At 35.1% G+C, this 62,803-nt stretch overlaps 5 protein-coding genes across 5 annotated transcripts; 3 read left to right on the top strand and 2 right to left on the bottom strand.

The window, feature by feature from the left end:
- Positions 1-12,404: 12,404 nt before the first annotated feature.
- On the bottom strand, positions 12,405-12,572 carry K441DRAFT_553007 (uncharacterized protein; the record flags this gene model as incomplete). Its single annotated transcript, XM_067643172.1, has 1 exon — positions 12,405-12,572. A coding segment is annotated over one exon (168 nt), but the record flags the coding sequence as incomplete, so codon positions are not given.
- Positions 12,573-16,367: 3,795 nt separating this feature from the next.
- On the top strand, positions 16,368-16,541 carry K441DRAFT_552952 (uncharacterized protein; the record flags this gene model as incomplete). The annotated part of the gene is made up of 1 exon (XM_067643169.1): positions 16,368-16,541. A coding segment is annotated over one exon (174 nt), but the record flags the coding sequence as incomplete, so codon positions are not given.
- An 11,677-nt stretch (positions 16,542-28,218) lies between these two features.
- On the top strand, positions 28,219-28,371 carry K441DRAFT_714914 (uncharacterized protein; the record flags this gene model as incomplete). Its single annotated transcript, XM_067653962.1, has 1 exon — positions 28,219-28,371. A coding segment is annotated over one exon (153 nt), but the record flags the coding sequence as incomplete, so codon positions are not given.
- A 4,561-nt stretch (positions 28,372-32,932) lies between these two features.
- Positions 32,933-35,546, top strand: K441DRAFT_53558 (HET-domain-containing protein). Its single transcript, XM_067642376.1, has 2 exons — positions 32,933-35,267; positions 35,396-35,546. Exon 1 carries the CDS (start codon positions 33,166-33,168, stop codon positions 35,134-35,136), a length of 1,971 nt encoding a protein of 656 aa, XP_067505607.1. The 5' UTR covers positions 32,933-33,165; the 3' UTR covers positions 35,137-35,267; positions 35,396-35,546.
- A 46-nt stretch (positions 35,547-35,592) lies between these two features.
- Positions 35,593-36,645, bottom strand: K441DRAFT_657423 (uncharacterized protein). Its single transcript, XM_067648175.1, has one exon. The coding sequence runs from the start codon at positions 36,224-36,226 to the stop codon at positions 35,828-35,830; it is 399 nt and encodes a 132-aa protein (XP_067505606.1). The 5' UTR covers positions 36,227-36,645; the 3' UTR covers positions 35,593-35,827.
- Positions 36,646-62,803: the final 26,158 nt, after the last annotated feature.

Raw genomic sequence — 62,803 nt, 5'->3', positions numbered from 1 at the left:
ATTTACTATAGCCTTAATCTTCTTTAGGTCTATATTAAGTTGGCCTAGTTTAATAATAAATCTAATAAAATCGGTCTTCCTAGTAAAGAACTCGCATTTCTTAATTGCTACTAATATCTATTCTTCTTATAGTCTCTTTAAGACCTATTTAATGTATTCCCTATATTTTTCCTTAGTTATTAAATAGATAATAATATCGTTAAGGTATACTATAATAAATTTATCTAAGTATTCTTCTANTATATTATTAATACGCTTCTAGAATGTTACTAGTNNNTTTATAAGCCNNAATTATATAACTAATAGTTTATATAGTCCTTNCTTTAACCTAAAGGCTGCNTTNTATTTNTTGNCTTCCTTAATCCTAATCTAATAGTACGCCTATCTTAGATCTATCTTTATAAAGATTTACGTATTACCTATCCTATTTTAAATTTTGCTAATTAAGGGTAAAGGATACCTATCCTTCCTAGTGATGCTGTTTAACTGTCTATAGTTAATATATAGCCGTAGTTTACTATTCTTCTTTAATATAAATAGTACTAGATAACCTACTAATAACTATAATAGTCTAATATATCCCTTTTNTAAGTTCTCTTANATAAACTCTTTTAGTACTCTACCTTCTTCTTTAGTAAGCTTATAGATTAGAAAGAACTTTAGACTTATTTCTAGTTCTAACTCTATTTTATAGTCCTATACTATATACTCTAACAGCTTCTTACTCTCTAGTAACCATAGTTTTTTGCTATACTTATAGTATCTCTTTAGTATATAACTTAGTCCTTTCTCTATTTCTTTATAGGTTGCCCCTACTTAGTACTATACTAACTTGGCTTATTATCGCATTTTATATTATTAAGTATCTTTAATATCGACTTAACCTATAACCTAATTAATCTTTAGGTTATATTTCTATAACTAAGGCATTCCTAGTGCTGCCTTATTATTTCCTAATAGTAATATATCAAAAGACATCTTAATTTATCTCCCTTTAATAGTTAACTAAATAGGTCCGGTTTTAAGATTAATAATACCTCCTCTATAGGCTATTAGATCTCCTAAAATTATCACTAATAGGTAAAGATGCTCCTTTTTCCTATATAGTAATCCTATTCTTTTAACTGCTACTGGTAAGATATAGTTCCTTATTGCTCTACTATCTATTAATACTTTAAACTACTAATCTTGCTATTTAACTTATAAATTTAGGTATTATCCTTAAATTCCTTTAAGGGTCTAAGGCTCTACTACTAGCTCCCTCTAGTCCTATAGGCCTCTACTTTTCCTAACTATTAGCTACTTAATCCTGTTTATACTTAGTTTATCTTTAGCTAATACTTAGTTTACTTTTTATCTTTAATATACTATAGACATATATTCTTTAGGTATTCCCACCACTATTATTTATCTAGGCATTCTTTTGTAAGAAATCTTTCTAGCTAAAGTATTAAGTTACCTAGCTCCTAAACTTCTATTAGATGCCAGCTATATATATACTTAGTATTCCGGTATTTTTATTTCTCGGTTATCTAATATATTCTTATAAAATATTTTTAATGCTTATCTTTTAGTGCTCTATATATATTGCACGTATTATCTATATATATAATCCATAATAACGTATAGTGTGCTTAGTGCTTTAGGTTAACTCTTAGTTTGTCTTTATCCTTAAGTTTAAACCTCTATTATATTAATCTAAACGTTACGACTTTATTTATAGGTACTAAGATACGTCTTTTACTTCTCTAGTCCTCTAAACGCTTCTTTAAATCTCTTAATATTATAATTAAGGCTCCCTTAATATAACTTATCGCTTTTTCCGTAATTGGGTGGTTTTAAATAACTTTCTTATCTAACCACATATAGAAATCTTCCTACTTATTATTATGCCTTTGTCTATACCACTTTTAGTATAGCTGCTAGAGTGTATACGGCTTGTCCGTAAGGAAGTATTTTCTTATTACTATATTGTAACAGCCTTTTATATATCGTTTTTTAAACCTAGTTGGAATCTCTAGATCCTCTTCTTGTTCCAGTTTAGTAAGCTACTTAGCTCTTAGTATGCCTACCCTAGGCCTATTGATAATTCTTTATATAGGTGCTCTGTGTCTTATACGTCCTAATATACTAGATCTTTTATTTAGTTTCTATTCTTACTATAAGGTAATTTTTGCTCTAAATTCCTCTATAGTTTCTTTCTTTTTACGTCTTATAAGTAGATCCTTAAAGTCTTCTTACTTCTTAATCTTAGTATTAACTTTTTAATCTTTAGGCCGAATACTATATTCCCCTAGTAAGTCCTCTAGGTCTATATATCTGTCTCCTAATCTAGTTACTATTTATGCCGCAGATTCTTTAATCTAGTTAATAGTCCTTATTCGTGTCTTAAAGTCTTAGTTCTATAGGATTCTTAATTCTAAGCTTACTTCTAACTTAAGCTTTACTCCTGCCTTAGTTTAACTAGGCTTATTTAGTGTTCTTATCTTGTCTTAAAAGTCTTAAATCTTACTTATTTTGTCTTAAGAGTTTTATACCTATAGGAAACTTTATTCTAAGCTCATTTATATATCCTTAAACTGAGCTACTACCCTACTCCATCGGTTTCTGTCCGTTATAGGTCCTTAGGTCTACCTTATCTTATCTTAAGAATCTTAGTCGTCTCTTATCTCACTATAAGAATCTTAAGCCTTTGGCTTCTTACCTTTATTAAGTGCCGAAGTAGTTCGCTGTCCTACTTCTTTTGCGTCTTATAAAGTAATAGACATTATATCTAGTAGGGTCTTAATCCCTACTAATATTCCCTATTCTATAGTAGAATTATCCTCTACCTCTAGTATAATATCTTTGAGGTCTATACGCTCCTAGTAAGCTGCCTTTATTACCTTATTATTATAGAATGTTTTACCTTTATTAAATTTATCATCCTTAATGTCTAATCTATAAACTGGTTTATTAGTTCCTCTATACTCTGTAAATTTTAGCTCCTATAATTAATAGCTTGCGCCGTACTTAGCGTCTTTATAAATTTAGTATGCGTTATTATAATAAAACGCAAAACTTCTAATTAAACACTCTTTTGTTCCTTATAGTATACTATCGTCCCTCTATATATATATATCTTCCGCTACTAGTCTAGTTCCCTTTATTATATAGTAACTCTAACTATTTTTATAATCCCTCGCGAAATAACCTTATTTCCCGCAATTTATATAAGCTCCGTCTTTAAACTATTAACTTTACTATAGAGTCCGCCTAAACGTCTTCTGCTGCTAAGATCCCTAGTTTAGCCTCTACTCCTTAGTCCTATAATTACTAGATCCTTAACCTCTAGGTTTCTATAATTTCTTACTCTATCTTTTATAGGCTTCTTTAGTACTACTTAGGTCTATTAGCTCTGCGCCATACTATAGTTTCTAACTTAGCTTTGGTTAATGCGTACTCTACGCCTTATATAACTATAGAACTCTATCCTAACCTTTCTTAGCCTATTCCCTTTGGTAGATCCAATTATTAATCTTAATCGCTTAATCTATTAACTCCCTTAGGGTATCCACATCTTTTATTAGGATAATTACGTCCTAAACTTTAGCCTTAAGTCCCTACTTATACTGTGCCATAAGCGCCTTATTATTCTACTCTACTTATATTGCTAGCGTCTGGAACTATATTATATACTTAATCGCTAAGGTTCGTTATATAATATCTTAAAGTTTTCTTTTTGCCGTGGTCACTGCCTCTGGGTCTCTGAACATTTATATAAGTCGCTTTATAAACCCTTCCTAGCTTAAGAATATAAACCGTACCTCTTAGTTAATAGTCATTATTCCATTTACCTGGATTTCTATAAGGTAAGGCTTAAACCACTTAAGTGCTCTTCTTAATAGGAATAGTCCTGCATAGGCTATTTAATCTATAGGTGTTAATAGCTTTGCCCCTTCTTACGTAACTTTAAAGTGCATTTACGTAAGGAATCCCTTAAGCTTCGATCTTTCTCCTAAGAATCTCTCGATTGATGGTAGCTTAACCCTTATTACTCCTATTCTATTAACCCTTTCTTCTAGCGCCGCATTATTTGTTATTAACTGGTTAATTACCTCTTATAATTGTCTGACCGTTATAGGTTATTATAAATTAGTATCTGCTATACTGGTGTCACCTAACCTTAAAGTAGTTACTGCCGTCAATGGCGTTATGGTGGCTGCTTTTGGTAGCATATTATTTGACTTTCTGCACTTATTACCGTAATTAGGTAGTAATTATATAACAGAACCTTATAGTAGGTACTATAATAGGCTTATTATTAGGTTAGGTATATAGGTAAAGCAAGTTGAAGTTAATAACGTAATAATAACTAGTAGAGTGGTTGCCCAACAGATTAACTCTAATTATATTCTAAGAATTACTACTAGGAAGGAACTATCTAGGTAGGGACTATAGTCCTTTAAATACACAACCGTACTCCTAAGAAATCCTCCTTATATGTAATATACGTATACTCTATCTGCTCTATTACAGATTATATAGATCTTATAGATTATACAGATCACCCTATATAACATTAGTTACTATTCCTCGTTATATAGCTCTATCGGCTCCATTCTAAACCATGCCTAAATTAACCAACTAGCTTCTTCCGACTCCTCCCTAAGTAGTCGTAATATTGTACTTAAAGCGTCCGTAATAACTAGCAGAACTTAATAAACTTAAGATTAACGTGGCTACTATGGCCGTCTATAATAAGAAGTTAATAGCTATAGTATTAAGAGTCTTCCTAATTATTTTAACTCGCCTACTATACCTTTAGTTGCCAAGTATATTACTTAAAGTGTCGCAGCTAGGCTATATCGAGTTGCTAATTTAACTAGCCATTTTTACTTATTTTAATCGTATAGTTACCTACAGCTTCTACAGCTTCCTGCCATAGGCTTTCTATATACTAGTATCCCTTAAAAATAAAGAACGGTGGTATAATTTGGCCATATATACCAATTAAGTTAATCTATAACACCTACTCTCTAAAGCCGTCAACTGTCTTAAAATTGGTAATATTGCTTTATAGTATAACTACTTTAGCACTATAAGCAAAGCCTATAGTATAGCCAGTCTCATCTATATTCTAAATATCCAATTCAGCAATATTATACTAAGTCTTAGCATCGGTATAGTTATTAAAGAACTACTGTATACAGCTAGAATTATTAGCGGCAAGGGATCGTTCTATATTAAGCGAGCGTATATAGCAAATACGTAGTCCTTCCTGCCGTTTTAGAAACTTATATACCTAGTTTTCGCCCAGAGGATCAAGTAAAAGGTAGCGTAGAAGGTGGGTATATTCGCGCTGCAGTATAAGGTTAGAAAAGGCTCGAATAACGCGATATTAATATAGAAACCTGGATTTAGCAAGATATATATAATATTAAACTATTGCATCCTCACCAGCGGGATATATACGATATTAGTTAGTGTGGGCGACTTTATAAGACCTTTGCTTTCCATTAAGGCAATGGCGAAATATATTTAGATCAATTTCGTATACGGCTATATAGGCTTCTTTGCTTTTATAGTAGCCCAAATTCCAGGCCTTAGTAGCCAGCTATATCTTCTCTTCTGTATTAGGAGCTTAAGGCCAACGAGGCATAGTTAATAACGTTAATAATAAGGTTAATAGATAAGGAGGTTTGAAAAGTTTATAAGGCTACCGATATTTTCCGGCAGAATACCGAAATAGGAAACCGCTTTCCTAATTAGACAGGCGGTTAGATTTCCGTCATAACTAGGTGGACCGTCATAACCCGGTGACCTACGTTACGAGTGGTCTATACTTTTAGGTGTAGGTGTTCGAATTTTCAAACTCCCGCCAAGCCAGCTTTTAATTGGTTAGAAAACCCCGCCAAGCTAGCTTCTGGTTGGTTAGAAAAAAAGTTACGCGCGGTAAGTTATAGCAGAATCCACGTGACGAATATCAAAATATTATAAACATTAAAATGTCCTACCTAGGTGGATGAAAGCATGGTTTTTCTGCGAGACCCCAGATGCTGCCAAAAATAGGGCGGTGCCGCTTTAACGGGGTGAGCCGGGTGAGTTAGGTGATGCGACACCTAAGTATGGGTGACGATGCTCACTCTCGCTTACCCTCGCTCACTTATATGCAACTCATCACATAGTTACTTACCCGCTGCCCACTTACCGTCACCTAGCCTCACCCTGTAGCCCGAACCGACCTCCTTTTAAAGCGCTAATTTGGACTATAGAGGAAAGGATCCTAAGGAAGGGGGTCTGTGACTTTTCTATCTTTCCCCTCGAAATGTTACAAATAGCCTCTAGCTCTATTTGCTCCTCTCCATTACTTCCTACGCAATCTTTATTAATAATCCTTTTGCATTCTAGTTTATATTACGTTGCATAACTATAGCCTTAGCCGTCTATAGCTAAAAGGAAACCTACCGCCTATAAGCGCTAGGCACGCGCTATAGCTAACAGCTACTAAAGGGGAGCTTACTAAGAGAAAGATTCTATAAAGGATAAAAATAAATATATTAAAGTAACCGAAGAACTTTAAGACTGGGCTTTAATCCTATATAAGGAGTAGGTAGACTATAAATTACCTTTAAGAACTATGCTAACTTTAGGAAAATAGATAGATAGCAGCGGATAGTAATAATAAGGAGAAGTGCCTTACTAGAGGAGCGCAAGCTCCCAACCTAGCGACTATTAAGGATTTTATTCGCTTCTATATTAAAACCTTAAAAGGATAAATCTCTCTTAACCCTATCCGATTATCGGTATTAAATTTTATAGAAAGATTTTTTAGTAGCTTTAAGCGGCTTACTAATACTAAAATCAATATATAGGATAGGAGTAATGTTTTCCATATAAGTGTCTCTTATAGTGTTTACGAGATAATATCGCTAACCTGCAATACTACTAGTAGATCTATAATACTCTTATTAAAAATGGCACTATTAAGTATATAGAAAGGCCGAAATATAATTTTATAAAGCAGAATCTTATTAACCTCCTTAACTCTATATAGGCTATAGATAATCCTAAATTTATCCACAAACGCTACAGAATTTAGCTTATATTCGCTATTTTAAGTTTCTGTTTTTCTAGAGTAAGAATTGGCGCTTTTATTCCTAAGCTATTATAGAAAGATAGAGGTATACGCTATAAAGTAGGTAATATCTAGTATTAATTTTAAGCTATATCTAACTTTCTAGGATATTAAAATTTTTCTTTAGCGCGTTCCGGACGGCTAGGTTATAAATTATTAACTTAACTAGCGTTTTATAAAAAACAATTAAGATCTAAAATTTATAAAGTACTATACTCCCTAGCTACTCTACTTATTTTAGTAAGTAAGCTAATAATAGGGCTACTTAGGTTTAGAATTCTATTTATAGAGAATAAAGTCCTTAGATTTAACGCCGCGCTATTCCTTCTAGCACTCGCTTTTATAGACAATATACTCTTTAGGTATAATCCTCTAGCAGATTTATAGGAGTAAGAGATTATCTCTAGTAAGGATAAGGTAGTTCTTTAATAGAAAGAAGAGGCCTTAGAGAAACTAGTAATACGAATAATTTCTATAAATAGATGCATTTCTAAGGACGCGCCGTTTAATAATATGGTCTTTCATAAGCTATTACAACTGGCCTTAGAGAACTTGGGGTTCTTTAGGTGTATTACTATTTACTTAATATATTAAGGTTTAGCAAATAAAGTTAATAGTAAGTTAATATCCAGTTAGATACTTTCTTTTATTATATTCACGCTAATTACCTATATTTAATTTACTAACTATTTCTTTAAAAACGGTAACTAAGGCTAAATAGTCATAGCTTTTAAACTAGAGAGACCCTAAAATTTATAGCTAGGCTTATATCGCTAATATTATAGCAGTAAATATAATAGTAGTATATTTAGACAAGCTAGCTAAGACTTAGTATATCGAATATCTTTAGGGCGCTAGGAGGTACTAAGAATAGGGTCTTTTAATTATTCTACTAGCTAAAATAGAAGAATCTATTTCGTATAATCCGGAACTTATAAAGCTAGAGAAAAAAGCCTAATAGCTAAAACTAAGCGGTACTAATAAGAGTAAAATCTCTAATATAAAATTGGAGCTTAGACTCCATTATAAATAGATTAGGGAAAAAGCTTATTATTAGTACTAATAGGACTAGGTACGTAAGAGAAGGGATTAGAAGATTCTATCTCGAGGGAAAGAGCTTCTAAAAGATCCTGCTAAGACTAATATTATTAGGGATATCTTTAGAGTTATGCTAGAGCGCGCCCGTATCGCCAAAATATAGAAATCTATAAAAGTATTATTAAAGAAAGAGAAGCTAATAGTAGTTAAAGATCTCCTCTCCTTATATAAGCGAGACCTATAAGTTATCTACCAACTAGGAGAAGAGCCAATCAATAGAGAGTGTCTGATTAAAGGCTGCGGTAAGTATATACAAAGGTTGCCACCATCTACTACCTAAAGCTATACTATAATACTAATTAGTATAGTTTTAAAAAACCGCAACGAAGCAGCTATATCTACGGTTGCCGCCGTAGGGAACTTACTATAAGGCTTAGCCGAAAGGAACATAAGCTAATTTATTGCTTCCTATACTTTAAATAGTTTAGTAATAAGTAAAAATAGGAGACGTACTACCAAAATCATCTTACATCTATAGAGTCGTTTAGGTGTAAGATTACGATATATTAACACACCCTTATTCGTACCGGGTACTATACCTTCTACCTTTATAACGCCGGACTTTTAGTATTATTAAGAATATAGTAGTAGATAAGGAGCACTAAGTTATAGGATTATATAGAGATCCACATCAATAACCGTACCTGGCCCTCTCCCTACCTAGATAATCAGTGTAAGATATTAGATAGTATAGCGTTATATTACTATTATCTAAGCAATTTTTATAGTTTCTGGCGGTATGTCTTAAACCGTTACGGGAACAGAGATTATCTTAAAGAAGACGAGGTAGAAGGTAACCTTAAAGACAAGATTAAGATAGCTAAGAAATATAAGAGGAGTAATATAAGTCAAGGCCAAAGCAAATAGAGGTTGGAATCTCCGGACTAAAAAAAATAGGTAGGTATAGATTCCTTACGTTTTATTAAGTGGTACTATTCCTAGTTCGATAACCTATAGAGTAAAAGCGTAGGTCTACACCCCACTCTAGCGTTTAAGACCGTCTCTATACCACCTCGTAGTATAAGCGTTATAAGCGATAAGAGTTCTTAGAGTCTTCCTAGCTTAGACCTCTATATATCAAATACGGCCTCTAAAACCGAGATTTTAGGAAATAAAGATACGATTAATGAGGATAAGATTAATCTACGTTTGAGATAGTAGTCTATAGGCTTGGTGCCTAGCTATCCTATCGGTTTATATAGTTATACTACGCCAAAAGAGTATTCAACCTTAGAAATTGTAGATTTGATATTGTTAGACTAATAAAAGACCGATTTTTATATTTTCCATTTTTATGGTTTGGTTTATATAATATTCTATCTACGTGTTTATAATATAAGAGCTACCTTATATCGTGAACTTTGGATAAAAGATCAGATATATAAAATATGTATATTGACTTGTTATATGCCTGTTTTAGAAATAGCACTCTCCTTAATGCCCTCTTAACTTTTACTACATTTGAACTATTATGGTGTGTTATGATATCTACTGCTATATAAAGCTTAGGATATATATTTATAAAGAGCTTAAGTATTGACTTAACCTTACTATAATACAGCCCCTTTACAGCTAATTTACTTCCTACTTGATCCGCTTCCTCTCTCCTAAGCTTAATTGAAACCTAAAATACCTCTTATACTTAACCGAAACATCCTCTTTAGTATTAAGCGTCGTACCTCTCTATAGCGGTAATAGTTGTAGTATACCTAGCGATAGAGCATTATTATAATAATTTTAGTATACCCGGCAGCCGTAGTTATCTTAAGTATAAATTAAGTAGGTAAACTCTACCTATTAATGTTATTTAGGATTATATAACAGTTGCAGTATATCTAGCTGCTGCAGCTATATCTAACGCTCTTCCTAACTACTAGGTCTAGGAGCCCATGCTCTAGCCCGTCCTATCTTTAAGCATCCCGCTAAATTGTAGATTGCCCCGCTATTACGGCTATTATTAAAACTTCTCCTAGCTCCTAAATCCGGCCTAAGAAAGTATAGCCCTTAGTATTATCGAGAGAACTAGTAAGAGCCTAGAGACTTTTATAAGTTCTATAGATATTAACTATAGACCTAGTATCCCTTAAACTACCTCTACTAATGCTTTGTTTAGGCAGTAGGGCTACTAGGCGCTCTAGGGTAATTGATGCAGTTTTAATATATAGATAGTCGAGTAGGTCTAGAGCAGTTTATAGGTTTGTAGACTTTTATTAGAAGCTGCTTATAATATCAAGCCCAGAGGAGTAGCAACGGTAGAAAGAGCCTGTTACTCTCTCGGCTATTCTAATCGAGGTTTATATAAAAAGCGGTTAATAAAAACCGCTATATAAAAAAAAGCCTAACGTAATATAGTAATACACCCAAGATATAAATAAATTTAAGACTTTTTCTATATACCTGCTAAGTTATTACTACGCTACACTTAATTTAGTATAAGAAATTGATCTAAACCTAGGCCTTGCTAGTTAGGTAGGGGGGTAAACTCTAACTTAGACTTTACTTCCTGCATAGCCTAGTAAGAGCTAATTACAGATTTTCTAAAATGATCTGCTATCTACGCCCAATTGTTTATTGTCTACTACATTTGTTAAATATTAGCTTAGGCTGCTTAGAGTGCAGGTCTTAGTTCGTTTACTTCCTCCTCTACGTATCCTTTTAATTTAGACTCTTTAATTGCCTAATCCCGCTAATAGTTAAGCTTAACGGTTAATCTGCTATTCTCTGCTTCTAATTTTTTAATTTTCCTTATAAAGCTTACGTCTTCTTACTAAGAAGTATCCTCCTTTAAATAATCTGTGCAATATATAGATGTACTAGCGGGAATAGCTTTAAACGATACACCTACGTTACGGTATAGTTCTATATACGCTCTAATTAAATGCTTACTTATATATTTTCTAAATAAATGCCGCTTCTTAGGCAGAAATGTCTAATTATAAGGATTATTAGGACCCGCAATTAGACGGACTCGTGACGGTTTAATTGAGATCCCTAATTTACTAGCTTTAAAACTTAATTAGTAACTCTAGTCCGCTAGTTAAAAGTTCTATACCCTTATAAATATATTTAGATAACCGTTGTTAACACTAAGTCCTCCACTTAGCACGCTTAATATTTGCTCTTTAAGGCAAAGCTATTCTAGGATTGAATTTTTATCTTATCTATATATAGGCCCCTTAAAATTTAAATATTTCTAGAGTATTCTTATCCTAAAAAACCAAAAATTTAGGAAAGGGATTATTTCGCCCTAGGTATCCCGGAATAGCTAGTGGTAAAATTGGCTCTAGTTAGAATTTAGAGCGAAAGGGAGCCGGAATAAAGCCCTTCCAAAAATAGTAATTAGTTAACTTAAAATCACTTACTGTGCTACTTTAGCCGACCCTTACCGTAGACGACTAATGCTCTATTTCTAGTACGTAGAATTTATAATAGTTAACCAAGCACTAATAATAGGATATCAGGAGTACTGGTTCTATAATTAATGTATTATATCTATCTCCTGCTTAACTCCTAGTTATAATACTAGTATAGCAGCAAACTTTATATGCCAAAATACTTGTCCATTAAGTTTCTTTATTAATTTAATTTAGGTTACGTAGATAATATGGAAGTCTATATCGTGGCCCAATCTATATAATAAGTTTCTAACTCTAGTCTAACGTATCCAGCTCGTATACGCCTATGTACTTACCTATGCTATAAAGGCATTCTTTCTACCAAGTTGTGTTTTTATACATTGTGTTTTTATACTTATTATTAAGCTAAAGCTTTAGGCTGAGACTAAACGGGGCCTTTATTAACTTATACGTGAATAAAGTTAATAGGCTACTTTTACGTCGGATTGGCTTACTATTGTAAATAACTGTATCCTATATAACAATGCCAAATTCTAGAGGGTCTACCTTAATAACTTCGAATTTAACTTGCTCTATGCCGTTATAAGCTATAAAGTTATTACCCTGGTGTACTAGCTGGTAGGCCCCCTAAAAGTAGGGAACGAGAAAGTTATTAAATAGTGATTTAGTAATACTGCTCTGAATAGGACGAATAGTAATACGCTTGGCCTAAATATAGTTAGTATTATTATTAAATTAATAGAAATACCTACCGGTTTAATATCTAGATATGGATATATCTAAATGCTATTACTAGTTGCGGCCTAAAGATTATCACAAACAATATAATCTACTTAAGCGATACCGTCCTCTAGCCCATCATTCCTTAATATAATTAGGACTGTACTTTTTCCTGCTTGACCTTTAACTAATATGATATTCCTATAAGAAAACTTAGAGGTATTTATAGTATTATTTAAAAGGGCGATAGTAGAGCTATTAGTGCTGATAGTTTTGGCAACGCTATTATTAATTAACTTAGTAATATTTAAAGCTTTATAATAATGCTTGGACACTTATATTAAAGAATTTACTCTGCTCTTATAATTAGCAGCTATTATCTTATCCTGCGAGAATGTTAGACCAAAAGGATATATAAGTAGTTAAGCGTATATCGGGAGAATGCATTCTTTAATAACCTCTACGCTAAAGATCTTATTTATTCCACGTTTTAGTTATAGCTAAAGTTCTATATGCTGAAATTGTATAGGAATCGATTTAGGCAAGGTTTTAATACCCTTATAAGAACCGTTTCCGGAGTTATATAGGTATACTTTATATACTAAAAATAGCGCGACCTATCTTGGGGTCTAGATTAACAGTTTTCTTCTCTTTTTATATTTATTGATAAAAGTAGTTATATATATCACGTTAGACGGCTTTAGGGAATCAAAAAGTCACTTTCCTAAATATTTTAATATCCTAGGATGTTGAAAGGCCTGTGGGTTATATATATGTGCTAGTATTTAAAGCAAACCCTAGCTTATTTAGTATTAACTAAACCTAAATAGTGTTTCTATTAGAACTCGTATTAGGATTATATTGATAAGGATCTAGGCTATTTATATAGGGGGGAGGGACCCCCTATAGAACCCTAAACCGGGCCCTATTTAGCTTTTAACGGTTCCGCATTCTAGTAGCTAGGCTTAAATATATATTTCCTAGAATCTAATGATCTAAATATTATGCTCCTATTATCTAAGAGATTTAAGGATTAGCTAATTGAGACCCTAGTCTTATAGTTAATATTATTATAATATAGTAGCGGAGGTTCTTTAATCGAAATATAGGAGCTACTTAGTTCTAATTTATAGCCTAAATTGAAAAACTAACGAGAGACGCGAGCGAGATAGAGTTTTAGACGACTGCGGTAAGACGGTTTTATAGGGCGTATAGGCCTTAATAGGCGTGTAATAGAGATAGAATCGTTTATGCTATATATCCTTTTAATAGTAGACGAGAGGGCTGCTATAGGTAGATTTATATTACAAACTTTTTTAAATAATATTATTTTCTAAATATAGTAGAGTATAAGATCCTTTTCTAGGGCCTCTTTATTTTTAGCAATTGGGAGCTAGTAATAATATATATAAGTACAGGGTCTCCCTTAAACCTTTAAAGGGATTTAAATTAAAAACTATGTTTTAAGTAATAAGGTAAGTTAAACCCTATAGTAGAGATGCGTATATTAACAAATAAGTAGTAACAAGATTCTTAATAGTTAACGAAAAGTCTCTAACTATAAGTCCTTAGGTAGTGGCGGAGTTGTAGGTATTATAGTAGCTATTTTCGTATTTATTATTATAGTAATTGCCCTCTATATATATTTGCGTAGGCGGAAGCGCCTAATATAGGTTGGAAATTTTAAAATCCGTCCTAGCCCGGCTATATTACAACCTTAGCTAGATAGAGTGGTAATGTTAGAGTAACAAAGTAGCAAATTTAAGTTAATATTAGAGCCTATACTTAAGATTAGTAACTAGCTTATCTAAAAGGCCTACGTTACTTCTATAATATTCGGAAAACCTAATATATCTACTATTTATTGTAATACTCCAAAGGCGGATATACTTAGTATTAAGATGAAGAATTATATATCTTATAAACTCGCTAAGGTTATAAAGTTTTACGTTTATTAAAGTTAAAGCCTTAAGTAAACCTTTAAATGGTTATAGGATAGTTCTAAGACTTTAATAACCTATCGTGCACCCAGATATAGTTAACTCTCGTAGCTACTTAGAACTAATATTTTCTAATATGCCTATAATAGCACTCCGATCACCCGGTTTAAATGCTTTAATAAATAATAATAGAGTTTTAAGGTTTAATAAGTAAGGTATAAACTAAGAAGGACTGCCTATCCGCGGCTACGAAAATCTACTAAGCATAACTGTAAGATCTAGGAGTTTTACGTGCTTAAGAACTAATAAGTATTTATCTAGATTACGAAGGTCTTTAGACCTTATATTTTCTAGTCGGAGTTTAAGGGGTCTATTTTGTAAAGCTTTTACTATTACTAATAGTATAATCGCAAGTTTATATTCGTCTCTATATCTATAGCGGTAAGGAGTATTATAATATACAATTGTGGTAAAATTCTTTATAACCCTTAAGCTTTTAACAAGGAGAGAGGCAAGAGGGCTTAATAATAGCCGACGTCCACGCTAGTCTAGTAAGGTTATATTGAGGGTGATTTCTTTAATATAATAACAAGGCTTACGCCTTAGGAATTCTTTAAACTCTACTAAGCCTTTTAGCGATGTATTGACTTTTACTTTATAATAATACTTCCGCTAAAAAGTATTTAGACCTATAAAATAGAGTTATTAAGAGCCATGTATTACGTTGCGGATGTCTTAAATAGGTAAGTACTTAAGGACGTGCTTAAGGAGTTCTATTGGTAAGGAGAGTAGAGGTAAATATATTGTTTGTAATATAGTTAGAGGTTATATAGTTTAAGAGAGTCTAGATAGAGATAAGGATATGACGTTTCTAAGTATAGTTAGTGCTTACGGGGCCTTTTAAAGAAGAAGATTGACTTAAAGTAGTAGAGGCTCTATTTCTGGACTCTCTAAATACTATTTCTGGCTCTTAGGCTTATATAACTAAAGGCACCCTTCTAAATTTAGAGGTTCCAAAACTAGTTCTAGATTACTCTTTGCCGGTCTTTTTATTACTGCTAATAAAGCGAAGTTTACTTAATAAGTAACGTCCGTCCCTATATAGCGTCGCCACACTACTTAGTACCTCTAATCGACTAAGCGAAGATCCCTGTTAGAATGAGATTACCCTATATATATATATAAGCTATTATATAAGCTATCTCCATAGCTATATAGTCTAGCTTTTACAAGCCGGCTAGTTACGGGTAGTAAGGAAGGCTATTAAAGGTATATACTTTATCCGCACTAGCTATCTAAGATAGGACATTTATAACAAGAAATCTACGACGGCTTTATCTTCATATGGATTAAGATACTCTTAGCTTTTGACCTTCTCTTTAATCGACCGTCGTCTCTTTATATAATAATGGAGGGTAGTATAAGGAACCTTCCTATAATCTGCTAGTGCATAGTATAATTTAGGAACGCTAGGAGGCACTCCTTATACTAGTACTTAACTGGCTTGGTCTATATTAGCTTAATAGTAATAGTAATAGGAGGGAATAAACGATGGTGAAGCGAGTGAAGGACGGCGTGGAGTTGGGGACTGAGCCAGACCCTAAAGAATAGCCTATTTTTAGGTATATCTATTTTTAGCTACCCTAGTTTCTAAATCCTTAGATTTTTAAGGCCGTACTAGGCGGTAATTAAGGAGTAGAAAGCTGTAAGAGTTTTAATATTCTTAGCGAACCCTTAGGACTAATATATAGGAGATAGAGCCCACTCTCTATAATGGGGTCTCGTAAATATTAATAGAGGCGTTAGTGGATTAAACTTAGAAAGAACTGATAAATCTATAATACTGTTTTAGGTGCGAGTTAATATAAATTAGCTATAAACGTAGGAGACTTAACTATAAAGTCAATTCATTATTACGTGATTTGACAGCGCTAATATGGCGAAGCACTTTACTAGAATATAGCTAAGAACCCAAAATAACTCCTAATAAGCCGCCCCTTGGTAATAAATGACCGCACAACTCTACTTGATCCATGTTCTACCCAACGTCTTCTACATAATACCGCGGTTTAAGAACCCCTAGAAATGTAAATTAGATGGCCGGAAGGCTATATAAGAGATGATTTGGTAAATTAGGGAAACTTTAGCTTTGTCTATCTAGACGCCTTATTAGAGAGTATTATTAAGATCCCTTACTTTAAAAATAATGATTTAATTCTTATTAAAAGAGCTATATACAAGCGCTTTAACAAATATAGCGGTAATATAGGGCTTTTACAATATCGAGGGCGTTACGGTGCTAGTATTTAGCTTAAGTTTATAAGTAATTATAATCTCTAACCTTATCTTTAGGATTATAAGGACAACGTTACTTTAGAATAGCAGCTTTAATAGGGATAAGAAATTGCGGATACGGTCGCTTTTATCTATTTAAACCGCGTAATCTATAGGGACCTATAATGCTATAATATTCTCTTAGACCAAGATTTATATGCAAAAGTTGCCGACTTTAGTAGCTTATCTTTAGATGGCTCTAATCTCCTTATTACCGTAGCTTATAGTTATTAATACCCTAGAGAGCTACGGTTAGTATAGGCAGATATCTTCGCCCTTAGATCCACCCTATATAAGGTGGCGAGTGGCTATACTCCTTTTAATAATTATACTAATAAAGAGATTAAAGAGTTATTTAAAAGCCATTAATTCCCTAAGATAGAACACTTAGGTCTTATAGGCTATATTATTACAAATTGCTAGGAAGGAAATTACTATAGTGTAGATGAAGTCGCAGAAAATTTTAAAGGTATGTTATTTTTGCTAAAAACTTCATTCCTAACGACTAGTCTAGAGAGCCGTTAAATTACTCCTAAATCCTTTAACCCCTCTAAAACAGTAGTATTAGCCTTTATAATATTAGCATTTAGGTTACTTACGGCGGTCTTATAGGTTTGGAAATTAGTATATTAATAAGTATACTTAACGTCAAATATACTATTAGGTGCAGTTAGGGTAATTCCCTTTCGCTAAGGAACTACCTAATTAAATAATTACTCCGTTTTTACCCTTTATTGGCTTTTAGTCTAAGTAAGGAGTTTCGCTATCTAGTACATCTAGGCAATAGTCCTAGATCTTGTAGTCGACTATATAGTTATATATATACTTTTTAGGGAAAGACATATAGTAGCACATCTTATTTGCCGTACTCTCGCAGTATAATTTAATAAATATTTATAGACGTCTTAGAAGGTTTTAAGGTGGTGGTTAATATTTAAAACGTTTAATAATAGGAAGCGGGGAAGAGATTACGTGCGCTATAATAATACTAAAATAAAACCGCAAATTTGTCTCTTAATAGGGTGGGTCTCTTAACCTAGGGACGGACGTTAAGCGATATAGCCTAGGCGTATAGCTTAGCCTTACTAATTAAAAATTATAGCGCCCAACCTTTCCTTATAGGAGTTACTATTTATATATATACCTTTTTTTACCTTATTAAATCGTACTTAAGTAATATAGACTAGGAGATCTAGGCGCCACCAGATTTACTAATAAGTTAATTTAAAAAAAAAATTATACATTCTTCTATATAACTAGCTTTAGTAGGAATCTAAAATCTACTTTTATACTACTTAACTTAGTATAGTAAGGCTAGTAGAAAGGCTATGCAGATATAAATAGGTAGCGAGATAAATACTTATGCGTAACGAGTTTAAAATTTTAAGGGGGTGGAGTTGGCTATAAATAAAGCTGGTAAAGCAACTAAAATCTAATTTACTAAAACATTAAAAAATTACGCCATCTATATCCTATACTAAGCTCCTCTCTCTAAAATAACAACTTTATAAAACCCTTTACGATGTCCCCCTAGGATAATAGCATAATAACCGGTCCTGCTATTGTTGTAAGAGTTAGGTCATTAATATTATTAGGCTGTTAAACTATTACTACTGCAAAAGCCGCTCCGTTTATTTCTTGTGGTATATATATAGTCCCCTTTCCTTTTACGGTTATATTTAGTAGTATATAGATAGGCTTATTTAGCTAGTTAACCTATCTAATTAATAGTTGCTTACCAGCTTTAGTGACGAAAGGCATTTGCGTTAGGTCCTATGTAAACTCTCGCTCTGCCGGCCTTCTAGTGCTATTTAAATATTTAGCACCAGCTAGTTATATAACCATTAGTGTTAGTAGAATAGATACTAGGACTTCGACCGGGTATAATCTAGGGACTGTAAATAAAAGAGTAAGATTATAAGCCTATATACCGCTAATTCCAGTATTAAACGGAGCCGGGTTAGGTACTTTACCCTAGATATAACAAAAGAAGGTATCCTATTGTAATTTAACTATAAGTATTAATAATACCGCACCTATAAGCAGAGGATTAGTAGCTGCTATACGTTAGGAGAGTCTAATAGTAGCGCTAATGCCTATAGACGTTATAAGATTAGCAAGTGCAAAGAATTTAGGAGTTAAGTTTATAGGGAATAAATAATTGCAAGGAGGAATTAGCACTGCGTTATAGTTTATAAGGAGGTTTGTAAGGCTCTTAAGGTGGACCTCTTCTTACTATAAGTGTATTAGTTAGTATATAGCGCGCGGCATAGAGAGAGACACCCACAGCAGCGATTTTGCTGATAATTTTAATAGTGTCGTTGGCGTATTTATTAGTACCCCATCTTCTAATATTTATTAGGCTGTTATTAAAAAATAAAACCTCTAAATTTTCGAGAAATTGCGCTAATTAGAGCTCCGTAATTGCACTTACAGATATTATAGTTAGTATCCCGCCGTTTAGCGGACCACCTCCTACTATATCTACTATCTCCAGATAAAGTGATACGGTAGTAGCAAGGCTTCCTATAATAAGGGAGGATATATAAATAAGGGTATAAATATCCTAAAGGAGTTATATAGCTGCGGTTAAAAACTGAGTAATAAAAGTAAAGTGTAATTTGCAGCTATAAATATATAAATTTGAGAATATATAGCAGAATATCTATTAGTATTTCTAATTATATTAATAAACCCCTACTAGTTTAAGAGGAAAGTTTCTATTTTAGGCCTTGAATTAAGTAGGGGCTTAGAAAAAATTTCTTTTAGGTTCCTCTATATATAGATAGTGTTACCCTCTTATTACCTAACGAGATTATATTATACTAACGCCTTACTAGAATCTTATTGTGGCTTATAAGTCGCTAAAAAGCCTCTAAGTAGGATTAGGATATAAATTGTCTTTCTAGGATACGTTGGTAAATAGAACTATAAATACTTCAGAGTAAGAAACCTGCCTTTATAGCTATTTTAGTCATAGAATAAAACCCTTATCGGGCTAAAATTAAGCTTAAAGAGGATAAAAAGAGTCTTAAATTAGCTCCTTTTAGAGCTAACTATACTAGGATTAGCTTCTAGTTAGTAATTAGTATTTAAGTATAGAACTCTTTTCCAATTATATACTCTTAAGAATTTTAATCTCTTAACCTCTTACTAGAAACTTCTGTAGCCTTTCTAAGTAATCTTATCGTCTAAAGATATTTAATCTCTACTTATTATACTAAAGGGAAGGTACTTAGAAGAAACTATAGAACAACTCTATTGGTTAAACACTTAAGGAAGTACTTACGAACCGCCTAAGAACTATACCGTACTTAAGAAAGATCTACTATTAAGCCTAACTAGCTAATATAGTGGAGTTGTTATAACTAGTAAATATAGTAGCTAAAAACACGATAACTAATGGGTAAAGTTTGGCATATTAATTATTTTCTTTACTGCTACTATCTACTATATAGTATTTGGGCTTCTAGTATTATTTAAACCAGAATTTAAGGATGTAGGTATTATAACATTAAACATAAGTAAATGGATTTATTTAATACCGTCTTTAGTACTCTTAAACTTATACCTAGTTATAGGTAAATTTAATAAACTTCACTCTATTAATAGGGTTGTCCTATAAGCCGCGGGCTATAAGTAATATTCTCTAGCCTATTCCTAGCTAGGTTTAGAGTATTATAGGCGGTAGTGCTACCTTAGTGGAGAGCGCGGTTGGGGGTCCTACTATAGCTACTCTAAGCGCTAGGAATATAGCTGCTTTAATAATTAAGAGCGGTATAAATATAGCTACGTTAGCTATTAAGAGCGGTGCGAATATAGCTGCGTTAGTAATCGAAAGTGGTGTAAATGCTGTTGCTATAGCAGCTTAGAATATAGCGAATAACTTTATTAACGAAAACATCCCTAGGAATCTATTGGTAGGGATAGAAAAGCTCTATCTTAAGTATGCTAATAGCATACGGGACTGCTATATATTACCTTTAAATATTTCCGATATTGTACTAAAAGTTATTCTAGACTTACTAGGCGATGAAATCCAGACCCTTTAAAATCTAGAAGACTATTTAGTAAACACTACCCTAGGAAACACCTAATACTTATTAATTATAGGACTCGTGTTTATATTTATTACCGCGATAACTTTCTATTATTTAACTAGTTATCTTTAAAATCTTAGTATCTTAGCAAGACTAATAATTAGTTTACTGTCTGGTTTAGTATGCTTTATTTCCTTTTTAGTGTCTACTATTATTTTATTTATTCTTTAGTTAAAGTTCCGGGCAACAATTAAGAAAGATTTGCCTTTAATTTTTAAAGTAGAGGTAGGCAAAGTAAGCAGGTATTATTTAGGAGCTCTCTGCTATGCTTTTATAATGTTATTAACTAGTATATTAACGGTATTTGTTTAAGGTTTGTGTAGATAAGAGAGTGCTATCACTCTTACGGCTGTAAGTTCCTTTACTAATATTTCTTATAAAAGAATATTTTGTATCGAACTAAACTTAGCTAATAATACGTATCGTCGCTCTAAAATGGACTGGCTGCTAGTGTGTTTCGCTTGCGGGTTTCGCACTATTCTTCTCTTAAGCAATCCCTTATAACGCTAGCGTCCAATAAGTATTAGTCCGTACGCGAACACCATTTTTAAATGTTCGCAGACGTGTCCATACACCACCTTTTTACATCTCATTGTAAGTGCTTATTGATCTTGGCGACTAAACTACCTATTTTAGGCATAACTCTATATAGAAAAGGCATAAATCCGCGTAGTTTGATCGGCACGATCGGTATATACTTATAACGAGATATGCCGAGGTGGTGTATAATTTAAAAGCCTTAAATATCTCGTCACGGCTTATTGATCCTAACGATTTAATTAGCTAATCCTTATTGATAACTATTAGACGCGAAACTATATTATAAGAGATAGTACTAAAGCAAGTTGTATATATAATGCTATTTAGCATAAATCAATTTGCCTTAAAAGCCTACCGCCCTATAGATAATACTAAAGTGTAAGTTGTTAGCGACTTAGTCAATCGAGGTATAAGTATAGCAGGAAGGATATATACGAGCCTATACGATTGGATTTTCTATTAATAAGGATCTAAAGCTAGAGAAAGGAAAGGAGAAGAATAGTAGCGCCGCTTAAAGTTTTATACGATCCTTTTAGTCATATAACTATAACTATCTACTATTTTCTGCTACCGTAATCTACTATTTTCTGCTAGTACCGTAATATAAGTGTCTATTTATCGTTTACTAGTTTTCTATCCTTAAGCTTTTTAGACTTATCTAGAAGCTAGGCATACTATAAAGACTATATAGTTATATTCCCTATATAAATACAAATTATAATAATTATAACTTTTGCAGTTATAGACTAATGCCTACCTTAAGCGGTGTATATATTAATTAGCGTAGTAGTAAACCTAAACTACGAATTAACTAAGCCAGGGCTGTCCTCTTAATTAGTGCTCTACTCCGCTTATATAATTCTAACCACTTATAGGAATAGGTTTCTAAGCAGCTATATATAATTATATCGCTAAGCTAACTATAGCTAGAATGTTTTTAATGTTCCTATAATAAATAGAAGCCCTACTACCGGTAGAATTGGCACATTTTAAATTATACGTTAAACTATCTTTCTACCTTTACTATTACTAAGAATCTAAGAATTCTTAAGAGAAGTAAAGGTAGCTGGGAGAATAATATATCTAGCTAGTGTAAGCTATAAAAAAACCAATGCGAGAATATTATACTTTATTGCCGCTTTATTTGCTTAGATAGATATAATTATATAGTTGGTATGTATAGAGGTATTCTTGTTAGTAGAGCCCTCTTTTTCTTAATTAAGGCGGTCCTAGGCGCTAGGTATATTTCTAGATCTAGATTAAGGACGATTAGCGGCTAATAGAGGGATACTTATACTAGCGGATTGAAGAGTAATCTAATTAATTTTAGGGTACCTATCTTTAATAGCTAAGGGCATTGCTATTTTAGTCTAGACCCTATTTAGGCTTTAGTCTAGAACCTATTTAGGCCTTAGTTAAAATATAGAGAGTTAGGATCTCTAGTTCGGGATCTATAGGCTTTTAGATATAAAAATACTCCTTCTCTTAATCTATAGGCATCTAAAAGCTTATATTATTACTAAATATAATGTGCTGTACTCTATTCTAACTGATTCCGCTTATACTAAAGCTCTTCTAATAAAGAAAGGGGAATAATATTACGTCTTAAATAAATATCTCTAAACCGAAGCTTAAACAAATACTAAGCTAAGGAGAAGGAAAAAGGGTTACTAGGACTGATATAAATATATATAAATATATATAGAGCTAGCCGTCAAGGCGCTAGTAGTGGGAGAGCTAATAGTAGGGTGTAGTAGAATATGGCAGAATTTGATAGATAATATACTATAGCGCCGTTATAAATAATATGCGTTTCGTATAGTAGATGCTTAATCTTAAGTTTTCCTATAATATATAAGAGTTTAATATTTATACTAAGTAATATTTGAATTCTAATAATATAGATTTAATAATATGCTTTGTTAATGCTTATAACTTAATTCTATTTTTAGAGTATACCTAATCCTATTTAATTTCTATAAAGTATAACTAAAAATAGGCAGCGAACTAATTTAGGCTCTAAACTTAGACCTATATAAGGCAAACGGGTGAGCTAATTTAATGAACGAGTTAAGAAAGATATGAATTTATCCCTTCCTTTAAGATAAAAAAATACGCTACCTATATTTAAGTTACTAACGGAGCTTCTTAGTAATATTATTGGCTTTTTGCTAATTGAGGATACTTATAGTATATTATTAAGTTATAGGGCTCTTTGTAATAAAGGCTATAATGCTTTTTAAAACAACTGCTTTCGCTTTATATTAGTAGATCTCCGTAAATTAGACGAATTAGAAGACTTTCTTGCTAAGAAAAGGTCTCGACACCTCTAGACCATTCTGTTTAACCTTAATACTACCTCTTTAATAATAGACGCAATTGAGGAATTTTCTTCTTTAATTATAAAAGTTTTATAAGATATAAAGTGCAACACAATTATACTCCGTGAATCCCCTTATTACTATCTAGGAAGAATAATATTTATAAAGCTTTAGTGCTACTTAGATAAAATATAGGCTATAAAAGGGCAGCGTTGGCCTCTTAAAATTTACCTAAAGAATGTAATATATTACGATTTTACCAAGGAATATATGCGAGAAGCCCTAAAGAATGTCTTAGCTTTTACTCTGAATTTCGATTCTAATTTATTATATTACAGTAATTTTAGGCCAACTATTCGGATTTAGGACTTACTACTATGCTTACCAGATCTTAAGGAATTATCCTTAGATTTTAATTTTACTCTAAAGTATATACCTTGGTAGATTATAGATAAATTAAAGGTAATTAATCTTTACGGTCTTTAAAGCTTTAAGATATCTAGGTCTAGAAGGGACCGTATTAAGTTTCCTATAAATGCCTTATAATAACTTAAGCTTTCTCTAAGGGAACTTACTCTATAATATATATTCTTTATAAAGGACTTGTTTATAGATTTTATTTGGGACCTTAGGGAGAGTTTCTTATTAAATTATATTTGCTTTAAGGATATATATAGTTACTATTTTATTAAAGGTCCTATAGAATTTAGCGGATATAATACTTTTAGGGACTTGTCTATATTCTTTTCTAGTATTATCCTTAAATCGCTAGAATAGTCTTTCTCTTTAGCTGCGTAATGTTATAGTACTAGTAGAAAACGGCAGAACTTTATAGTTATGTGATAAAAGGACCGTATAAAAGAACCCTACTTCGACCGGCGCCGCTCTTCTTCTCCTTTCCTTTCTCTAGCTTTAGATTCTTGTTTATAGACAATCCAATCGTACAGGCTTGCGTAACCCTTTTACCGTGCTTATATCTCGATTAACTAAGTCGCTAATATGTAATATAAATAATTAAGCAACTAAAATATAAATAGAGAGTAAGTAAGAAGTAAAACTGTAATATAAAATATTTTTAATAGAGCTAAAATTAGGCTAGGAACTAATTTTAGCCTTAAGCTTATAAATAAATATACGGATTCTTTACTAGAGGTTCCTTTCTATACAAACCTATAGGTAAAAGAAGCGCTCTAATTCTTTATAATGTCCCCCCCTATACCGTAAAATATGAGGGGTACTTTGACTTTAAGCGACTATAACTCTACGCATACGCTAATATTTACTATAATTCTATATAAGTTGTGTGTTGTAGCTACTTTTATATATTTAGAACCTCTCCTAATAAAAATTATATTTATATTATCGCCTTCGCGCCTAATATATAGAGAGCCTTAAATTAGAGTATAATAATGTTCCTTCTCTAAAGCACTGCTGTTAAGCTCTTAGTACTTTATAATACTTATAAATAGTCTTATCTAAGTCTTAGAGACTTACTATAATACTAGAAATTTATTATTAGCTTTATGTCTACTATAGCACGTAAATTTATATATAATCGCTACCCTAGTTGGTACTTCTAATTAAAGTAGTTTCCAATCCTAGCTAGTGCGAAACGACCCCGTACGTCTAATATAATCATCGCCTATATAATTTACTTATCATCTAGTGAGCTAGGCTTGTGGCTGTTAAGCATATAGCTATATAAAGACTTGGTAAGAGGGCCGATCTTAGCCCTGTAGCCTTACGATCTAACTTAACCTTAGCTACTATAAGCCTCCTATTAACTAACTTACTCTTATAGATTTGCCACCTTATAAGGGTCTAGTTAGTGCGGCTTGGCTACCCTCCCTACTAGCAGGGGCGAGCTTGAAGTATTTTACGCTTTAATCACCTACTGTAAATACCGCTAATTATACTGCCGTTAAACCCGTCCCATGCTAAGTTAAAATGCGAGTATTAGTAAAAGGTAGCTAGTCTTGTCTTTCCCGTGTAGAAAAAGTTTCGTTTTAGCTAAAGTGCCTAGATATTAGCTTATTATATATAACTTACTAAATATATATTCTAAAATAGTAAATAGAATCCTCTTTTAGTTAAGAGAGTTACTGCCTAGAAGAGTAATAGTTTCGAACTCTCTTAAATTATTGTAGAGATTTAAAACCTTCTTAAGCTCCAGAAGGCATTTTAAGCCTTACAACCTTATAAACCTATACCGCTATATCTTCTACCCCTTAGTAAGGTTTCTTCTTGATTTTACTAGCTTAAGATATATAGTAGTCCCAGTCACTAACTGGATTAAGAATTACAAGAATGTGCTTTAATTTTTTATTAAAAGCTTAGGATATCTTTACTATCGCCGTTAAGCGGAAATATTGCCCTAGTTTCAACCTATATAACTAATAAAATTTCCCACAAAATAAAAGAATAGTGTAAATATCCAGGCTATAACTCCTTTAAGCTCCCTCTACTATTCTTAGTAGCTGTTATATCGGCTTTAGGAACCGGATAGATTTTGGGAATCTTTGCAGCATTTTTGTTAACTTGGCCGAATATCTTTATCTTCTTTTGGTTAAGACTGGCGTCTACTAAACCTATAAGCGCCTTGTCGAGGAAATCCTCTAATATTACTCTTTGTAGAATATTAAGAGGGACAACAATGGAATCGATGAAATCCTTGCTTCTAGAGTTCGCGTCATCTACTTTTTGCGACCATGTGCTCGAATCCCCGACTTCGATGCATATCACGCTAAAGAGATCCTATTGCCGCCCGTGGGGTTCTTTACCAGCTTTATATTCTCTAATATATCCGCCAATACGGCTGACTTCCGATTTCAGCTTCCTTTCTCCAATACCCGTTATAGTTAAAGGAGCGATTATAATGTAAATTGTACCTGTCGGACAGTCTGTTATAGTAAATGTCATTTTAGCTTCGGCGGAAAGATTATTAAATGTGCGTATAACGAGATTGGTTAGCGGAGCATTTGTATTCTACTTTATCATATTTAAAAGCTGCTAATGTTTCTCTAGATACTGCCTCCTATAGTGTGGTTTTAGATAAACCTTATTGTAATAAGACGTAATAGATATCCTTATCGCGATAAGGATATCCATTACGTCTTATTGCGATAAGTCTTAGCATACCCTAAATAAATTTTCAGTCGCCTTCTTCTTCTTTATTATCGTATAAATATAGCTTTAGAAGTAGAATTAGAAGCTCTCGACTCTATTAAGACCTCTAAATTAAAAAATATAAGAGGTTGCTTAGCTCTTTTAACATAGGAGTATACCCGTCTACTAGGTAGTAATAAGCCTATATAAAATAAAAAAGCCTATCTTTTATTCTATTGTAAATACTATATAGAGTTATACGCTATATAGTTAACTTCTAACTTCCGAAACCACTTAGCGTTAAAGTATAGTATTACGGTTAAGCCTAAAACTAGTTATACGAAAGAAGTAATACGGGATTAATTAAAAGACCTTTACCTTAAAGCGTCGTCTTAAAACAAGATAGAAGAGCTAGATTTAGAAGTACTCTAAGCGGTCCTAAATAAGGAAGTTATTAATAAGGCCCTTATTATATTAATTATTATATAAAACTTACTATTTCGGATAGTTAAGTAGCTAGAGTTCTATGTTCTTCTATAGTTAATTAATTCTAAAGTAGACGGCTATATAACTATAGCCTATTTAGTAGTTAGTAAAATAATCTATAACCTATAGCTATTATAAAAGGATATTGTATAAAAGAGGCTATAGTCTACACTAATAAGTATTTATCTCTCCGTTAATATCTAGACCTCTCTAAATAATTACCTTCTGCTTATAATTTGCGGCTATTTTATTAATAGCTAGGAAAAGCTTATAAACGCTCTTCTTAGCCTTTATACGGTAGCCTTTTATAATAGGGACGAGTAATAAAATACTCTCCTTTTAGTGCTTAAGGACTATAGGATTATATAAAAGCTAGGTACCGTTATATCTAATAACCATACTATAAATAATAAGCTTTGTTATATAATAAGTGACTAGCTTCTCTAGGAAGAAGAAATTAAATAGAATCCTATCTACTAACGGATCCGCTACTAGGGCTATATTCTTAACCTTGCTATATAGGCTTTCCTCTTTAAAAACTTAATTAGTCTTAGTAATATTAAGTTATATAAAGAAGGAAAAGAGTTAGATCTAAAAGAGGAGCAAGAGAAAAGCGATATATTTTAGAAACTTAGTATACTTAGAAAGCTTTATAACATTACCGTATATACCTATAGCTTAGCTAGTTATATAAGGGAGTTTAAAAGTCTTACGGGGAGAAGAATTCTACTTAATAATTGTATAAGATAGAATAGCTAGTATCTTATGCTTAGCATAGCAATTTAGAAAGAGTTTACCCTTAATATATATACTAAGCGTAACCTTAATATACTTAAAAAGGACTATCTTAGTCTAAAGGACTAGGAGGCTCTTCGTACAATAAAAATTTTCTTTAAATATTCTACTAGGTAACCCTAAAATTCTAAGGATATAAAGCAATGCTTAAGAATATACTCTTTATAATAGATGTTATAATTAAATACCTTAATAAATCCTAGGTTAGTCTATCTCCCTTCTCTATTTCTTAATTTAGCTAATATTATATAATAGAGGGAGTATATATCTAATAAGGAGTTCTCTAAATGTATTAGAAATGCCTAGAATACCTTTAATAGGTATTACTATAAAATAGATAACTCGCCCCTTTATACCGCTGTACTTATTCTTTACCTAGCCTATTATATAAGATATATTAAGCAGGTTTGGAAGAAGGAGTGGCGTAAGCCTATACTTAATAGCGTTAAAGAGCTTTAGGAGAGATATTGGAATAGGAGTTCTACGCCTAGAGTATGTCATTATACAAAAAGCTAGCTCTAGCTTAAGACCTTAACGAATTTAATAAGATCGCCGAGGATCTTAATAGTATGGTATTTTAACTAAAAAGTTAGGACGAGTATAAGGACTTTATCTCTAAGACACCGTATAAAATTTTAATAACTGCGCTTTAGTGGTGGTTTTAAGAATAGTAACGGAAGCGCTAGCCACGGCTCTCGCTTATAGCAATTGAAATTCTCTTAATTCTAGCAATGAGCGATAACCTAAAGAGAGTCTTTTTAGGAGGATGTTATATAGTATTATAGGATAGAATATAGATAGATCCTAAAACTCTTAAGAAAATAGAGTATTTAAAGAATTAGTATTAGAGAAGAATTACAAGAGAGATAGGGGATTTTTTTTAAGTATTTAGCTATTATATAGTTAGGGGAGAGGTAGATAAGGACCCTATAACACCTTATATATTCCTACTATAATATCTATAATATCCGCAATATCTATAATATCTATAATATCCACAAAATATCTGCAATATCCGTAATACCTATAATATCTGCTAAATTCTACTAGAACCGTAGAGTCCTATTCTACTTAGTTGGGGTAGAAAAGCTCTATATGGGTACTTTTATCCTTATTAATTGCGATATTTTATGCATTTTCTATTGGATAAGGATATTTTATACTCGCTTATTCGCATTATCTAAAACCATACTGCTATAACGTTCTATAAGGAACTTCCGGAACTTTAGTGTATATATAAATACTAGTTCTATAATCATATTATTATTATATAAGAAGGATAGGTAACTACTAGGGTTAGAATTGTTTTTAGAAAAAGGGAAGAAGATAGATAAAAAGTGGTCTCTATTATTAGTTAGATCATTTTTATAGCCTAAAGTTACTATACTAGTATAGCTATGCTTAGTTTGCTACTATAGGTCTTATATTAGGTTCCTATTAGATTACGTATTAGTTTAAGCCCTAGATATATTCCTAGGGCGCTAAATAGGAATCTATTATTAATTTAGTATAGCTTACTATAAACATTATCCTTCTAGGGTTTTTCTATCATAGTTATTAACGTAACGCCCCTCCCTATGTGGCGAAAAACCCTATATAGCGAAAATCTGCTAGTGTATTTTACTATAATAAAGTTAAAAATAACTAAGAGGTGTAGATAATCTTAGAATAAAGGCTTTATATCCTAGGCTTTATCTATACTTTATATCTTTCTACTTAGCCTATAATATTAAATTTAACTATATTTATTAACCCCGCTTACTCTAGTATTAGGTTACTATTAAAGCGTAACTAGCTTTTATAATTAAGTAGTTCGCTTAGTTTATAATCTCCCTAAGTTAATATATAGCTTAATAAGTTTTTAAGGAGATATATAAACTTTCTAATTAATCTAAGGCTGTCTAGAGCAGCGCGATCGTATATTACCGCAATAAATTGTGGTATTAAAGGCTATATAGGAGATTTCTCTAGGAGATATAAAGTATAGATAAAAGCTTAGAATTTAAAGTCTTTATTCTAAGAGCTTCTGCAACTCTTAATTATTGTAGACTTTGTTATAATAAATAGTACTAGCAAGTTTTCGCTATGTAGGGTTTTTTGCTACGTAGGGAGGGACGTTACTATAGAAGTTTAAGTTGGGGAAGAGTTGGGTATTATTAGAACCTATATATACCTAGGATATACCCGCTAAACTTTAATAGGTTAGCCGTACTCTAGGAGTAGCTAAAGGAACTAGCCAACTAAATACTAGCGTGGGGGGCTCTCCTTGTAAATTCTATTTGACTTAGCCCCTTCTTTTCTTAGGCCGCTTTTACCTATTATATTTTTTATATTCTGGAATTAAGATAAAGGATATATTATAAATGTTTTAACTACTATCGGATCGCGTGTGCTTTGGACCTAGTCTAGCATATATAGTGGCTTAGTAACTACGCTAGATATTGCTTTACTTTCGTATTCCCCCTAACTATAAACGTTTAGGCTATATGCGCTAAGCTAATAGGTTGCCTATTTTAGGTATATAGCTATATATAATCCCTACTAGCTGCTCTTAACGCTGCCTAATAACAAGATCGGTTGGCTACGCTAAATAGCCTACTTCTAGTCTATTTGCTGTGGTCTACTTTTAGTCCTAACGTTACTATATAGTAGTAGTGGGGCATCCTAAGGAGAATTTCTTCTTAGGATATCCCCGCTAAACCTATAGTAGAATAGTAAGATTAGATTAGATTAGATTAGCTTAAAAGGCGTTATATAGTGTAGGTTAACTGGGCTTAACGGGATATCCTAACGGCTATGTCTTTCTTAGAATAACATAGTAACTAGAGTAAAACTATTCCGTGCTAATATTTATATTAGAAGCATATATTATAAGAAGTATGTATATAAGAACTCTCCTATTTTAATATAGAGCTAAAGGTTTAACTAGCTATTATTGTCCTCCTGGGCTTAATGTACTACCTAGGCTTAATAAGCTAAAAAATCCTTATATAAATCGTGTTTTTAGGCCTTAAAATCTCTACTATAATATACTAATAAGTTAAAAAAAAATTAGATTTAGCCTTTCTATATAGGAAAGATAAAGTCTACGGGAATAAAATTTTAATATATTAGGTGGTTTTCTATATATTTATATGCGGGTAATTTCTCCTATATAAGAAAATCTAACTTTTTAAATAAATTAACTAGTCGCGTTATTTAAGTTATATAGCCTATAATAAAATAGCTGGGATATAGCCGGGATATAATGGCTAGGATACTATAGGTGCGGGCCTCGTAAGGTACTTACTTAAGACTTATGTAGATAGAACGCAGAGCTACTATAATAAACCTATAGATAATATTTAAAGTATATAACTAGGGTACCTAGACCGGCGTTTATGCTAAGCTATTTGTCCTAGGACAAGTCTATATCTAGGATAGATAATCTAGGCTAAGTAGTAACCTAGGACGAATAACGCTATAGAATAGGTGTTCTAGCTATAGTAGTGTCCTATATATAGTGTCCTAGCTATTAGGTCCTAAAAGGTGTGTCCTAAAGGATAAATTGTAGGATAGTTAGCCTAGTTATAGACCCGCTCCTCTTTAAGCCCGGCCTTAGAGTACTCTGGCCTTAGAGTGCCCTATTAACCTTAGAGTGCCCTATTAACCTTAGAGTGCCCTATTAACCTTAGAGTACCCTAACCTTAGAGTGCCCTAACCTTAGAGTGCCCTAACCTTAGAGTACCCTAACCTTAGAGTACTGTTACGGAACGATATATTACGTGATCACGTGATTCGGAACGGATTTATATAGATCCGCGCTTCTCCTTAAGGAGAAGCGCCTCAGCGTCAGCTAGTTCTCTTCTTTGCGCTACGTCTTGTATCTAGAACCAATCCTAGCTTTATATACTACGTCCTTACCTTTCCTACTTCAGCTTGACCCTAATATACGCGTGAAACCCTTATAGTATCCCGACCCTAGAGTACTCCGACCTTGGAGCACAACCTTCCACCTTAGACAGCACGTCCCCACTGTTAATATATCTCAATCCGATGCTATATATTCCCCACTTCAGCACTCTTCCCCTCCAACCACCGAAAATGATACCATTTTCGTCCCTCCTAGCCGCCCTTCGCCATCAGAAGCTAGGGAACGGCCCAATCGTAACCGTTATATTTCTTCCAAACATCGGAATCAGGATTAAGCACGTTGTAGGAGGGATCTTTTCAAATATTTCACCTCTTGTTTCTTTTCTTCTTCATAGCACCTTATAATAGTGAATCCATCAATCTCAACATTTCTATTGACCTCATTCTGCCGAGTCTGAGCCTCGCTGATCGATGATCTTTGTGTGAAAACGTGAAACATGGAGGGTGGAGAGTGTGAAGAGGTGATCTTGTGTGTAAGCACCAAAGTGAGCGACAGCAACCCACCAACGTGAGAAAGGTGAAGGGCGACAACCCACCATGAGAGATGAGGGGCGACAACCCCCCATTTTAAGGGCGAAGGGCGACAACCCGCCAACCCAACCTGAATGCCGGCACGATGGGCGCCAACCCGCCAGCCCGAATGGTCGGGTGGTGGGCGCCAATCGCGAACCTCAGGGGCGCTAACCCCCCAACCTCAGGGGCGCTAGGCCCGCAACCCAAGGGGCACCAACCCGCCACCCGCCAACCGATAGCTGCAACCGCTAACGCAGACTTCCTTCCTGTGTCCAGAGGTCCTCCAGGCTACGTAAAAGCCAACCCCGCAGGCGGTTGGCGTTACCACTTGTATATAATTGTCGCGGAGCGACGTACTTAATCCTGTGCCCAAAGATCTTGAATTGACGCCTTGGCAAAATGATTGGCTGTCGTTGAATTGCCGTCTTCTGTCCTCTCATTGGCCAGATTCTTGCTCTCTCATTGGCTCGACCTTCTCCTCCTCTCATTGGTCCATCCAGTCCACAATGCTATGACCTTTCGGTGGTCTGCGCTCAGACACCTTCGCTCCCTCGCCAGATCGTGGATCCAGCCCCTTTCAACGCTTCGCGGCATTCTTAGCTCCGTTGGCCTGGCCGGCGGAGGTTGCTGGTCTAGCCATCGGCATAGGCGGATTGTGTTGACAAGTTTCGCGGGAAAAATTCGGCCCGATCCAGAAAACTGCTTTTAATTGGTCGCTTGGGTTTGCTGACGAGACTGTGTGGGGCGGGGTGCCGACGAATTCAGCTGCGATTTGCAATTCTCGAATCCTCATCCAAACCCTGTGGCCTCGAAATTGCTTGCAGCACCATGTCAACCAAAGCCTTCTCCCACCGTCCGCTACACCCTGGCGGTCGGACCATCCGTGTACTCTCGATTGTCCCTTCGGCAGACGTTTCATCCATTATTCAGGTGAATCTGAATGAGATTTCCCTAGATGAGGACGCGCTGCCGCAAGCGCTCTCCTATGTCTGGGGCGACGCAAAAGATACCATCCTTATTGAGGTGAACGGCAAGGAATTCCGAGTCACAAGGAACTGCGAGCAAGCACTTCGACATCTGCGGCATGCAACCGAGCCAAAATCTCTTTGGATTGATGCTATTTGTATCGATCAGCAGAACGTTGCCGAGAGGGGACAGCAAGTCGGCTTGATGGCGGAGATTTACCGTAGCGCTCCTGGTATCCTGGCTTGGCTTGGGCCTAGAACCAAAGATGGAAATGCCACCGCTGGCAACGGGGACCTACGCATGGCAGTGGCATTCATTACAGACGTGGCTGCACAGAATGGTGCCGACTTTCAGACATTCTACAATGCCATTGTACGGAAGTGGTCGGCGCGTTGGTCCGGGGTCATCTCGGGGATGAGTCGTATCTTCAATCATCCTTGGTGGGAGCGGCTATGGGTCTACCAGGAGATAATTCTCTGCAAAGAAGCGACGATACTGCTCGGCCAAGACTCGATCCCGTGGGAAACGGTGGCTTTAGCCTCAGGCGTCCTGGTGCAAGTCGCCGAAAGTCCGGGACCATGGGTACTAAGAGATCGCGAAAGCAAGGGGAATCTGAATCTCTGGAAGAGCCTAGGATCCGTCGACTATGCTATCGCCAAAACCCGAGACATAGATCGAAGAAAGGCCCGTGAGGCGCATGATTGGGAACTGCGAGAAAGAACATCCCTGACCGGCCGGCAGGACGCCGAAATTGTCGAGGCTCTACATGCGATAGCAGCGGTGCATTTGCAGCGACGGCTGAGAGTAACCCGATACCTGAAATGTTCAGATCCAAGGGATCGGGTTTTTGCGCTTCTTGGCACAGGGCCCTTAAGTACGAATTTGATTGTGCCGGATTACACCAAGTCGTACCACGAGGTGTACTGGGATTTTGCCAAGGCCACTGCGTTTATGACGTTGGAATTCCTTTGTTCAGCTGGGATGAGTAATTCGGGCACCGATGCGACATCGGGAGGACCGCAGATAAACGTGCCGACTTGGGTACCGGACCTGCACCTAATCCACTCTGACCCAACACATCCTGTAGATTTCCTAGGATCTTATAAGGCCTCGCTCGAAGAGATTGGTGTAACGGAGATTCTAGATGGAGGCCGAGTTCTGAGTGTTGACGGCCATCTCATCGACACTGTGGACAAGGCTTTGCCCGCGCCTTTCGGAACTGATAGTGCCGATCAGATGACCATCTTGAAGGCCTTCCCCGCTTGTGGCGACACGAGGGAAGCAAGAACGAGGTTTAGGAAAGAGAGAATACGCAATTTGGTCCGAACCTGGACTGCAGACACCGATTCTATGGGGGTCAGACTCTCCGAGGAAACAGTTTCGGCCTGGATCAAGGGCAACTATTTCATGGTAGACGCCTATTCCGGCAGGGGAAGCGACATTGAAAACGAGGAAGACGGCGGCGGCGACGACGCCGACGGCGATGACAACGAATTATCGTCCGAAGGAGAACTGTACGAACAGTCGTCGGATGATGATATCGAGAAAGGCTTTGCCGGCTTTGTCGAGGGCATCGCGGGATTTCGCCAAGTCAAGGTTGGTCAAGGCCGGAGGCTTCTGCGGACTCAAGATGGGCGAATGGCCCTGGGGCCCGCTGGAGCAGCCGCTGGCGATGTAATATGCATCGTATTTGAGTGCAGGATGCCGTTGGTTTTGCGGAAAGATCCGGCGCAGGACGAGTTTCAGCTGGTCGGACCTTGCTATGTCCACGGAATCATGGATGGCGAGGCCCTAAGCGGCCGAGCCAAGCCAACTAGAATCTTAATTAGGTAATTCCTTAACGCACAACGTAGTTATTAAAGACTTTTAGTCTATTCATCAACTAATATTGGCCTCACTCGAAAATAAATTGGAGGATATTATTGAGTATTAAATAATTAAGCCGCTGTTGGCATGCTAGTCCCAGAGGTCGTACCAAGCCTGACTGGTTTTTTTCTTGCTATTTTGAGCCCGATCATGGCACCCCTAGAATGCTATCGTACAGTTGAACTCAAATACAGGTATTCATTATTCAGTTGACCCAAATGTTCAACTCTCACGGCCCGGGAATTGCGACACGGAGTCGCGAGCTAGGACCCGCCCTTCAGCTTGGAGCTATTAGTTTACCCCGTCGAAGTTAAGCGTTGGCAGAAGCCAACTGCCCCAGGCGCACCGTCGCTCCATTTTCTGCTTAACACGATATCTTCCCCCTTCTCCCTATGAAATGATATTCCGCCCAGTAGGAGAGGAGTCGCGATCCACAGGGGCACTGTATTTGGTACGCGCTGAAACCTTGTCCCTTGACTTGAGCGGTGGCCAAAGTCCGCTCTGAAGCTCACGCAAATGCGCGGCATCTTCTCTTGCGCTTGTGCCGCTCCCGAGGCAACACCTTCGGCTACCTAGGCGTAATCGCCAATCTCGACATCGCTGCTACCAGAGAAACTTGACCCAGGGAAATCACCTCCCCGCGTCCCAGCTCCATAGGCTAATCATCAACTTCGTCGCTGTCTTCGGCATCCTCGCCAGCATCTAATATTGCCTCTTCTCTGTTGTCCGAGTCAAAAGTTTCCTCGTCGCCACCATCCTCATTCTCTACCTCGTTGTCCTCTTCGTCCTCGTCCTCGTAATCTGATAGCCAGCTATGTCTATATCCTTCGGGGAATTCGGCATGCAGCAGTGTCACCCCCAGATTCTTGAGCCGGCCCGCCACTTCCTCGAGAAGATCGCGTGTCTGGGCAAAGATCTCGGTCCCGTTGAAGTACTCCTCGTGAAAGTCCCGTGCGTCGATGACGCGCAGGTTCTTGAAGTGGCCCCGGCATTTAAGGTCGAGATCCCTCAGCAGATTCTCAAAGGTCCTGAAGCGGTCCGGATCTTCTTCCACCATCTCCGGGCCCCTGGGGTATAATGATGATGAAGTTTATTCCGCCCGGAGGCACTAAGCCTAAAGGGCACTAGTACTATATTACATAATTACGCTTCCTTTAGTCTCGCTATATTCTCGTACAAGCCCGTATATATGCCTTATTTAGTATTCCCTAGTATTACTTATACCTTATTCTATAAGATCTTATAGGTAGTTAGTAGCAGGTGGTCTTAGGGGGCTATTCCTCTAAGTATTTAGTGTCCTATCTTCGGCGATTAAAGCGAGATCTGCTGGTGGCACAAGGGTGCGTAGTATGGGTTGGTTAAAGCATAGAGGAGGGGGGGAAGTTTCTAACTGTAGTGGACGGGTTATTAATTTAATTCTACCTTAAGTCGTCTAGTGGCTATTACGTATTTTACTATCGCTCGGACCGCGTCCACGTTTAGTATCTACTATCTAAAGTTACTTAACGCCTTCCCCCTAAGATAGAAGGATAAGCTGCCTCTTCTTATATCTATTTACTGTAGTATTTGCTCTTAATATAATATCCATTTTATAAACCTAAAGAGAAAGTATTTAACTGTTTCTCTTACCTATCCGTAATTATATTAATCTAATTCTGCCGCTTTAATGCGGTATAAATACCCATTAAGTTATATTATTTTTATCCGTAACTAGGCTAATATATTTACCTCTTCTTGCTTAAGGGAGTTATATAGCCTACAGGTATATTTACCTGGTAGTACTATATCTATTTTTCTTAAATACCTTCCTACTCCTTCTAGTAGTGTTTTCCTACCCCACTGTTTTGTTCTTACGGTGTTTATTATTATAGCCTTAGCCTAGTATTATTATCCTTACGGTAGGCGTCCTTATATAGTAGCTCGCTATACTATTATTTTTGCCTTCTTACCTAGTTCGAACTCCCCTTAAGGGACCTATATAATAAGAAAATGGTTACTTCTTTACCTTAATATACGGGCTATATTATAGATCTATATAATATTTATTTGGCCAAATTATTGCTTAGATTAGCTAAGCGCTAGTAGTGCTGCCTAATTACTAGTAAATATAGTAATCTGTCTCCCCTATAGATCTAATAGTAAGCACCTTATCGCCATTAATATTGCCGCCAGTTTAGCTATATATAGGTTCTATTCTGCTCTTAGTCCTAGTGTAATTAAGTATATAACAGCTTCCCTATTTAGCGTATTGCTAAAGGTGTTGTAGATAATACCTCCTATCCCCACTATGCCTCTCCTCCTAGATAAGCTTATTACGATCTATATGCCTTAAGTGGAGTTAGCGGCTTTAGTTACCCTATCTTTATCTAGGTTAATGCTTACAGGCAGTTAGTCCTCCTATAGTGGTACTATATAAGGCTAAATAACCTCCATCTTATCTGTTGGTGTATGTTAATATATATAGGCTATCTTTTATAGTAAGGATATAAACCTTTAGAGTACCTTTATACGGAGCCTTAAGAGCGGGTTCGTTTTATATAGCGTATTAAGGTTAACCTATAACTTAGTGGCCCTCTCTAAATGCCGCTCGCGTACTAACCGTATACTTACTTCGGCCTCCCTAATAACTATAGCTACTATATGGAAAGTTCCTATAATTACCTACGCTCTAATTTTTTATACCCTATTTATTACGGCTATAGCGGAACCCCCACAGGCGTATATCTAGATGTTTAAGGCGTAGTCTACCGCTAGCGCTACCGTTGCCCTAAACAGTTGTCTTATAGTTAAAGGGGATACCATCCGGAGTCTCTTTAGTGCCATAGCTGCGATAAGGCCCTTAGTAGCTGCTTTTGCAATATATTACTTATACTAAAGCTCCGCATCTATAACTACCCCTAGGATCTTAGCTGTATGCCCTAGTATAACTGTTTTTCCTTTAATTATAAACAGGGTAGTATTAGTCCGGTCCGCGTTTCTCGTAAAGTGCACTAATATAGTCTTTTCACCTTTAAATGTTACGCCGCTTCGTTTCTCCTAGTTTATTACTCTATTAATAATAGCCTAAATACCTTCGCAGTTTGCTGCTACCGATGGTTCTATAACCTATACATTATAGTTATCTATAAACGCTATTAAGCCTCTATTTATATTAAGCCGGTGCTAAACTAGATTAGCATTAAAAAAGAGGAACAGTATTAGCGAGAGCGGTAATTCTTACAGTAGTCCTACTTATAGTAACTATTACTAGTTAGAGGTATGGCCGTTAACTAAAATAGTTACCGTATAATTAGAGCAGAATGCACTAATCTACCGCACTAGTATTAGCGGTATACCTCTTACTATAAGCCTTTATAGTAGCCTCTCTTTATATACTCTGTTATATATACCCTTTATATTAAAGCTAATAAGACTAAGCACCTTCTTAGACCTCTACGCGTTGTAGATATATTCTTATAATAGCAGCAGCGCCTATTTAGTAGAGCGCTTCTTCCTTACCCTAAAGTAATTTATAGGCAGTAGTCCAAAGATCTCTACTATATGCGATATTCTCTTAGCGACTATAGACTCTAGCACCTTACCTAACGTAGATAGTAGAGAGATAGGCCTTTATGCCCTTGCCTTTATATAGTCTCCTTTATTTAGCTTCTTAAGCGGTATAATCTTAGCATTTCTCTATTAGTTGGGAAGGTCGCCCTTATCTAGTAAGGTCTAAAAGAGGAGCAAGACCCTATCTTTTATTACCGGCTATATCTGCCTCCATACCATCGCTAGTAGGCCGTTGTCCCCTAGCGCTTTCTAAGGCTTTACCGCAAATATCTTCTATTCCACCTCTTCTATTATAAGACGCGGCATTAGTGTTGGTATACGTTAAGGCCGCGGACCCTCGTCCTCTATTCCTACTAGTAGTAGAGGAAAGAACGTAGTTAACAGCTCTGCTGCTTGCTTATTTTTACCTTCTGTAGTAAATCTATCTATCCTTACTAATAGTGGTATCTTATTAAACGCTGAGTTGCCGCTTAGGTTAAGGTATTTTACTACTTACTAAATGTTTATATTATCGGCCAGGAAGTTATTCTAATGTGTCCTTTTCTATTTCCGTATTATATTATAGTATTCCTTTAAGGCCTTCTTTGCTTATTACTCTAGTTCTAATACTATCTAGCCCGCTTAATATTAGTTCTTTACCTGGTTCCTCTAGTAAGTATATACCCGGCGGAGCTTTATAAGGTCTATTATCTACTACCTTTTTATATATAGTAACGGTCTAGCTTTTAGAGTTAATATGTAAACTACCTCTAGCACTACCTCTATAAGCTAGTCTATTTGCTACTATACTCTACTACCTACTAGAATAATATGGAGGGCGGTAGCAATCCTATTCCTAATTTCATTCTATAGTATGTTTTTAAAAAGCATTCTCTATTTTATAGCGCGTTTAGGGACCATAATATTAAATATCATCTCGATTGCCCTATAATTAGATCTATATTCTGTCTTATATATAGTACACTTTACTATCGTAGATGCTAGCTCATCTAATACTAGGATTAGGTTAATTGTTATCTTACGGTTACTATTTTACTATATTTTTATACCCCTAAGCAGCAGGCTATATAGGGAGTAATCTCCTATAAGATTAATAATCGGGTCGGCTTCTCCCTATCTCGCCAGTAAGACGTCATTTCCTCCCTATAGCTAATCGTGCCGATTAAAGTCTCCTACAAGTATTATATCGGTTCGTATACCTATCTTATTCTATATTTCTTAGATTAGTTAGCGTAGTTTACTGGTTATATCCTATAGTGCTTCTATATTCTTTCCCTTAATATATACTAACACCACCAGTACTAATCTATTAGAAAGGCGCAGCACCGCCACGGTAAGGTCTGCCGATTATACTGGCACCTATATGGCCTTGATATCTTTTTAAATCTATAGCATACTCTATACCGCCTACCTCTCTTTGCGTTAGGCCGTGGGTATTACCTTAGTCCAATTTAGGTGTCCTATAGGGACTGTTATAACCATATTATTCGTTTTTTATGTATATAGCTCTGATATTGCTAACACTCCAAAGTCTTTTAGTTGTTTATCGTTTATTAGGCTCTGCTATACCGTACTCTACTTTTAAACATTTAGTTAAAGTACCTAAAGTATCTTATATATAGCGGGTAGGATAAAGCACTTAACAATTTTTACTAAATAATTTATATGGTCCTCCGTAAGGTATATACTTTAGAATTTATCCTTAGCAGTTATTATAATAATATCCTTCTTAAGCGCATCTAGTATATACTTATAGTCTTATATATACAAATACTTTGTGTCCTAGTGTCTAACATTAATAGCATTACGTTAGACCGCTTTTAGGTTTATAGGTTCTAATATAGGCTGATTCCCCTATAATATAAAAGTATTAATCCTACAGCAACCGTGCTACCTTACTACTTTTAGTAATATATACAACTATTAATCCATATACCTTTCCTGTGTCTTTTTTACTAAGCTATCCTATCTAGGCTATGTATACATTGTTCTCTTTTCCTAGCACCTCTACTATTTTATCTTAAATCTTTCCTTTCTAGTTAAGAACTGCTGTTTAGTTAGCGTTGTTAATTTTTACTAGGTAGAGCTAGTCTCGCAGCACCCAAACACTAAGTACTAAGGTCTTTTAGGCCGCTTCTTTTATATATTAGAGCTTAACTTTATTCTTATAAGTTATTCTAATACATATGGGGTTCCTAGGGTCTTTAATTACTACTATACAGCACTAGCTCTTATGGCCTTCCATTATATATATACTATTTTTAATTACTTACCTAATTACCCCCAGTTATACTTTATTCTTATTTTCTTCTTTAACTCTAGATATATTAACTGTGTAGTATAGTATATTAGTAATAGTTAATGGCATAGTATTCCTTAACGGGAAGGACGTTAGGTTACTTAGTTAACTATTTAGCGGCATATAGGTAACCTCCGCGTACAACAGATCCGCACTTAGTAGTATTTAAATATTAGACAATTAAGTCTAGATTACCTCCATTTTTTCTATAACCTCTACTCTAAGCGCGTTAATCTACTCTATAAATATTTCGGTAAGGGCTTTAATTTAGTTTACTTATGCCTCTTTCTATTCCTCTATTACCCCTAGTAGTAACATAACTAGGTTAGTTAGTACCTTAATCTATATACTTATTATATTTATCTTCTCAGTTATTACTTAGTTTACTATAGTAGCTATTATTACCGATTACTCTGCTCTCTTTTTAGCCATTACGCGGTTTCTTATTGACCCTGTCTAATCCTTAGGACGTAGTTTTTTCCCTATACGCTTTAATCGTGGTGCCCTAGGGGCCACTGCTACTATATAAACCGTATCTTCTATATTGCTCTCGTAACTATTATATTTAAAGGCCTTAGTTGTCTTGACGCGTTCCCAACGCGATTAACGCGTCAAGCCTCCTTTCCCCTCTGTCGTCTCTATCTTCCCTCTCTTAACTTAAATACTGCGTGTTAGGGGGGTGTTATTTAAAGATGTAAAAAAAAAAAAAAAAAAACCCTGACTTTTCCCCTGGGGTATATGAGCTCGTCTCCGACGTCTACCATTAGTTCTAGTCACGTGACCTACGGAAGGTTGTTCCTCCGGTCCCGGCTTGGCGACATATGTATTTAAGCCTGCGCTCGCTACCCTTATAGCTCTCCACCTTTGATAATATCCCATAGATGGGCGGGTTGTGCCACCGCTTGGGCCACCTCATTTTAGCGTGCCAAGTGTCAGACGTCAATTGCCAGTAGATACAGTAATTAATGGTTAAATTCATCCAAAATGACCAGAAATCAGCCAGAATACGGCCGTCCCGATGATGACCTTATACCCCTTGACAAGCCAAGTCGAACAAGTGGTCGTAAGCCCATGCCGGTAGAGGCACCACCGCCCAAATGGGACCCCATGGTGGTCGAAAACGAGCTGGATAGGGGCAAGCCAAAGCTCCCACCCGAGGTAGATAGTACCTCTCCAATCGCCTTATTAAATATACATCACTAAAAAAGATGGCGGCAGAGATTAACTGCACACGTAACAGCTTGGGCTGAAGTTTATTGTTAATGCAGATATAAGGATGCTCTTACATCGTCACTCCCGTGACAGTAACTATCAGTCAAACTACTGTACGGGAAATGGAATTTAAATCAGCTTTTCCTTGGAGAAAGACGTCTATGCTTGGTTAATCCAAGCCACGAACCGAGTGCGAGAGTGCTTGAGGCCCAACAATCGCTAGGGACACGGACAACAGCACCGCGGACGACGCGGAGCAGATCTGGAGCAACCATACTGCAGCCGACGCAGAACGAACCACCATCGACAGCACCGCAAGGACGGCAGAATGAGCTGCCACCGTTCCCCACGGCGCGGGAATCCGTCTCACCTGAACGGGTGGGCGGGAGAACCGGCCAAGGAGAGGTGGTTCAGCTTATCGCAAGCCTAAAAGAAACAATAGTACAGCAGAGTAGCATTATCGAAAGTATGAGAACCGACATTGCAGCAATTAAAGAGGAACAGCAATATCTCAAGAACCAGAATAACGAACTCCAAGAGACGATCGGCTCCCTCCGAGCGCAGCTTGACACTATCTCAATAACGCCTCCATCCACACAGACATGGGCCTCGATCGCGGCCAGCTTACGAGCGCCGGGAATACGGACAAGGAACACAGTAGGCAACTCGTGATCGACATTAGCCGTGTGGGAGAAGCAGCGGCAGAGAAGGTAGCCGACACAGAAGCTGCCAAACAAGCCATCCAGCAGGGCATGAACGGCGAGGAACGGTTGGCTGGAGCGACAGTCAAGGACTTCCAGGTGTGGCGCGCGAACGACAGCGCGAGCGTAATCAACTCGGTGGACAAGGACAAGGAAGCGGCATTCCGGCAGACAACGGCCGAGTGGCTGGAACCGCAGATCCCGGGAGCGAGACTAGTGGGCCCTAAGTGGTACCTAGTCAAGGCGGACTTTATCAAGGTGACGCTGGCAATGGATGCGGAGAGCGGGAAAGTGAGTAAGTCGGCGATGGAGCGGTTCGGCACGGAGAACGGAGTGGATGTGTGTACGATGCGGTGGCTCAGGCAACCGAGGCCTAGCGGACAGCACGCCTCGGTGGTGATTAAGGTGGCGACGAAGGAGGAGGTAGAGAAGCTTCTAAAGTTGGACAGCATGACGTTTGGAGGGGGCGGGATCCTAATATCGCCGTTCGAAGAGCGACGCATGCCAGTGGCTTGCTTTAGGTGCAGACGGTTCGGCCATAGGGTGAGGGACTGCCTGCGACCGGAGACATGCGACATATGCGGCCAAGAGGGCCATTTGCACTGCGAGACGACTAACCTACGCTGTGTGAACTGCTAGCGCGAACACAGAGCATCAGATCGAAGATGCCTAGAGTTTTAGAAAGAAAAGAAGAGGATCCTTGCAGCATACATAACCTGAAACTCCTACACCCGATCGAATTTTCATTTTAGACTTCGCCTTTCATTTACAATTGCCGCCGCCCTCTCAACCTGCTCATTAGCATTGGGCCGTTTAAGAACAATACGACTTGGTGGTACATATAAAGCCATCTCCGCACTGCCCCGTAGATAGGGTTCCCAAAACCGGGTCCTACCTAATCCTTGCAAAGCTTTATAGCATTCTATGCAAGATAAAAGGCGTTACTTTCCTTTCTAGTTTGCCATCGCTAGCATTAACAAAAGTTGCCAAATCTCAAGTTTAGTGTGGTTTTGGATAAACCTTATTGCGTCTTATCGCGATAAGTCTTGGCATACCCTAAATAAATTTTCAGTCGCCTTCTTCTTCTTTATTATCGTATAAATATGGCTTTAGAAGTGGAATTAGAAGCTCTCGACTCTATTAAGACCTCTAAAAAAAAATATAAGAGGTTGCTTAGCTCTTTTAATATAGGAGTATACCCGTCTACTAGGTAGTAATAAGCCCATACGAAATAAAAAAGCCCATCTTTTATTCTATTATAAATACTACATAGAGTTATACGCTGTATAGTTAACTTCTAACTTCCAAAACCACTTGGCGTTAAAGTATGGCATTATGGTTAAGCCTAAAACTAGTCGTACGAAAGAAGTAATATAGGATTAATTAAAAGACCTTTACCTTAAAGCGTCGTCTTAAAATAAGATAGAAGAGCTAGATTTAGAAGTACTCTAAGTAGTCCTAAATAAGGAAGTTATTAATAAGGCCCTTGTTATATTAATTGTCGTATAAAACTTACTATTTTGGATAGTTAAGTGGCTAGAGTTCTATATTCTTCTATAGTTAATTAATCCTAAAGTAGACAGCTATATAACTATAGCCTATTTAGCAGTTAGTAAAATAATCTATAACTTATAGCTATTATAAAAGGATATTATACAAAAGAGGCTATAGTCTGCACTAATAAGTATTTATCTCTCTGTTAATATCTAAACCTCTCTAAATAATCACCTTCTCCTCGTAATTTGTGGCTATTTTATTAATAGCTAGGAAAAGCTTATAAACGCTCTTCTTGGCCTTTATATGGTAGCCTCTTATAGCGGGGACGAGTAATAGAATACTCTCCTTCTAGTACTTAAGGACTATGGGATTATATAAAAGCTGGGTGCTGTTATATCTAATAACTATACTATAAATAATAAGCTTTATTATATAATAAGCGACTAGCTTCTCTAGGAAGAAGAAATTAAATAGAATCCTATTTACTAACAGATCTGCTACTAGGGCTATATTCTTAACCTTACTATATAGGCTTTCCTCTTTAAAAACTTAATTAGTTTTAGTAATATTAAGTTATATAAAGAAGGAAAAGAGTTAGATCTAAAAGAGGAGTAAAAGAAGAGTAATATATTTTAGAAACTTGATGCACTTAGAAAGCTTTATAATATTACCGTATATACCTATAGCTTAGCTAGTTATATAAGGGAGTTTAAAAGTCTTATAGGGAGAAGAATTCTACTTAATAATTATATGAGATAGAATAGCTAGTATTTTATGCTTAGCGTAGTAATTTAGAAAGAGTCTGCCCTTAATATGTATACTAAGCATAACCTTAATATACTTAAAAAGGACTATCTTAGTCTAAAGGACTAGGAGGCTCTTCGTACGATAAAAATTTTTCTTTAAATATTCTACTAGGCAACCCTAAAATGCTAAGGATATAAAGCAACGCTTAAGAATGTACTCTTTATAATAGATATTATAATTAAACACCTTAATAAATCCTAGGTTAGTCTATCTCCCTTTTTTATTTCTTAATTTAGCTAATATTATATAATAGAGGGAGTATATATCTAATAAGGAGTTCTCTAAATGTATTAGAAACACCTAGAATACCTTTAATAGGTATTACCATAAAATAGATAACTCGCCCCTTTATACCGCTATACTTATTCTTTACCTAGCCTATTATATAAGATATATTAAGTAGGTTTGGAAGAAGGAGTAGTATAAGCCTATACTTAATAGTGTTAAAGAGCTTTAGGAGAGATATTGGAATAGGAGTTCTACGCCTAGAAGTATGTTATTATACAAAAAGCTAGCTCTAGCTTAAGACCTTAACGAATTTAATAAGATCGCCAAGGATCTTAATAGTATAGTATTTTGACTAAAAAGTTAGGATAAGTATAAGGACTTTATCTCTAAGACACCGTATAAAATTTCAATAACTGCGCTTTAGTGGTGGTCTTAAGAATAGTAATGGAAGCGCTGGCTACGGCTCTCGCTTATAGCAATTAAAATTCTCTTAATTCTAGCAATAAGCGATGACCTAGAGAGAGTCTTTTTAGGAGGATATTATATAGTATTATAGGATAGAATACAGATAGATCCTAAAACTCTTAAGAAAATAGAGTATTTAAAGAATTAGTATTAGAGAAGAATTACAAGAGAGATAGGGGATTTTTCTTTAAGTATTTAGCTATTATATAGTTAGGGGAGAGGTAGATAAGGACCCTATAACACCTTATATATTCCTACTATAATATCCGTAATATCCGTAATATCTATAATATCTATAATATCTATAAAATATCTATAATATCTGTAATACCTATAATATCTGCCAAATTCTACTAGAACCGTAGAGTCCTATTCTACTTAGTTAGGGTAGAAAAGCTCTATATGGGCACTTTTATCCTTATCGATTGCGATATTTTATACTCACTTATTTATATTATCTAAAACCATACTAGCCTCCTAGACTATCCTTTTTGCGTACGCTAGAGTATACTTTTAACTAACTAGTAAACGGTACGCAACTTTTAATGCTCGCTAGCTCCCCTTTTACTATCCAATTCCTTAATCTTCTTATTAATTTCCTCTACTATAGTATTATCCTCGCTACTAACTTCTACCTTAATTTCCTGCTAGGCTCTCTTAATATTATCCTAGCTGTTAAGTAAAGCTAAACTTTCTAGCCGTTTACGTTCTTCTGTCTAGCGTGTAGTTGCTTTATCCAGATTAGAGTATAAGGGGAAATATATATCTACGGAGCACTCCTTCCGGACTAGAGCGAGTACGAATATCTAGGTAGAATGTTGCACAGCGGCGGATTAGTTGTCTGCTATTTTGGATAAAAGAATCGGATGGAGTATATACTGATATTCTAAAGTATTATTTAGTTTCGCTACCTAAGCTTTAATAGCTTCGCTTGTAGAACTGGATCTATAATATAATAGAGGCTTATCTTTTTTTGCAGCCCAATCTATTTAGGGTTGCGGTTGCTTAGAGGATATGTATCCTATAATTGAGAATCAATATAATATGCTGATTGGGACTTTAAATATATATGGAAGGCCAAGCTTAAGGTTTAGATGTGCGGTAGAGGAGGTTATTAATTCTAAAATAAAAGCATTACAATAATCGCAGAGAGGCTAGATACTGCCTAGAAGGCCTTCCTAAGGCTGATTTATTTAATTACTTAATTAGAATACAAGGCTTCGCCTAGCAGAGTTTCCTACAGTTATTTAAAATACTAGTAATACCTACTGTATATCCCTACGGTGGCGTTTATAGGCACCTAGGCTTTAACTTAGTATAATATCTATATTACTTCGGTTAATTATAATAATAGTTATTAATTTCAGCTCTATAGGCGCTATAGTGTATAGGAGGCAAACTATAGGCCTTACTAGGGAGGTGGGATAGGGAAGCGGAGGCACTGCTAGCGTTAAGAGATAAGCGATATTTTGAACCACTTAGATACTAAAACAGGTTTTCCCAGCTATATTCCCTCCCTTAATACCACTCTTACGCCTTATAGGGTGCTTAATATATAGGCTACTTAGCACGTATCTTATATAGGGTTAAATGGCCGCTTAGTTAATACCTGGGGTCGATAGGTTAATTCGCTTATTTCCTCTACGGACGCTATATTTGGTAAAGCTAAAACTTAAATAAGTATAAGTGTTCTAACTATAATATAATAAAACTAACAATAGGCCTTTCTAATAGCTTGTGCCATACGCTAATTAAGGACTTTAGTGGCTACTTAGGGTATATTCTTAGCCGCTAGTAACTTGTTTAGGCGCTCTAGAAGCGCCTCCTATTTGTCTATAGGAACCTTAAACTAAGTAGGACATATTAGATATAATAAGTAAAGTCGTTTAGCTTTATCCTATGTAAGTATCTACTAATCTCTATTACTAAGAGTTAAAGCTATATATAAATCCCTACTTACTAGGAACCGCTTCTATTAAGTCTTAGTATATCCAGCAATGGCCTATATATTACTAGCTCTGGACCTAGCGATAAGACTTATTATACGTGGTGGCGTTAAATAAGAGGTTAGTATCGCTAGGCGGAGTGCCGTTTACTAAGGCGGGGCTGTTAACTGTTAACCCCGTCAACCCTATCAACCCCATCAACCCCATCAACCCTATCAACCTTATCAACCCTATTAACCTTATCAACCCTATTAACCTAATCGACCGCTAGTAATATAAAACTGGCTGACGCCAATAAAGCTATATACGTCGTAGCGCCTCTCTAAATGTCCTGACCTAAACGTTCTAATAGGCTTATTCTATGGGTAGCTCCGCATCGCTATCTTTGTTATAACTACCCTATCTTATTATAAGACATCCTATATTCCGTTAAACTTTCCTAGGCTTTACTCGCCCTTTATTAGCATAATAGATACGGCAGCTAACTATAAGATTAGTAGGTTATGAGTACCCCTACCTCTCGCCTTATCTTTAACACCCAATAGTCTAGAATTACTATCGCCTATATCCTGCTACGTGACTATTAACTATAGCTTTATAGCCCCGCTAAAAAGCTATACACTATGCGTAACGAGGATTAGTAGAATGCAAAGTGCGCCCTATATGTTTTGTTAGAAAAGAAATAGCATACGCTAGTCGAAATTCGGCTGTCTAATGCCTTAGAAGGCAATTTTGGTAGTTTATTATGGATAGAGAATAAGAGGATAAAGGAAAATGCAGCTATCTATGGGATAGAGCGTATAAAGCTACGATTTGGTAAAGAGTAAGGGAGCTGTATTGTATTTATATAAGCCTTAGTATTGGATTAGGCTGACATAGCTTAGTAAGACTAGGCTAGGTAACGTAATTTTATCTAAGTTGGATTAAGGAAAGCTATAGACAAGTATAAATATCTAATGCATCTTTTACCTTTATCTATCCTCCCATAAGTCCTCTTTCTAACTCTGTTAATCCTAGTTATTTAATACCTTACCTCTAGCTTAAAGTATTCGCATCTACTTAAAATATACCGCTATACCTTCTAATATCTTTAATTAAGTCTCCGTAGAGACCCCTAGACTAATTAGCCAACTGGCAAGTTCCTACTATAGCTATGCCGGTAATAAAATGTGTTAAGCGAAAAAACTTAGGTATTATTAACTTTTTATTTAGGTTCCTGGAAGATAATACCTAGCTTGTCTTAAGGAAGGCGAAGAAGTTTAGGTAATCCCTAGGAAAGACTATCCTTAGTATAGTACGCTAGTAAACTAGTTAAAGCGCTAAGTGAGAATTCTTTTCCAGATATTTATTTCTAGGGTAGGCTAATAGGTATAGTGCCTCGAAATGTTCTAGTATTAAAGGTGAGAGGGGGACTACTACGGGTGCGTAGGTGGTGTGGGTTATTGTTAATTAAAATCGTATTTACTTATACTATTTCTATTACCTATCACCTAGTTTCTATTACCTTTCTATTACCTATTACCAATTAAGTGGCAATATTAACCTAGTAGCAATTGAGTAATAGTTATAAATTACTATTAGTATTACTAATAGTCCTTACCACCTACCTAATGTATATAGTAAGGCTCTAGAGCCTCTTGCAATAAGATAGTTAATTTTTCTTTTTATCTTTTAGTCCTCTAATTGACAGTTATTATAGCTGCTTACGTCTAGCGTTGCTACTTATATTAGGTTACTTAGGACGGTAGGATGGTATAGGGCATCTAATAGAACGGCGACTTTAGACAAATCTTTGCATGTATATTGCCTTTACTTTTCCCCTTTAAAATAGAGAGTAGCCTATCTTCCTGCGTTTTATCTTAGACGCTCTATAAAAGATTTATTCTATAACACGGGATATTATATAGACCCTATAAAACTCCTACCACTTATGTTTTAGATTGCGCATTTTAACTTTAACTGGCTCTACTAAGGCCCTACTAATAGTTATTAATGCTTTATTTGATGCATTTTAATCTTAAGGTAATAATTTTTAATTCTATACTTATCCCTTCTAAAGGTAGTGTGCTATAAGTTAGACTGTGCGCGAAAACTATAATTAAAAGTACGTGTATAGTCACAGAGACTTGATCCCATTAATTCTATTAGCTAGCTCTTATTGATAATAGTAGGACGAAATACACCGTTAGAAGGGATAGATACTTTTTATAGCTACTAATACTAGGTTAATAGCTGTCTATATTCTAGTTTTATAGAAGGCTAGGTCTAGTTTATATAGGAATAAACACTCTGATAATAAATTAAGGTAATCTATGTCTAGGTGCGCCTTTAGGTCTTTGGTCTGCAAGAGCCGGAGGTAAACTTTCTAGGGTCTCTACGTATAAGGTAGCCCTCTTAATATTAGAAGTGTCTCGGTCCTATCTTATTAATATAGGTCTACGATATTTCTAGAATATGGGGTCTATATATGGTGCTTGATAAGGGTCAGGCTTGTCTAAGTATGGTGTTTAACTATTTAGGGTAAAGCTTATTGCCAAGACTGGTGCCTAATGTAAATCTAAGTACTTTTACTACATGCCTAGCTATAGGGTGACTTCTATTTTGCATAGAACGGTTTTAGCGGTAGTATATTTAGCTATATTTACAGGAGACGATTAAAGCATAAAATACTTTAAACTCGCCCCCGCTAGTAAGGAGGGCGGCTGACCCGCTCCGGCTACAGCCTTATAAGTGTTATGGCACTAGTAGAAAGCGGCAGATATGGTAAACGTTATAGTAGACGTATAGCTTACGTGACCCTTACGTGACTAGGGAGTGTATATAGCTCCTTGCGTGGCTACTTATCTTTTTCTTTCCTTTTCCCTAGCTTTAGATTCTTGTTTATAGATAATCTAATCGTATAGGCTTACGCGTCCCTCTTACCGTGCTTGTGCCTCGATTAACTAAGTTACTAATAGTAAGGTAGCGAATTCTGTAGGTATTTTCAGAGAGTTAAACAAGGCTATAGGGCTGAGGTCGGCCCGCCCGCTAAGACTCCGTATAGCTATAGGCCTCCCTATAAGGTTGTAAAGTTGTAGGTTATATAGGAAAATTTTTAGTGCTATATATAAATTCCTAGTAGCTTTTTTAATTGAGTATAGGTAGAATAAAACGTTTCTCTCTAGTTTGTCGCCCTTGTTAATTATTATAGTATTAAGCTTCTTTAATCTACTATATTAGATAGTTTTGGTAATAATAAAGTTAAAGTATCCGTTATATAGACATATTAGTCCGTTATAATTGTCTAGTACGGCTATATCGTAACGTAAATAAATTGTATAAATGTAACAAGAGTATTTATGCTTTAGGATTTTTTTAAATCTCTATAGGCCTTTATAGGAGAGTTGAATTTAGATAAGGTAAAAGCGATTTTTCTAGAAGGCGTAAAGGTATAACTTATAAAGTGTTTTAGAAGCTTGTATTGTATTATAGGCGTTAATAGTAGATAAATTAGAGAAGATGTTGCTAAAGAGCTCTGCTAGCAGAGAGAAAATAGCGCTTAATATTGTTTTAGACTAACTTCTGGTTAAGTAGAAAATATATTTAGATAGGAGGGCGTTTATAGGCGAGATGGAAAATATAGTATGCTATTTATGGGAAGAATCATTTATGGCTCTATTGCTATCTTTAGAAGTTGTTAAACTAGTACATAATGTAGATTGGCGTGTAAAATGTATTGGTACGTAGGTGTAAACGGTACATAAAACGGTATAATTTTTAGACTGGTACGAAACTACTGGTCTTATATACTAGTACACTTTTTTACTGGTAGGTTTGTAGTACTAGTCCTTATCCTTCTAATAACGTATTACTAATCCACGCTTTCTACTAGTCTAATCCAACACTAAAAATATACTAGTCTATTTTTTATACCAGTTATAACTAAGTAACTCCCTCTATACTAGTCTAATCCAACACTAAAATATACTAGTCTATTTTTATACCAGTTATAACTAAGTAACTCCCTCTATACTAGTCTAAATCTAACACTAAAAATATACTAGTCTATTTTTTATACCAGTTATAACTAAGTAACTCTATTTATACTAGTCTAATTTAAGTATTATTCCTTCCTACTAGCCTTCGGCTAGCTTTACTTAGTACTATAACTAAAATTTATAGAGATCTGCGCAAACGGCACCAGCTATATAAGTTCCTCCTTTCGCAATTCTTCCTTTAGAAACGGATGCTATAGGAATTAGTAAAAGGCTTTTTAGTTACACTTGTAAAATCTTACTAGTAAAAGCTTCTAAAATGTTACTAAAATCGTTATAGATAAAAAGTTAATGGCATTATTAGACTAATAATTGGGGTTTAATAAACCAAACTCTCCGTTAGGCTTCCCTTTTTTGTCTATAATTTTTATTATTATACGTCTAAAGGCTTCTATATCTTGTTTTCCCAAAGCCTACTCCTTAGTTAGGTAACAATTTTTAAGATTTACTAAATAGCTTAGGGTTAGCCCAACAAAAGATAAATAAAACGTCATTTTAACCTACCAATTTTAACGTCTCTAGCGAAATTTATAAGTATATCTAAACAAGTTATATTTAAGTAAGTAAGACCTTATAAAGTTATAAATGATAATCTATTTAGCGCCTATGTAATTAGTTTAGTAAGAGTGTAATATAGAGAATTTTAACCTACCTAACTAGATATTGTTGCCAGCTGTATCTTATCTAGGTAAACAGGATACTATCTAAGGTAGATTAATAAGATGGCTATAAATTCTAAAACTATATAAAACGTATCGCAAGCAAATATCTTATAGGTTACTATAATATTTTTATAATATAGTTGACGAATATTAAATAGTTTCTTATTAATGCCCTCTTTAGAAAAACCCCTAATAATAAATTGGGCCTCCATAGTAGGCCTCTTTACTACTATAGCGACCGATCTAGCTATTTTAATGCGGTACTTCTTCTTATAGTACTTCTATAGAGACCTACTTATTACTAGGATAAGGCTTATCGCTCTTTTAGGTCTTTTCGTTTCTAGGCTTTAACTATTTACTGGTAATGGAATATAAGAAGGCTTTTTAACTAACCCTTAGCTATTTCCTATAGTGCGGTAATCTTGCCTAGTATCTGTTAGGTAGGAATCTAACAGGCGTTTCAATACTACGTATAATAAGAGCTGTAAGGTAATACTGCTCGGCTTAATAAAGAGCGTATAATAATTAAGTCTTTTGGGCTCTAAAGGCATAATTAATATACTCTATTTACGGACAGAGACATAATGCTATATTATACTATGTTGCGGCCTATAGTAGAGCTAAATCGGGATCCGGCGACCTAGAAAAGTGTCCTCTAAGGCGTAGTAAAAATAGATTCTATAATATAAGAGAGCGAGTCTCCCCTTTACTAGACATTGCCTTAAAAATAATTTCTTTAGAAGAATGTTAATATATAAAGCAGAGCTAATAGTATTAAAATACGTATAAAGTAGAGTAGAGTTAATAAGATCTAAAGGCGCATCGCAAAGGAGAGGTCTTTAAAATTTTGTGGAAAGGCTAGAGTAAGACTTAAGGCACTTAAGTTTCCTCTTAAGCGCCCTAGAGAAATTAATTAAGGTAATATTAAGAGATTAAAGGATATACTTTATAAAGGATGCTATTGGTTAGAAGCTAGAAATTAGGTACTAGCAGTTATTAATATACGTGACCTTTAGGATGCAATCGCGCGATTAGGGATTACCCTTGGCGAACTTATTGATAATTTTAAAGAAGTTCCACTAGAGCTAAAATTCCCTCCTAACTTCTATCTCGAATATCTATACAGAAAACACTGTATCTAGGCTGTAAAAGAGCTAAGGAGCCTTAAACCTGCAGATAAATGGTAGGTAGTTAATCTCTATTCTAACGGTAATTGTCCTATATTAGTATTATTCTTTATAATTACTAACTATCTACCCTAGATCTTAGTTAAGAAGTAAGGAGGACTTTAATTAAAGAATATTCTAACTCTAAAAACTTTTCTAATAGAGAAATATATCTTAAAATTTAAGATTACAAATCTAAGAACAAGTTTGTAGAAGTAGAGTAGTAGGCTTACCTTAGTAAGTGTAAATAGGATATACTAAAGAGAGTACTTAAACATAAGCGATTTAGTGCAGCACTTGATCGTCTTTAACCTATCCCTACCTTACTAGAAGACCTTAAAATTGGTAAATAGTATAAGATTATAGCTATAAAAAGTGACGAGGTAAGTATACTTAGCCCTTTCTTATATCTCCTAACCTTTAATAAGTAAGTTATACACTACCTTAAGTATATACGAACTACTTAGAGGAAAATTTTAAATAGAAATAAAGATTTAATAGCTAGATTAGACCGGATAACCGTATATTATCTTTAACTAAGAGCCCTAGAAGTTTCTTAGGAAGACTTTAGCTTTTTAGAGGGGCTAATACGTAAACGTTAGATCTTTTAATTGGTTAAAGATTAGTCTAAGTAATAGGATGTCTTAAAGAAGCTAAGCGAATTTAAATATCTAATTCCTTCCCTATATAGTTTCTAGCGCGACTTTAACTATCTAAGTCCTTGCGCTAAGATTATATAATAGCTATTTGGGACTCCTAATAAACGCTTTAAAGGTACTCTTAGCTAGGCCGCTAAGTATACCTATTCCGGAGTAAATTAGAGGGAAGATGTACTAATTCTATAAATTTCTAAATCTAATTTTAGGGAATGTCCTAGAGATATAACTTAGTGGATTAATATTAGTTTTTAGGAGATATATTTAAGCATTATAAGATATATATTTAAATTAATAAGAGAGTGCCCCTTAAAAGAAGACGGAGCGGCTACCCCGGCGCCTTAAACACTAGACCCTAAGAGATAGTATTAATTAGGCAATTTGGCCTATAAATTAGGCTTTAAATCTAATAAGATCTATAGGCTAAGGCTTCTAAGCCCTAACGATAAGAAAGTACGGGAAGCTTTGCTGTACGGTCGAAAACCGGATTTTTTTAAGTACGATTATGACGATTTTAAAAGATTCGTGCGTAAGATAGTTAGAATGTATTAATCCGCTAGAAAAATATTACCCCCTAATTTAAGACCACTTATAGTAGTTAATAGTTAAGGCAAAGCTATAGAGTGCTAGTATGGTAGGTATTGGGCGAAAGCTTATGATTATAATCGGTACTATTTATTCTTTAATTTCCTAAATAAGCTAATAATTGTAAAGGAAAGTCTATTAGCTCCCTTTTTGTTTAAAAATCTATTTATTTTACTTTCTTTAGAAGTACCGATATTAGCTTCTAGTATTATAAATTAGGCCCTAAAGATAATAAGCGGCTAGGTCCTATATACGTAGACTTAAACTATAAAATGGCGTCGCTAAGTAGAGATAGTAACATAATATCTCTAGATTTAGAGAGTGAAATAATATCTTAAGATTTGGATAACGAGGTAATATCTTTAAATTTAGCTTAGGATACTAATATACTAGATAAGATACTCTAAGACTAACTAGCTCTAGATAACTTAGATTAGGATACTAAGATGGTAGATATTACACTCTAAGGCTAAATAGCGCCGGGTAACTTAGATTAGGATACTAAGATAGGAGATATGGCCCTCTAAGGCCGAAGAAAGCGAGTTTGGTCTCTGTTACTTATAAGGGAAGATAAATAAAAGCGAGATTCTTATAATTTTAGAAGAGAGCGGGATTCTTATAACTCTAAACAATACTAACTAGAGCTAGCTCGATCTTAACCACCTATAAGGGAAGATAGCTAGGAGCGGGATTCTTATAATTCTAGATAAGAGCGGTCCGTATAGGCTAAGGAAGATAAACGGCGTAGTTTAAAGAGGGATAGTAGAATCGGAGAGGAAGCAGAAGTAATTATATTAAAATTGCTTATATAATTAAGTTTAATTATACTAAGCCTAAAGAAGGTATTAAAGCCTCTTATTATATAATAATGTCGAGCTAATATTATTCTAGAATATTAAGAGTATATTAATTATACTTTAGGAGAATAGTAACTAGAGAGATATTAGAACGGCTACTAATCTTACGGTTATAGAGGAAGTTAGGTTCTATATAAGCTAAGGATTTTATCTACGTAATAGGAAAGGGCGCAACTTGTATATTAAAGAGTGCTTTAACGCGGCAATTTGGGATAATAATACTATTTAGCTTATTCGTTCTACTAATAGTCCGCCTACTCTATTTAAAATAGAGCTATAGACTTTAATATATTTTGGGGAACTTAAATTAGAGGTACTATAAATTAAAACTAAGCTGGTAAAAAGCTTAAAAAGAGGATTTTTAGTGTTTATAAATGGTCTATGTACTATACTAAGCTCTAGAGCTCCTAATATATTCCCAATATACTAATACTTGGCATTCTCTATAACCCCCTCCTATAGCTATTACGTCTTTAGCCGTTTTGATCTTCTATATGCATTTATAATAGCTTTTATTAAATTATCCTTTAGTATAGCGTCTATACTATTTAACTTAGCCGAGTTTCTCGCTCTCTTTTGCTATAGAGCATTGTCTAATATATACGTCTTAAAGGCTATAATAATATCTATCCTTAAGCGCTCCGAATCTAACTTATTATCCTAATTACTAACTTAAAAACCGTTTATCTAACGCGCTAAGTTCCTTACGACTATTAGACTATAGCTTAATATATCTCTTTATTAAGGGGTAGGCTGCTTAATATTAGCTTTATAAGAATTTTATCTAGTATTTTAGCACTTACCGCCTTAATATATTTAAATTCTAAATGGCCAAACTTATCCTGCCTTGGCGTTAGCTTTAGGGGTTTTTAAGTGCTAAAGCTAACTTACCTATACTAATTTCCCGACTCAACTCAACCTCTCTATACTATTAATAACACTTTTACTCGCTATTAAGTTATAGTAATAGATTTTTTCCTCTTGCTTATTTATCTCTAGCAATGTAAAGTAGTTACTATTATAGTTTAGTGGGCAGAAATAAATTAGCCTTATTTCTCCCCCTTACTATCCTTAAGCCTCTATATAGAACGCTTTAATTTTTTTTCTCTAACCCGCAAGAGGCTTTATAACGTGTCTTATCTTACTACTTCTACTAAATAGCTTAAACTATTCTAGTAGAATACTATAACTATACCTTACGAAATACGGTTTATCTAATATTGCTATTCTAGCCATTAAGAGCTAACTGTTAAACTATTCGCCTTAGTAAAGCCTATTAAGCATATTATAGGGCAACTCTATTCCACTATTAATTATAATACTATTATCTTTCTCGAGCTTCCGCTTGCCTATAACTTTAGTACTAACTTCCTTAATTAAGCGATTAACAGCGGCATCTAAAGATCCCTTTAGTGTCGATCCCTATATTAGAAATTACTTAGTTAATATATAGGCTATTCCTATATTACTAACTTACCGCTTCTAAAGTAAAGGTAGTAGTTAGCTCCTTATACTCTTCTTCCAAAACTAAAGTCTTTACTCTTAGTAAATTAAACAGAGTATTAAGGTTAGGCTTTCCTTTATTTATTAATACCTCTAACTATTAACTTAGGATTTAGAGCAGCTGCATATAGTTCGAGTTCGCTTTAGCATCTTTAATAAGACTATTAAGTTGTTTCGTCTCTATTTTAGTATACTCCCTATTTAAAGCAAGTATTAGCAGCTAGTAGAGGTTTAGGGTCGCACTACTTACTAGATCTTTAGACTAAAGAGTATGCCTAAGCCGAGCTCTTTAATAAGCTTTATGCTTAGCTTATTCCCTCTACTAAGTTATATATTAATTTACTTCCTTATTAGCTAAGTGTTTTTCTCTATAATACTATCATCCACTAAGTCGCAAGATTTATTCTTATCTTCTCTAAGAGTTATTCTTCCTACATTTCTAATGTATTTCCTATATTAATTATTAGTTATTAGGAGACCTTACATTCTATCTAGCATATAAATTACTATACCTTTACGACCTACCGGCTTATTCTTTTTAGTACGGATTATATCTTAGGTTAGTTTAACCTAAGTATTATACTACTCCTAAGCTCTAATATACTCTAACATATTAAGTATTATAATCTTTTAGTTTTAGAACTATCTCGCTTCTAGTACCTATATCTATATAGAGCCGTCTAACTACTTACCTAAGTTTAGCGGGTTTAAAGGCTCCTTATAGCTAATTTATATCATTTATAGAATCCTTATATAAACCGTTTTCAGAACCCCGTATTAATACTTACTAAACCTATAGATGACCTAGGCTGCTTTAATGATTATATCCCTTATTATAGTAACCTTTATTAAATCCGAAGCTATAGGAAGGCTAGGCAATAAAGAAATACTCTCTATTAATGTTGGTATCTTTTCTCTATAGATCTCTTTTATTTTAGGAGAGATAAAAACATTTTTATCTACTTATTACGCGGGTATAACTAGCGCTACTGTTTTAATGGGAGATTCTTAAGGTTATGTGGTATGCGTTCCTACCGGATCAGTTTAACCTCTACCTTTATTTAATGCCCCAGGGTTTTTAGTTTCCGGGTTAACTTCCTTTACAAATATTCTACCTACCCCTTAGCAATCTATTGCCATTTCTACTCTAGTAGAATCTTCTATAGCGATCTAAATATCTTTACTTATATACGGCTCGGCCTTACTACCCTATATACCTTTACCTAGCTCTAAAGACTTAGTAGTACTTTATTAAACTTTGCTACTAGCATTATAATCCCTAAGAACTACTTAATAGTTTCCTATATTAACCGACGTATTATAAAGCCCCGGAAAAACTTGGTAATCTATACGGTTAAGACTACTTCTAGTTTGCTGCAGATTAACCTTACCTAGGTCTTTTACTTCCCCAGTTTTAACCTTAGTAGACTTTAGAGGTTTATAGGAAAGATCTTTGCGTAATATAGTCTTACATCTTATATGCTTTACGCTTTTATCCTAAATATTGTCCCCGCCGTTATTTATATAGCCGTATTCTAGGATAGTAGTAGTTAAGGATTAAGTAGTATTAGGGGCTTTCTTATATAAATTGCGAATAATTTAACGGAACTAGGCTAGTTTACGGTAAGATTTCCAAAATATAATCTATTCTTGGTGAAGGGCCTTTATATACCTCTAGTTAGACCTAGATTTTAGTTATTATATCTAAGCTAACCTTAGCAACGAATTTTTCCAGAAGCTCTAGTATAAGTTTGTATTTACTACTTACTAGTATCCTAATCTGCCTCTATTTATAATTAGCTCCCTTTCTAAACTATATATAAAAGGCGCGCTAGCTATAATAGTTGTTCTCTATTCCTACCTATTAATTAAGGGGCTTTTCCTAGATAACTATTACCTCTACGCTTACTAAGGCCAGTAAATTATTAAATTCTATTATAGCAGGATATATTAAAGATAAATAGCAAGAAATAAAGATTAGTTACTATTATGCAAATATGTAATAATAGCAGGAGTGGTAAGAAAAAATTTAATTAAGGGTACGCATATATATGTGACCTATAGGCCTTTTAACATCCTAGGATATTAAAATGTTATACTAAGGGATTTAGTTAAAGGATTACACTATATATAGAAACCCGGTAAGGGGCTAATGGCGGCCGTATACGATAGTGCCTGTAAGAGCGATTATTAGCTATTACGTAATTTACGCTGGGAAGAGTTATAGAATACGAGCCTTAGGGCTACCTGGCTACGGAAGCTGTCTTATATCTCGCTCCTAGTGGCTTATATAACTATTAAATTAAGCTAGGATTTGGAAAAGCTATTAGGTCGAGACGTGCCGTATTAGGAAGCTATTGCTTATAAATCCCTATCTTAACTAATAAAATCGCTATCCCGGGTGCGGCAATTATATAAGCTGTGATATTGAGTCCAACTAAGGCGCTTTTAGTATACTGAGTTATTCTAGCTGCCTACGAGATAGCTTAGTAGGCCGTTAGACTTCTACTTAAGGACACGGATCCGACTAGTCTATCGAGATCTGTAAGGTCTAGGTTCCCTTAAATCCTGTTGCAATATATAAGAGATTAGTATATTGTATAATCTCGCCACGCCTATAAACGCGAAGGATGCTTAGAGGATGGAGTGGCTAGATACCGTTTGCCCCTATCTAACGTATGCAGATAACACTCTTAGAAGCCTATCTATTAAGGGGCGGCGCTACTAGCGGTACACTTTCAGTTTTATTCGTTTTAAGATTACTCCTTCTATTAGTATAGTATCGTATCTATAGGTTACCAAGTTATGCAGACATTCTCTAGCCTAACGCCTAATATAGCGTTTATAAGTAGGGTGTTTACGTAGTCTTGCTATTATTTTGCTTATAAGGCTTTAAGTCTAATATAAGTTAAGCTAGCTTTCTATTTATAGTTATTAGAAGGTATTAGCCGGCATCTATTATATATATTTACTTCCTAGGACTAAACTAATAGACCTCCCTAATTAGCATATCCTAATCTTAGTTTAATAGTCAGTCTAGCTAATTATTTAGTTATACGTTTAGTCATAAAAGCGGTTATTAATATAACCTAATTTCTACCTTCTAAGCCCTATATTATATCCTAATACTAGCCCCTGCTTACTATTAAACTAATAGTAAATTATCCTAGCTTATAGTTAAGGTAATACTAAAGCGCTACTCTACTTTAAGAAATGCTCGCCTTACTAAAACAATTCTTTTATTATTCTAAGCTATAAGTCCGTAGTAAGTGTTAGCTGCCTGCGCTATAGGGTAAGGGTTAATTTATAACCGGCACAGTAGGTCTAAGTTAATACTATCTAGGCTCTATAGTTTCTCTTAGTGCCTATAAATCTAAGGGATTTAGGAGTTAATAGGGTTTAGAGTAATATACCTTACTCTAGACCTATAAGTTCTAGCGTGTATAGTAGGATAAGTATACCTTATAGCTGAGCCTAAAGTCTTTTAGGGCCGGGATCTAGGCGTTATTGGGTATAAGTATACGTGCTTGCGCCTATATTATGCTATCCGCTTAACCTATTACTTTCCCTCCTATTTATTTAAAGATACTCCACTATATCTAAAGACTCTTATTCTCTAAAATAAAGTAAATCTCGCGCTCTACGCCGCTAATATTCTAGGAAGTAACCCTATCTAAAGCTATTTTAGACCCAGCTAAAGTAGCCGAAGTATATTGACCTTACTAAATCCGCAAAGCTAGTTAAGGAAATTAAAGCGTTAAGAGAGATGCTTTTTAATAAAAGCAAAATTATTATTATAAGTGGCGCGGGTATTTCCGTAGATGTAGACAGTAAGCTTATATCTAAAGCTATTGGCTTTAGTATTCTAATCTAGATATATTATAGTTCCTGACTTTTGTACTCTCTATAGCCCTAAAGGCTCTAGCCGCAACCTCTTTAATATCTTAGTCTACGCTATAGACAAATCTACTAGGTGCTTCCTTTAAATGGTATACAGGATATTTACGCTTACTCTTTAAGCCACACCTACCTTGTTTTATTATTTACTAGACTACCTAGTATAGTTAGGTCGCGTCCTCTAAGTATATTAACAGAATATTAACGGTATTAATTATTACAGTATGGTACTATTATTATTAGCTAGAACGATAATACTTTACGGCAGCCTAGATATAGCTATATACTAAACTTATAGGCACTATTACCTATTTACTCCTAAAAAGTTTTAAGAAGCCAAGCTTCCTTTATACGAATAATACAAAAATACTTAAGTAGAGCGTATAAGAGCGAATTTGTAATTACGCGGCGTTAGAGTGCTTAGGCCGAAAATACTTTTATACAGCAATAATAGCCTATAGCCAGATAAGTTATTAATTGAAACTACCTTAGAAAGTGATCTAACTTAGAGTCTAGACGCTATTATTATTATAGGAACTTAGCTAAAGGTTCTAGGGGTAAGAAGAATTGTAAAGGAATTCTGCTAAGTAGCAAAACGAGGAAACAAGAAAAGTATTACCTTGTGGATTAACTTAGAACGGCCATCTCTAGGTTATAAGTTTAACTCTCTTATTAACTATGTGATTTGCGGAGATTACTAAGAGTTTGCTTCCTTAATATTATTTAGTTCCTAAAACCTATAGGGTTGATATTTATATAGTATTATACCTATATAAATTATTCTCCCTTTAAAATAGCACAATTACTAAATTCTAGCTAAAGTATTATTTGCTAACGAGTAATATATTATTATTTAGACGCATTTCTATAAATTAATATATTCTCTTTATATATAACTATTCTAGCTGATAATAGGTATAAGTAAAGGAAAGATAGAATAGCTAGGACTTAAAGAAGCTCGTTACGGTTAAAGAACGCTAGAAATTATTAAATGTAGAACTTAAACCTAAACCCTCTATAAGGACTCCGCTAATATAGGTAGTTAATATAGGACCTCCTTAAATATTTTATCTGTCTAACACCTACTTTCCTTTATCTCTCTTATAAATTCTACTATTATCTTAGCTATAGCGTTATCCTAGTATCCGGTTTGTATAATAGCCCATTTTAATTTTCTCTTATATATCCTACAGTTGTTACTATATAAGCTGTCGCTATCTAAGCTGTTATTATCGCTTATATTAGAGGTTTCTTCATCTAAATAAGAGCGCCTACTTGGTTTCCGCCTAGTTTGCGTAATAGTCCGTTTCGATTTTCTCTTATATGTCCTATAGTTGTTACCATATAAGCTGTTGCTATCTAAGCTGTTATTATCGCTTATATTAGAGGTTCCTTTATCTAAATAAGAGCGCCTACTTGGTTTCCGTCTATTTAGTTAAGATTCTCTCTTACACCTTATCCTGTAGTCGTATCTATCCAAGTTATCTATATCTAGACGTAACTGCCTCCTCGCCTATAGTCTGGCCCTAGCTCTTACCCTAGTATTATATTCCTTCTCCTTAGGTATATA

This window comes from Cenococcum geophilum (genome assembly GCF_001692895.1).
Source record: "Cenococcum geophilum 1.58 unplaced genomic scaffold K441scaffold_14, whole genome shotgun sequence".
NCBI classification, from domain to species: Eukaryota; Fungi; Ascomycota; class Dothideomycetes; order Gloniales; family Gloniaceae; genus Cenococcum; species Cenococcum geophilum.
Note: the sequence above shows the minus strand (reverse complement) of the source record. Positions and strands in the feature narration are given on the sequence as shown.

Coding starts and splice junctions, on each gene's coding strand:
- K441DRAFT_53558 (XM_067642376.1), top strand. CDS start 33,166: ATGTCAACCAAAGCCTTCTCCCACCGTCCGCTACACCCTGGCGGTCGG.
- K441DRAFT_657423 (XM_067648175.1), bottom strand. CDS start 36,226: ATGGTGGAAGAAGATCCGGACCGCTTCAGGACCTTTGAGAATCTGCTG.